This window comes from Hypanus sabinus, chromosome 19 (genome assembly GCF_030144855.1).
Source record: "Hypanus sabinus isolate sHypSab1 chromosome 19, sHypSab1.hap1, whole genome shotgun sequence".
Classification (NCBI taxonomy): domain Eukaryota; kingdom Metazoa; phylum Chordata; class Chondrichthyes; order Myliobatiformes; family Dasyatidae; genus Hypanus; species Hypanus sabinus.
Genome location: NC_082724.1, coordinates 18,710,020 through 18,782,108, shown reverse-complemented (window position 1 = coordinate 18,782,108; position 72,089 = coordinate 18,710,020). Strand labels below are relative to the sequence as shown.

At 40.8% G+C, this 72,089-nt stretch overlaps 1 protein-coding gene across 1 annotated transcript; it reads left to right on the top strand.

Annotated features, from left to right (window-relative positions):
* Positions 1 to 28,308: 28,308 nt before the first annotated feature.
* Positions 28,309 to 50,460, top strand: wnt7aa (wingless-type MMTV integration site family, member 7Aa). The gene is made up of 4 exons (XM_059944109.1): positions 28,309 to 28,475; positions 29,983 to 30,209; positions 32,786 to 33,057; positions 48,126 to 50,460. Exons 1-4 carry the CDS (start codon positions 28,405 to 28,407, stop codon positions 48,603 to 48,605), a joined length of 1,050 nt encoding a protein of 349 aa, XP_059800092.1. The 5' UTR covers positions 28,309 to 28,404; the 3' UTR covers positions 48,606 to 50,460.
* Positions 50,461 to 72,089: the final 21,629 nt, after the last annotated feature.

Below are 72,089 nucleotides of genomic sequence, written 5' to 3'. Positions count from 1 at the left end.
ACTATTCCTGCTGCTTGGCAGTTTTAATTTCCAGACTTTACTCTAGGGGAGAATATGATAACTGGCTGCTTCAGGTTTTCTAATGCTTCCTTGGAAGTCCTTTTGAAAAAGCTCAGGAAAAGGTGGAGTGCATCGTTCCACAACCCACAGGGAATATCCAGTCTGAGGTTCATCTGCAGAACCAGTCACACCTTCCATCCCTGGTTCCAGACTTAATGTAGGAAAAGCCTCAGTGACATGGCAAGAGTAGCAATGGTCATCATTTCCAACGTTCATCTCTTCAGCCGCCTTACCTCCCGTTCCTTCCTTGTTGCTGGATTAAAACACATTCATCTCTTCAGCCACCTTACCTCCCGTTCCTTCCTTGTTGCTGGATTAAAACACATTCATCTCTTCAGCCACCCTACCTCCCGTTCCTTCCTTGTTGCTGGATTAAAACACATTCATCTCTTCAGCCACTTTACCTCCCGTTCCTTCCTTGTTGCTGGATTAAAACCCTGTAGCTGCCTAACCAACACACCAAAAGAACACTGAAGGTGCCCACTCACCTCTCGGCTGAACCACTGGATGGGCCACGAATGTAATTTTGCCGGTGATACCTACATCTCATTAGTAAATAAAAGCATCCAAGATGCAATGAAGCCAGCAGGAAGCATACAGAAGCCCCACCACCCAGAATATGCTCTCTTCTTGCTGTTGCTACCAGGAAGAAGGTACAAGAGCCTCAGGGCTCACACCACCAGGTTCAGGAATAGTTATTACCCCTCAACCATCGGGCTCTTGAAGCAAAGGGGATAACTTCACTCAACTTCACTTGCCCCATCATTGAAATGTTCTCACATGCTATGGGCCCACTTTCAAGGGCTCTTCATCCCATGCTCTTGATAATTATTACTTATTTACTTATTATCATTCGTTCTTTCATTTTGTATTTGCACAGTTTGTTGTATTGTGCAAACGGGTTGAACGCCTAAGTTGGTGCGGTGTTTCATTGATTCTGTAAAGCTTATTATTCTATGTTGTTGAGTATGCTCGCTAGAAAATGAATTTCATGGTTGTAGATGGTAACATACATGTACTTAGAACTTTGAAACACCCTGGCTTTATTCTGTTGAACTCGGGATTAAAGTTATGGACTGGCTAGCTGTTACTGCGGCAAACCAAGAGATGATTTCCATGGTTCAAAGCAGCCAAGACTTAGAGAAGAAGCTGAATGGCCTTAGAACGTCAGGAAAATAACTGTCCCCAGGTCTGGCCCACAGCAGGTACTGTTACAGGTGGCTATAGAAGTTCTGAGGAGGTACACTCCTTTGTGGCAGGTATGAGGAACTGTGAGATCACCAGTGGCTTCACCACTGTACACTGGCTTCAACTGAAGGGTCTCTCCGCTGATATGTAATACACTGTTGTTGCTCCCAGTAGCTGAGAATGATACAAAGGTTAGTTGAGGTTAAAACAAAGGTTAAAAAAAAGCAATGTGGTATCTGGAGAAGCTTCTGGCCCTGAGAAGAGTAACTGATTGTTTCATTAAGTTGACAATATCCATGATCTGGCTGTGGTAATGACACGTTCACATGCTGGAGGTTTCTCGATATTTGAGGAACTACGTCAATCTAAAAGGTGGCAAACGGGTGACAAGAGCTTCCCTCTGGTGGCATGGCTGACAAGTGTAAAATGTTCACTGCTGCTTGATACAAGGAAGTGCAGATGACTGCCATGGCTGAAACTGAGCTGCTCTGGAAAATCCCCTCGATACGTGGTAGTGTGGGTAGTAACATTGATGGGGTCTGCTGTGTGCTGCACGATCTTGCCATCACAAGGGCACAACCCTTGCCTCTCGCAGGAGGAAGCAGGAACAGGAAGTGACATTGAGACCTCTGTCCTCTGTGCTAAAACATCGGAATACAGGAGCAGCAGGGTGCTGGGTTGATCAATGCTTGAAGCTGTGTGCTGAGAGAACCTAGAATGTGATTGTAATCGATAAGGTTGCAGTATCTGGAACTACTTTTAGTCAGAAACATTGAGTGGAGATCCTCCCTGGCCTTCTCCTTCGATTTGCGTAACAGTGAGTGGCTGGTGGGGGGGTGGGGGGGGCGGGTGCGTGTGATATACCCGAGACTTTGGAGCTACAGGTTCCAGTTTCAGCCGGATATCTGACCAAGGTAAAACCCGCTGGCACGGTAGTGTAGTGGCTAGCACAATGCTTTACAGTACAGGTGACCTGGGTTCAATTCCCGCTGCTGCCTGTAAGTTCTCCCCTTGGCCGTGTGGGTTTCCTCCCGTAATCCAAAGGTGTACCGCCTAATTGGTCATTGCCTTGTAATTTGTCCTGTGATAAGGCCGTGATTAAATCAGGGGATTTCAGTGCAACGTGACTCGATGGGCTGGAAGGGCCTATTGCGCCCTGTATCTCAATAAGTGAAAAGTGGTGAATTGCCAGGGTATATTCAGCCCACACAGAGCAGGGAAAATCTCACACTTCTAGTCATTTCCCTGTTAGCATGCTCGTCTCATAAGCAGGTGAATTGATGGAATGCTAACTTGTGACACCCAACAAGAACCTGACACCCATTTTGCGCTCTGCCAACATCACCTGGCTGATGACCTGATTTCAGATCCAATAGAACATAGTTAAAAGAATTGAATTCTAGCAGTGAGGTCAGAGTGGCTTCTCTCGACCTGGAGATAGCAGTGCTAGAGTCATAGGGTTACACAGCATGGAAAATGGACCCTTCAGTTTGGTTCATCCCTGATGACCGATTTGCCCACTTGTGGTGACACCATTTGTCTGTGTTTGGAGCATAATCCCTCCCAAAGTTCTCAAAAGACTGAAATTAATAGAAATGGGGGAGAAACTGTTTTACTGATCAATCAAATCTGGCCCCACTGGTAGATGCTTCTGGTTGTTGTGGATCTATCGTTTCAGCCTCAGAGTAGTGGTGCAGGAACTCCTCAGGCCAGTGTATCAGATGATAGACTCAGCCAGCTGTCTAATCATTACCCTCTCCCCATTGTTACTATTAGAAGTGGAGATGTTTACCAACGATAGCTCCTGTACCTCCCCCCAGCTTCTCTTTTTTCAGTACACTTAGCCATTCTCTCCCATCCTAATCACTCCTGATAATGGCTGGAAATTTGCCAAAATTACTACGTTTACTTAATTGAGGTTATGATTGAGTTAGTTATTTTTACATTAGAGCTTAATTTTATTGCTGTCCCTTTCTCATTTGAAGTGGCTTCCTTGACCTTTAATTCTGCTTCTTCCAGTGCATTAAAATTAATAGTTAAGCAAGTTAGGGAATTTTCACTTACCGTATTTTTCTGCCACATTGCAGCCCTTTTGCTATCTGCAACTTTTTTCCCCCATTGACAGTTGAGGACAGTATTTCATATCTCACCCAATAACAAGCAGTAACAAATGAAACTGACACACAGCCAGGATACGTAGGCAATAATTCTTTGCTTGTCAACAGAGCGGCAATGGGATTGCCCAGCAAGTGTGGCGTTTGTTTCCCGAGAAAGATAGGATAGTGGTCTCCACCTCTAGAAGAAGCCACTCAACAACATACAAATCTGAAGGAGCTGATAACATCCTATTAGTAGCTCTTAAGATTAGCATTAGCCGAAAGATAGGCAAATTAAGGGAAGCTTGACCCTTGCCTTGAGAACGCCTTGTCAACATGCCAGAAGGAAATGACATAAGTGGCAGAAGCCTGACCTAGAAATACACAGGGAGTTTGGTGCGCTGTATGGCTAAGGAAGGGCTGGGTTTGGAAGATGAATCGCTAAAACAATAATTGTCAGGAAGATCCTTGACAGGGTGGATCAGCTCTGATAACTGGCCTTTCAAGGTAACAATGTGCGCTGTCAAATAAAATGATCCTGTGGCAAGAGGTCGGTTCTTAGAAGTGCCAAGACTTGCGTGATTACAAATATTATGACAACAACACAGGCCTTGGATATAGTATTGATTCTACTGTGACCTGAACCATAGACAGCTTATCCAAGTAACCCTAAACCAAGCCATTTGTAAACATCTGCTCAGATTTGATTCTATGGGCAAGTTATTTTTTCTACTATTCTGTAGCAAATGTGGAATTCTATATTTTACGATTTAAGTATTTATGTCATGGTGTTGATTCAAATTTTCTAGCCCGTGTACTAGATTTGAGGAGATTTTGTGATAGCAGTTTGCTCACTGCTGGTTTTTGCTAATCTTTATTGCTTGACCTGCTTAAGCAATTCTAACTTGGATCTGAATGATTTTAAAATGGTTGACTAAATGATGCAACATCAAAATCTTTACAGTGCAAATGAGGAATGAAGTCACATTGTAGGTCTTGGCCAAATGGTAAAGACTCATGAAATTCAGGAAAACTTGCAAGGTATTCTATTTTTAACAAGATAAAATTTCAAGAATAATATTGTGGAACTACAGAGGAATGGTATTCTTTTATATTAAAACAGTTCCCCTATTAAACTGTTTTGAAAGCTTCTGGGCCTAGACATTCAGTTATCCGGCTTTGCCTTTTTTCCAGCGTGGATCATGAATACTGTTTCTTGTCAAATGGTCCGACTCTAGAATTGAGCCTGGTTCTTTATATGATGGCACTTCTCTTCTTCTGGCTCATTAGGCCCATTGTTGGAGCCTCTCAGCCCTTCTTGATACCATAGACCTGCTCCCGAGGACGCCTCAGTCCTTAGTCATATCCTCTCCTTTGGGCATCACCCTAGTAAGCAGCATCGGCTCCTTTCCACTCCCCAGTCACTGATCTCTCATTCCAACTCACTGAACTCCTCCAATAGTGCTAACTCAGAAATCACCCTGTCCTCGCCTGCAGACCCCTTCTATGCGTTCTGGAGAAGACAGATAGAGTGTCACCACCATTGTGCGATGAATGCTTCAGCTATCACGTCTCAATGGACCAACTGTAATCTGAAGTGATGTCTGCCATTCTGGAGTTGTTTATTATGCTTAGCCTCATTAGATGTGTTTAGTGATCATGGTTTGGTTTCAGTATTATACAGGCAGTGACCCAATTGCTATTGTATACTTGTTATCGTTATCACTGTGTACACCCAGACACTTTCATTGTTCTTTGTTTAGAAGTCAGCAGTGATAATGGGTATTCATATGGCTAAGCACTGAGCACAAATGGCTGACATCAGTGGCAAAGGGCAAGGAAGATGAGTTCATATCCAGACCATTAATTCATACAATAGTCAGGGTTCCTGTACCCTCTAGTGACTCACAGGCTTCCGGACAGAAAAACATCAGACTCTGTTTTCTATAATGAAGCCAGTCTGGATTAAATTTGCCAACTTACCTTGGATCCTATGGGCTCTAACCGATCAGACTACTTTCCAATATGGGACCTTGTCAAAGACTTTACTGAGTCTCATGCACATCAACTGCACTGACCTCACTATTACATTTTTTACTTCAGAAATGTTAAAGTCAGGCAGAACCTCCCCTCGTAAAGCCACGCTTACGATTTTTGAAGCAATTATGAAGAAAGCATGTCGCTGTCTATACCTCATTTGGAGCTTGAAGAGATTTGGTATGTTACCAAAGACTCTAGCAGACTTCGGCAGATATATGGTGGAAAGCACTCTGACTAGTTGTGTCTCTGCTTAGTATGGAGGCCCTAATATGAGTGATCGAAATAGGCTGCAGAGGGCAGGAGACTGGGGTTGAGAGAGAAACTAAATCAGACATGATTGAGGGGTGAAACAGACTCGCTGGACCAGGTGGCCTGATTCTGCTCCTGTCTTAAAAACTTATCGTCTTATCATGGGCACAACCTTCCCATTATTAATGCCATTTTCAAAAAGCAGTTCAATCCAGAACATCCAGAACATGCTCTCTTCTTCTTTTCATCATCAGAGAAGAGTTATGCGAGACTGAAGACCCACACTCAATATTCTAGTAGCAGCTGCTCCCCCCTCTGCCACCCGATTTCTGAATGGTCCGTGAATACTGTCTTGCCATTCCACTTCTCCACTAGTTATTTATTTATTTATTATTGTAACTTACAGTAATTCTTATATCTTGCACTGTACTGATTGCACAATACAACAAATTGATTGATGTATCAGAGGCATAAACCTGATTCTGATTCAGATCTTTAACACTCACTTGTGGAGGGTCAGTTCTATCCTCCCTTCATATTCGGAAAAGTTCATGCTGGAGATCGTGAGCAGACAGCCCACAGGAAATCCCACCCTCTGAATGATGACTTGCTGTCAGTTACATAGACAAAAGGACAAGCTGAATCGTGTTCAACTGCATACTGCTGCAACTTTCATGGACTCAGGGTCTGTATGCAGCAACACACAGTTCGAACCACATCATCAAGTTGGCCGATGACACAACCGTGGTGGATCTCATCAGCAAGAACGACGAGTCAGCTTACAGAGAGGAGGTGCAGCGGCTAACGGACTGGTGCAGAGCCAACAACCTGTCTCTGAGTGTGAACAAGACAAAAAAGATGGTTGTTGACTTCAGGAGGGCACGGAGCGACCACTCCCCACTGAACGTCGACTGCTCCTCAGTAGAGATTGTTAAGAACACCAAATTTCTTGGTGTTCACCTGACAGAGAATCTCACCTGGTCCCTCAACACCAGCTCCATAGCAAAGAAAGCCCAGCAGCGTCTCTGCTTTCTGCGAAGGCTGAGAAAAGCCCATCTTCCACCTCCCCCCATCCTCATCACATTCTACAGGGGTTGTATTGAGAGCATCCTGAGCAGCTGCATCACTGCCTGGTTCGGAAATTGCACCATCTCGGATCGCAAGACCCTGCAGCGGATAGTGAGGTCGGCTGAGAAGATCATCGGGGTCTCTCTTCCTGCTATTACGGACATTTACACTACACGCTGCATCCGCAAAGCAAACAGCATTATGAAGGACCCCATGCACCCCTCATACAAACTCTTCTCCCTCCTGCCATCTGGCAAAAGGTACCAAAGCATTTGGACTCTCACAACCAGACTGTGCAACAGTTTCTTCCCCCAGGCCATCAGACTCCTCAATACCCAGAGCCTAGACTGACACCAACCTATTGCCCTCTACTGTGCCTATTGTCTTTATTGTACTGCCTGCATTGTTTTGTGCACTTTATGCAGTCCTATGTAGGTCTGTAGTCTAGTGTAGTTTTGTGTTGTTTTACGTAGTTTCAGTGTAGTTTTTGTATTGTTTCATGTAACACCATGGTCCTGAAAATCATTGTCTCATTTTTACTATGTACTGTGCCAGCAGTTATGGTCGAAATGACAATAAAAAGTGACTTGACTTGACTTGGACTTTTTTTGTGTGACTCTATTTCACTGATACCTTACATGTGCTTGCTATCATATATGTGCTGTATGTGCTTGCTATCATATATGTGCTGTATGTTCCTTGAGCTGTGTGAGACTGTGTTTTGTGCCTTGGCCCTGGGGTAGGGCTTTTTTGTTCAGCTGTGTTCATGAGTATTCATGTATGGTTGAGGACAGACTTGAACTTGAGCCTGTTGACACAATCAGATGACGCCTGACCATTAAAATGATCCACGCCTCATAAGATTGATGTGACTTCCCTGCCAATTGTATGCTGGCCAGCAAAATATCTCTTGTTATTTTGGCTTGCTTTAATAAATCCAGACCAGGCAATTCAGTGGAGCCAGTCTGCTGGATATACAGTAGGAATCTTAAGTCCCAGACACAGGTTTACTTCAATGGTACCATATTATAGTGTTCCATTAGGTTTAATATTGTTTCAACTTTCCTCCCTTCTAATATTTATCAGCTATATTGAATCTGTAACTGAAACATTCTACAAACTTTTCCTTTTCCCAACCCTGACAGTATTTCCTCTTGCTCTACCTATCCTCTCTATCCAGTTTGTTTCGTGGCTACTGCCCCAATGTACTCCACCTACGTTTCATCACGTTCTGCCCCCATCACAGTCCCGCAAGCAGGCAGGGCCAGTTTTCCCACTGCTTGACCATCTGAAGGTGATTCGTCTGAGCTGGTCCCAGCCCGTGGAATCCCCACTTCGGAAGGGCTCGCTTGAAGATGCAGTTATCTATGGCTGTCCATCACTGGAACCCAGCCAGTCTGAGTCCCACACTACCTTTTGAACTTGACTGTTCAGCCTCAGTTTGTGTCACTCTCCAAGCCTCTAATTCTAACTACTCCCATTTATTAACATAACCCTTCAGGTCCAGATACACTTCTCAATATGCATCCTTCTCTCCCAATCCTCTCTCCACCACACCACTCATTCAGTCATTCCTGTGACTTGTAACCCACTTCACTTCCTCCTTTCGGTCAACAAGGAAAAGCCTTGAGCATTTTATGTGTGGAGGACCTACTCTTTTAAGCACCATACCCTGCATCCTGCGAGAAAGGCCTTGCACAAAATATGCATGGTCCAGAGTAGAACATTGCTCCTATCACTTGTCCTTCTTGGTGTGGAAGAATCTCAAGGTGATTACATTAAATAACATGAATTAAATGTTAAATTGTCAGGTTTAATTCTGACAATTATATTGTCAGAAAAGATTTTGTAATTCAAAAGATCAAAATCCATGGATCAAAGAAACAAAGATTAACTTTATTTGCCACATATATATCGAAACATATAATGAAATGTGCCATTTGCATCAAATCAAATCAGCGAAGATTAGGCTGGGCAGCTCCAGAAAACTTGAAAACTGAACTGACCAACATTTGATTACACTGTTTAAATTGGTTGCTGGTAAACTAAGTGATGATTGTTCGGTCTGTAATGGTTGAACCATGCCAATATTTTTGACTGGATGAAATAAAATGTATAGAAAACAGTATAGTTTTCAATGTAGACATTCTATAATCTCCTTGAGTGTGTACTGAATCTAAATACAATCTTTTTATTTCAAGTTTGTATGATATATCGGTCTGAGGTATTACCGGTCTCTCTCTCTGGGTCGATGCAATTAAAGAGCATAGAAAGTGGCAACATGAATAAGGCCTTTCAAACTTATCTGCCTGCTGCACCATTCAATAAGATAATTGCAGCAAATTCTTCCCTCAGCTAAATTCACCATGAAATAGTTTTCCTCTGTTAGATCTTGCTGTCTTTAATGTAGGCTATCAAATTTAGCTAACTAAACACATTGACTGCACTTTCAGAATAACTCACTGACTATAAAGCATTTTGGGATGTTCCTAAGGATAGTACTAAGCCACTATATAAACAACAATTATTTCCTTTAAAAAATGCACTTACAATTGTCCCAACTGGCAATGCATTCTATGTTCACCAGACATAACTGGCTCCCTATTGTATCTCTTCCTGTTTTAGAGCTCTTGACAGTCAAAGGCAGACAGGGATTACCTAGATTGAAAACATGTTAATTTAACTATTTTAAGTAGACATCTTTAGGTAATTTTAGGAGAGTCAACTGTAAGCTCAAAATATGGACGTAAGTTGTAATGAAAATCACATCACAATAATAAATGTTTTTTTCAGATGCATATTTCAATTGTTTGCTGTGTTTATAATTCATTGAATGTGTCATAGACCATAAGACATTGGAGCAGAATTAGGCTATTCAGCCCATGAAGTTTGCTCCACCATTCCATCATGGCTGAGTTATTATCCCTCTCAATCCCATTCTCCTGCCTTTTCCCTGTAACCTTTGATATCCTGACTAATTCAGAACCTATCAACCTCATCTTTAAATATCCCAAAGACTTGGCCCTCACAGCCATCTGTGGCAATGAATTCCACAAATCCATTACCCTCTGGATAAAGGAATCCCTCCTCATCTCTCTTCTAAAGGTACATCTTTGTATTCTGAGGCTGCACCCTCTGGTCCTATTGAACTCATCTCCTCCGCATACACTCTATTGAGGCCTTTCAATATTCGAGAGATTCCCCCAATTCTCTAAACTCCAGCAAGTACAGTCCAGAGGCATCAAATGCTCCTCATATGTTAACATTCTTGAGATCATTGTCACTCTTTGCCTCCTGGCAGCCAGCCAATCTTCTACCCTTGTCAGTATCTTTCCTGTAATAGCATAAGATCTTATCTTGTTAAGCAGCCTCATGTGAGGCACCAGAAAATCCAAGTAACTAATGTCCACTGACTCTCCCTTATCTATCCTGCCTGTTACTTCTTCAAAGAATTCCAACAGATATGTCAAGCAAGATTTCCCTTTAATGAAACCATGCTGACTTTAGCCTGCTTTATCATATGCCTCCAAGTATTCCAAAACCTCATCCTTAATAATGGACTCCAACATCTTACTGACCACTGAAGACAGGCTAACTGGATTATCATTTCCTTTCTTCTGCCTCCCTCCCTTCTTAAAGAGTGGAGTGATACTTGCAATTTTTTGTATCTGATTGTTCAATATAAGCATATATAACAAGTATAAAAGAACACTTTAAACACTTTTATTAACATTTCAAATTATGTGACAGTGAAGTGTTTGAGAACTTCTTTTTCCAAATAGTAATCTCTGATTCATTATAGTCTGGGGTTTGAGATCTATTATATCTTTATTGGTAATAATGTCACACCTCCTGTTCCTTAATTTCTTACTGGAGCATGCGGTGTCTCAGGTTTCTGTTGCAGATAAATTGCAACAGATTTCTACGAATGTAACTTGGTATCTAAACACACCCACAGACAAGCTGGTGACCTGCTCTACATGTTGTGGCAATAAACTGCAGTACAAACTCAACTTGGAAGAGAGGACTTATTTTAACTTAAGTAAAATTCATCCATACCTAGCTCTACACCTTTCTCCCCCACTGAGCATTAATGAAACTATTGATATCATTGCATAAACGGCTAAATAGAACAAGTGAATATGTTCACAATAAGCTTCAAGCTTTTCTTAAAAAAAAACATCTTAGATGAACTTTACGTGACTGCAAGCAGGCATGTTCAAAAGATTCCTTACAGCAAAATGATTGTTTTACATACTTTTGAGCAGCCTACATATTACGTGCAGTTTATGAAGACAAACATACTTGTAATTTTGACTCACAGGGGTTGTTAGTTCCATTTTAAAAGTCTTAAGTTCATGTGCAAGCCACAGTAGGAGAATATAATTCTTGATTGATGAGTTTTGATAGGCTTGTTATTTAATAAATTCGATTGATTTACATGACAAGCCTCAATCAGTGAACAAGATATTTTTTCTGCTGAGAATCATTTGCTCCTTTTTGCACACAACTATGATACTGGTAAATGAAGAATAATAATTCTATCTCACATTTCTTCCCACTTAGCTTTCTCAACAGCACAATTGATCACAGAAACACAAAAAACTAACTGGACCCACAATACCAATTGTGGCAGAATGGTAGTGTAGTGGTTGGCACGATGTTTTATAGTACAGCCGACCCAGGTTCAATTCCTGCTGCTGCCTGTAAGGAGTTTGTACCTGTGACCACCTGAGCTTCCTCAAGGTGCCCTGGTTTCCTCCTACAGTACAAAGCTCTACCAGTTGGTAGGTTAATTAGTCATGGTAAATTGACCTGTCATTAGGCTAGGATTAAATTGGGGGTTGTTGGGTGGTGCAGTTCAAAGGGCCTATTCCACACTGTATCTCAATAAATTAATAAATTGTACTTTTATAGTAATACACATGGGGCAAGGATCTCCAGAACCCTTACAAGCAAGGAAAAGTATCTTCGAAGTCGAGGAGCTGATTGGTTACAGGTATTCAGGAGGGAGCCAGAGAATTGCTCTTTAGAGCTCTTCAAGGAATGGCTATGGGAAAACAGAAGCAGCGACAGTCTGGACATTATGCTATAGAACAGGGCTTCCCAACCTGGGGTCCACAGACCCCTCGATCCATGGCATAAAACAGGTCGGGAACTCTTGCTCTAGAACGTCTCCATAATTGCTCAAGAGATTGGCTTCTTTTGGTGAAATAGAGATTGGGATAAAGGAACAATAATTCATCTTAAATGGCAAGTAAGGAGTGTATTGGCACGTCATAGTCAATGGATGAGTCAGTATATTGAGCATGAAATTGTTCCGAGTCCACTCTCCAAGAATGCACCCACTGTGCTTGCTATTTTTCCAGCTCTTGGCAGATGATGAGACACTGAGTACTGTCCTGGTTGCACTTTTATGACACGCATGGTACAGTGAAGGTTACATTTTACCTGAGGATGACTCATCTTATGATTAACAGCAAGACTCATTGTAAAGTGTCTCTGATACGCATTGCATACCCCAGCAAGCACAGATCCAGAGTCTACAGTACTCATTACGGCCCTGTAACTCTCGGACTGTAATTCATTACAGATGAAGTTCATAGCACAGCAATCACGAAGACTACCCTAACCACCTTCCATTAGTTTCTGGATATAAAAGGTAAAACATGATGGAGCCTGTGAGTTTGATAAATAATTTTCAGCCCGATGGAGAGGTGCTGTCTGTTATGAGAAGCATTCCTGTTGCTTTACTGAAGCCTGCCTGGATTGATTAATCTCTTTATTGTCTCTTGAATAACAACAGTTCTGGGTTTACTGTTTTCTTTGCTCCCCCCCCCCCATGCCTTTCTACAAATCCTTTTACATGGCTTTCTTTTGACCAAGCCATTAATAATTTACATTTTGTGGTTTTGGCGCACCACAGCATTGTGGTAAGGAACAGCTATACAATGAAAATGATGTTTTTATTCTGACAGATGAGCCATGCAAATCAAAACCTTTTGGATTCATAGAACGTAGGACCCAGAACATTACAGCACAGTAGAGGCCCTTCAGCCCACATTATTGTTCTGACCTTTAAGCCTACTGTAAGATTAATACCCTCCCTTTTACTATCAACTATATACCTACCTAAGAGTTTCTTAAATATCCCTAATACATCTGCCTCTATGGCCACTCCTGCCAGGGTGTTGAACGCACAGCTCATCTGTCAGAATAAAAACAGCCACCACTCACTGTGTAAAAAAACTTGCCTTACACTCTCCTCAACTCTCCAATTAAAATTATGCCCCCTCATATTAGCAATTTCTGCCTTGGGGAAAAGTCTCTGGCCACCTACTCGATCTTATCATCATATACACCTTTATTAAATCACCTCTCATCCTCCTTTGCTTCTACCTCGTTCAACCTACCCTCATAAGACACACACGCTAATCCAGGCAGCATCCTGGCCAATCGCCTCTGCACCCTTTCTAAAAACTGAACCGAACACAATATTCAAAGTGTGGTCTAACCAGGGTTGACTCTTGGCCTTCACTGAATTAGTTAAACTTGGTAACTGGGTTCTACAACCAACCTCAACTCTCCTGAATTATGGAGGAGAAAGTTAATTCACCATCATTTCAGGTTTGAAATAACCAGCGCTGCAGTGTTAAAAGAAGGCAGAAACTGATTTTTTGAAGTATTCCTCACTCACAGAACAGGTACAAAAAGGAAGATTGGGTCAGGGTTCTCAAAATTCCTCACCTTGGAAACATAAATAAATGGTCTTCCAAAGAAAATATGTAAAATCAAAGAAAATATGTAAAATGGACTGCACTTCAAGTATTCCATCTGGAAAATTCTACAGTTTGTGACAGCAACTGAAAATCTTACAACTTTATAAATCATTATCATGCATTTAGTTGCAACTTTCATGTGGAGTATATCCTAAATTGGGGAAAAAAACTAATACTTTATATTCTCAGCTTGATTTGAGTCTTTAACAAAATCTGGTAAACATTAACCTGGACTAGGTACAGATTGCTCCCTCTCTGAGAAGTGGAAAAGGAGGAGTGTATTCACTTGTTTAAGTAATTTAGCTGAAAAAGAACAAGCTTTGGTTAAACTCAGTAAGGTCTCTTTTTATTCATTTATTTATTTTGAGGATCTGGGTATCACTGGGTAAAACCAGCATTTATTGCCCATCCCTAGCTGTGATGCTGCCTTGTTTGTGGTGACAATACTCATGCAGAGTTGTGATTCCAGGATTTAGACCGTGTGCCACGGCAGGACCAGTGACATATATCCAGGTGGTGTTGTGTGACACAGAGGAAAACCTGAAGGTCATTGTGCTCCCTTGTTCCAGCTGCTCTTTGTCTTTCGTGATGGTAGAGGTCACCGAATTGGTAAGTGCTGATCGAGCATCCCGTGTGTGTAACTGAGGTACGTTTTGTATGCACTGGTAATGGAGCAAATAAACACTGAGGGTGGCTGATAAGGGGCTTCTTTGATGTGGATTGTGTGAATAATTTTACAGCAGTTCAGCATGGACTAAGTGGGCCGAAGGGACTTTTCATGCACAATAATTCAAAAATTGTTAATGCTATGTTCATCCAGTCAAGTGATCTGGGCCTTATCGATGTTGGGAAGGCATGGCATAAGGCAAATAAAGTTTCGTTCAATTGATTATGCTCTGGATTACATCCTGAAGGATCAGAATAACTACAAAAATGACAATGGATATACAGCGGGCAGCGAACAACAATTCCACGACGCCCTACACATGCAGCAACTGTGGCAGAGCCTGCCGTTCCAGGATCGGCCTCAATAGCCACAGTCGACACTGCTCGACGAACCAGCGACTACCAGAGGCGCAGTACCCATGGCCGACCACGGCCGACGGAGGCCGCAAAAAATAGCTAGAGAAGCGGCTATCTTAAATCTGGAATTCCCTGTAAAAGATTAACTGAAAATTTCTACACTGAGGTTTATGGATTTTAGTTAGGCAAATATATTAAGGGAGATGTAACCAAAGTGGCTGAATGGTTTCAAGATAGAGATTGGTCAGGATCTAACTAGAAGTTGGAATCCGTTCAAGAAGCTGAAAGGTCCACCTCTTTTGCAACATTAAAAAAAATGATTTCAGAGAAAATGCCTAGAAGTTAATCCTTCTGTTTAGTGATCATCAAAGACACATAAAAATATTATGGATTTCCAAAAATTATCTTAATAGCAAACACAGATGAGTAAATACCGTAAGGTAGATCTAGCGCAGGGTAGTGGGTAGTGGCTCCTTATGTCACTACTACAGGGTGTGACGACCCTGCCTTACACAAGTCCTGGGCTCAGCTGCCTCTGGCTGACAGTACCCGGTATCTAGGGTTACGGATCCCACTGCCTTGCGGGAATCTTCGGGAGGTAAGGAGTAAACCCCACACAAATCCGGAGTGGAGCCCCCTGAGGCGGTTGGATGACGTAGCACATCACCTCCCGGCAGCTCCTGCAGCCAAGCTGATGCCAAATGTACTGCTTCGCATTCCTTTGGACCACGTCCACAAGGCCAAGGGGGGATCGTGATGTCTGGGCTGCCGAGGATCTCCATATTCATCGCTCAGCTCTGCGCCCCGGAACCGGACACATCCACTGTCTACTTAGACAGACGGAGCCATTAAGATCCAGCACATTTAACTTAAGCATATGAAAAAACCAGTCTTCCTAAAAACCATCTGATTCTAGGCTTTCTAAACATCCTTTATAGCACATACACATTATCTCTGTTCCAGAGATGAAAGCTCTCTCTGTAAACCTATAAAGCTCTCAATCATTGTTTTATGCCAAATTAAATACATAAATACTTTAAATTATGCTTTCATGTTTTTTTGGTGAATAATTATTATAATATTTTAAAATATCTAGCTCCTTTTACTGTTGAGCAACTGTTTCAAGATCAATAAAAGTGTGTTTGCTGTGACAAGGGACTATGGTCTCTACTGGAGCTTTTGGCACCTGTTGTAACCTATTGATCAGTTTTCATTTCCTGTATAGACAGATACAGCACAAAGGTGGACCATTCAATGTACACAAAACGCTGGAGGAACTCAGCAGGTCAGGCAGCATCTAGGGAAATGAATAAACAGTCAATGTTTTGTACTTCTTCAGGTGGAGGGATGAGAAGGACGATAGCAAGAAGGCGATAGGAGAAGCCAGGCAAGTAGGAAAGGTAAAGGATTGGAGAGGAAGGAATCTGATAGGAGAAGAGGGTGGACCATAGAAGGAAGGGATCCGGGTGAGAAGAAGTGAAAGGTCAGAGTGGGGAATAGAGAGGGTGGGAAGGGGAGAAGTTTTGTTCATCGGAAAGAGAAATCAATATTCATGTCAATTAAATTGGAGGTTACCCAGGTGTTGCTCCTCTACCTTAAGGGTCTCCTCATAATGGCACAAAAGCAGGCTATGGACCGGATGTCAGAATGGGAATGGGAATCAGAATTCTAGACGTATAAACAAACTGGACGAACTCAGCAGGTCAGGCAGCATCCGTTGAAATGAGCAGTCAACATTTCGGGCCGAGACCATTCGTCAGAATTCAAATGTTTGGCCACTGGGAAGATTCATTCAGCCCATTTACTATACAGTAATTTATTGGATTATGTTATTCTTTACATTAATTATTTGTCATAAAATCCCCATCTATCATCTACAATATCTGAAAATACGGAACCTGTCTGAACAATGAAAGTTACACTAAGTCAGGGAAGACGCATTTTACTACATTATCATCCTGCAATTATGCTTTAATTATTTCTACACTCTAATATATCAATGTCAAAATAATTTTGCAGCCTATCACCATTTCAGCACATTACATTATTGCAGATAGTCCTGGGAAACAGCAAAATAAACAATATCCATTTACCTCAAAGCTGATGACACTTCTGCTCAGCATCTACTTGTTTTCTTCCTGAGTTGCTGTCATTTTCACCTGCTACCCTTTTCACATCTCAATCTGTTACGTCTCTCATTGCTATGATTCTGGTAGACAACGTTCCCTCTATGGTGTGTGCGTATATATCCTTTGCTACTAGTGCAGAAAGGAAATTAAACTGCAGACAAAAGGTTGTTTCCTTCTACCTTGATGGCATGTTAAGTATATTTCACATTCACATTTCCTTTTCTGGTTTAGGATATGGACGGTGTTGACAGTATGGAGTTTGTGATGACTTGTCTGCAGATTTTGGAACTGGCATATTTACACTGTTTTTATTGATGAAATTGTTCTGTGTTAATATGTAGTTGTCACAGGGCAAAAATTTGCACAGCGCAAGATTTTTGAGTGCACTGGTCGTTACAAATTAGAGGGAACATTGCGTTAAGAAATCAGTTTTCATAGATTATTGAATCATCCAAGCTCTTTGGTGTATCACCTCTCCTACCAGCACCCCGAAACCCCAACATATCCTTATTGTAAAGTTTCTTCATCAGTAGGATATGAAAGTGTTAGATGACTGTCAGAAGCTTACAGACTGAACAACTCATAAAGCCAAAACACTCAACAAACAGGACATTGTGAGTGCACAGAGACATAGAGGCAACTTTACTGTTTAACAAATCTTCATCAACCTATTAAACTGACTATTCCATTTAATAACCTATTAAATTGACTAGTTCTTTCCCCATTGTTGCTGCCTGGTGTGCTGAGTGTTTCCAGCATTTTCTGTTCTCAGCATCTACAGTTTAATGCTTTGTAACATTAAAAAAAAAATTTGACTTGGACTGACAACTTTGTAAAATATTGATGTATATAAGGATAGCCATTCTTGTGATTCCTGCTGAACCTTGCCTAATTTTTTTTAAAAGCATTGTGCTGAAAGAATATTCAATACTGTGGCTATAACATGCCTTTTGGAAGAATTAAACATCTTTTTGTTTGTAAGTTTATGAGTTCTTCCAGGGTGAACCGAGAGGAACTCATTCTGACCAACCATTACATTTACCTCTGATGCAGTGATAAACTTTGTATTCTTCTGTTTAGCGCACAGAAACTGTATTTCAACAGCAAAACATTACATTGATTTTATCCACAGCTGATTAAAAAGAGTAAGATTTTTGTTTCAGTATCTGGTTTATTAATTTTACCAGCCAATATTTAGTATTTTTAAAAATTACTGAGTTTAATGAGGTTCCTTAGATGAATTAATTAATATACATCCTATCCTGAAATTATCTTGTCTGCTGGAGAGAAAGTAGAAAGTAGAACACTTTGAGAACAGAATATGCTTGAGGCATGATAAAATTGCTCAAAATGCTTATTTTTTGAAACAGGAAATAGGGTTTGTACATTTATACCCACTGGGGATCCTCCTCCTCATTACACTCAGATATAAGATACAATTTATTTTTGTCTGTCTTGACCAGATTGTCCCTGCAATTGATAGACCGGACCATTTAAACAGATCAGTCATAAAGCGACTCAAGTTCAAGAAATGCATCTAGAAATGAGTACGTTAGGAAAAAGTTTCCAAGAAACCAACATGACTGAAGTTCATCAGAAAGCAGAAAAACAAAGGAGATAATGTCTTTGCATTTCTACAATTGATTCTTTCCAATTCCTCATCTTTGATTGGAGGAACTTACAAGCAGGTGCCAAACTCTTTGGTGCCACTTCAGCTGAATGGAAGAAAAAGACAGGTGAGGGCCAATATAGTCCCCCAATCTCATTTGCAAATTTGCTCTTAGCCCATCCTAATATAAGCTCAGATATATGCTCCCTGCTTACTGAAATATTTGGTTATTCCAGAGTGAATTGTGAATTGTGATTAAAATACAGTGGACCATGGAAGAAATGGAAGGAGGAGGGGTAACAGAGGGACGTGATCTCTAACTTCTGGTAACTTCTCTCCCTCCTCCTGACTCTTCTCTTTTTTCCATTCCATATTCTGGTTGCCCTCTCACCCTCTCTTCTTCTCATCTGCCCATGATAGTCTGGTTCCCCTCCTCCTTCCTTTCTTCCATAGTCTACTGTCCTCTCCTATTAGATTCCTTCTTCTTCAGCCCTTTACCTCTTCCACCTATTCCCTCCTGGCTTCTTGCTTCATTCTGCCCTCCTCTACCCACCCACATTCCCCCTCACCTAGTCTCACATCATCTGCTAATGCACTCCCTCCCTTACCTTCCCACCTTCTTATTCTGGCTTCTGTCCCATTCCTTTCAAGCCATAATGAAGGGTTTCAGTCCAAAATGTCAACTATTTATTCCCTTCAGTAGATTACTGCCTGACTTGCTGAGTTGCTCCAACAGTCTGAATGTTTTGTACATGTTTTCAATGTAGATTATGCATGCTAGTATATAGACAACATCGACGTATGCACATCGTGAAGGATTTGAAACTATAAACTTAAAGTTCAAAAGAATTAATTCTATAAAAATAACTATGTTGAGTATTCATTATAACATGCAGAACCATTGAACTAACTGAGTGATGTAAAATATTGCATTGAATGAATATATCTAAATATATGCAAGTGGGGAAGACAGCATCCAAATGGCAGGAAAGCAAGATTAGAATATAATGTTGGATTTTGCCTTGCCATGTCTCCTGAGGGTGTGGTGTGGTGGAGTTACAGAAAGGAATTTGGTGAAGCAGTCTGAAGTGAGATGCAGCCATTCAAAGTCTAAGCGAATTCAGTAGTAGAGGGGGAGAGACCTGGAGAAGGTAGGAATACTTCAATAGGAGCTAAGAGTTCAATAAATACTTGAAAGGAAAATGGTGTCAAAGGTTAAATAAAAAATACATGGTGTCACGTTTGAATGGAGAGGGAATTTTAACAAGTCACTGGCTTCTTTGTCTTAATAGTGACCCTGAAAAAGACATAATGTGTAATGTCAACTAGAAATGCATTGCAATCTACTAGCAAGAATTATGTGCAAAAGTAAATCAGTTTATAAAACTTCGTAACTGCTTTAGTATACAACTAATGTACATTGTACTCAAAGATCAGGAGGGCATACAGTGCAGAGAAATGAACAAAATTTTTGTAAGTACAGAAGTTAGTTGATTTTTTTTTCTGATTGGCTGGTTGGTAGAAATCAGACGACTACCACCATAATCGCAGCTAACATGGTTCTTTCACTTGCCAAGCCCCCTTTACTGATGCTGGGAGCTTGGAGAGAAAAACCAGTTCATGACTCCTCTATCATTATGCTGGGCAGCAATCTAGTGCTTCAGAGATTACAGTTCTGTGGTCATTTAAATGACCATATGGTCATGAACTAATCTTGCAAGATTTATGCATCAGAAACAAGTCTTCATGGTTTCCATCTTGCAAGAGGGTGCCAGTTACTTAGACTATGAATCGGAAGTGAAGGTGGTGGAGACAATTTCAGCCTATGCATTTGAATTGATCCATGAATATACATCACATTGCTGGATATGCTTCATCAACAGAAACATCGCAGAGAGAGCAACAGATTTGGAAGTTTATGTGTTAAGGACATTAAAAACAATGCCTATGGATATTGAGAGAACAGCTAACAGTGCTGCAGAAAATTTGAACTGCACGCGTTTAGAAGGTGTCCAGGATCTAAATGATTTGGTTGTATGTGAGGCTTCTGGGGCTGTGACATGTAGAATCTGAACAAGTGTAGATGACCTAGTGCTCTTGGTGACCATGTGATCCTGTCACGGTCCCGTCCGTTAATTCCTCTTATTCTCCTAATTCCCTTTTCCCTGTGTTCTTCTGGGCTCCATGATTGCAGTGCCTGATTCTCATCTAAACCTGCAGCATAAAAACCCCGGCTTCGCATCCACTCGTTGCCAGATCGTTGCTTCAGCCAGTGCAGTAATTCATGTTCCCGGCCACTTAGAATGGTGTATTCTAAGTTTTATGTCAGTACCGCTGTCTCTCCGTGTCAAGATAAGGATTGCCTGTCGCTTGCCTTTCCATTTAACGCTCCATGTCAAGCCACCTGTTTCCTCTTTGCCGTTCAGCTCCAGCAACACCCTGTGTCAAGAAAGGTTTTGCCTGCCTCCTGCTCTTCCATTCACCTGCGCTGTTTGCCTGTGTTAACCCTGTCTCTTGGCAGCTTAGAATCGTGTACTCAAGGTCTTGTTTCTGCGCTGTTGTCTCCCTGTTTTAACTCTATCTCTCCATGTTAACAGGAGCATGGCATGCTGCCCGCCGTTCTCCCCCAGCCACGCTCATCCTCTTGTCCGCATCCCTGCTCTGCCTCGTCCTGCTGTCCATCTACACTCTCCGCTGGCTCAGTGGTTAAACGCCATGTTCTCACCATAGCGATCCTAGGTTTGATCTCTGGTCCAGCCTCACTCACTCCTCGACTTTCCTCTGCCTAATCCTCGCTCCCTGGCCTTCCCTACAACCATTAATAAACACTCTTTCGATTACGCTACCTCTGTGTCAGTGTCCCGCATTTGGGTTCACCCGTTCTCCTTGCAACAGATACACCTGCAGAAAGCAACTATTTTCCCTCGCTCTTCATTTTGAGTACCTACAAAATAGCTATGTGATGGAGTTAGCTGAGTGTGTGTCCCTCTGCAGCTTCTGGCATGCAGCTTATGTGATTTTATTAATCACATGAAAAGGAAATTAATGTGTAACAACTTTTCCAGTACTGCAACACAGCAAGATTCATGTGTGCTTTTTCTCTGCCAATTATTTTATTTCTTTTATATATATATATATATATATTACTTTATTAACATTGTCACTTCTACTTTAATGTCTTGCAGAAAAGTCTTGCTTTCCGCAAAATGTTGACAAAGAAAAGTTACTACTTCTTTACTTTGTGAAAAAAAGGTGTGAATACTTCAATCTTCTGCATTTGGCTGGTTAGCGTGTGAGCTACTTTCACCGGAATTCAGAAATTCTTGAACCACTGCAGTTGATATTGAAAAATTAGAATTCTGCAACATAGAAATTTCACAGATGTTTTATTTCGAGGCAGCTACTTTGCCACAAACCACAGAATCCATCCACAGAAGTTGCAGGGCAGCTTTGGTACAGGAATGTCGGTTTTGTGGCTCAGCTGAATATTATTATAATTATGTACCTTGGTTTTGGCATTTGATCATTCGGATTTTTGACCTGTGGAATACTACATAAGAAAACCATTAAGACACAGCTCCACAGCCAACAATGGTCCAGAACTTGAAGAGAAGCTTATAGCCTTGTTGTTATAGCAGAGGAAATTTGTGGAAGATACCTTTGCACATTTAAATGCAAAAATCATGTTGTTATTGCTAACACTTCCAGCCTTCTCTTTGCATTGTATTATGGCATTCTCAGCCTGCAGTCAATGAACCAGAGAGAACCTGCTCTTGCTGTAACAAATTAGTACTTCAGAATCAGATTTATTATCACAGGCACATGACGTGAAATGTACTGTGCAAAGACATAAAAGTTGCTATAAATTACAAAAATAGTGCATAAAAGGAGTAATGAGTTAATATTCCTGAGTTCATAGACCTGATGATGGAGGAAAGGAAGCGTTTCCTGAATCATTGAGTGTGGATCTTCAGGTTTCTGTGCCTCCTCCCTGATGGTAGTAACAAGTAGAGGCCATGTCCTAGATGGTGAGGGTCCTTAGTAATGGATGCTGCTTTCTTGAGGCACTGCCTCTTGAAGATGTTATCAATGGTGGGGAGAATATGCCTGTGAACACAGGACATAGCACATTAAAGCACAGACCTTCAGCCCATAATGTTCAGCTAGCCTTTTAACCCATTCCAAGATTGTTCTAGCTTTTCCCTCTGAAATGCCTCCTTTTTTCTCCATCTACCTGCTTGAGAGTCTCTTAAATGCCCCTAATATATCTGCCTTTCCTGCCACCGTACATCCTCCACTATTTATAAAAAAAACTGCCTCTGACACCCTCAATGCCTCCCTCCAATCACATTAACATTACGTTCCTCATATCAGCATTTTCCACCCTGGGGAAAAGTCGCCGTCTGTTCCTCCTATCAGTTTGTACACTCTATCAAGTCACTCTCATTCTCCCTCACTTAAAAGGGAAAAGCCCCAGCTTTCTCCTATGATTTGCTCTCTAATCCAGGCAGCATTCTGGTAAATCTCCTCTGCGCCCTCTCTAAAGCTTCAACATCCTTCCTATAATGAGGCAACCAGAAATGAACACAATACTCCAAGTGTGATCTAACTAGACTTTACCAGAGCTGTAACAGTACCTCGAGGCTCCCCCAGCCAATGAAGACCAATGCACCATGTGTCTTTACATTTTTCTGGATTGAACTCCTATATTGGAGTTAAGAAGCTAAAAAAGCAACTATACAGGGCTGTCTGGAATCATAAATTGGCTAGACCAGCTTCCACCCCTGAACAACATAACTGAACTAGATGTGTATCCTAAAGCAATCTGCTGGATTTACAACAATTTAATGAATACACCATCACTGTTACCTATATCAGCTTTCTTATTGCGATTTAGTTCACTAAATTACCATAGTAGATAAGAACTCTTGCCTCTGGCTCAGCAGTCCAAGCCTCTGGATATTCTACTGATGTAACTACTATTCCTGTGCCTACTAGAATTGCTTTCAATCAGTCTGAGTGAAGGAAGACAGTTATGTGAAGTCTCCCTGTTTTCTCTTTGCACATCTCCTCAAGCTTAATAACCAGGTGACAAGGCAAAAACCTACACATGTATTTCTACAAAGGGAGAAGAGACTGATATTATCATAGGCAAAGACATGACTTGTTTGAAAGGTTAACTCTGTTACATTTTTCTCTTATTTCAGCTACTAATGAGTAAATCATGTAATGATGAAACTGGATCTCTGAATACACAGGGACCTGCAGCAAGTATTTTCAAATCCATGTTAAAATGAGTAAGGAAATTGTATGGAACCTAATGCAGGTATTGTGCCCAAAGATAGGGTCATATCTAGCTTTAATATTCTAGCAATAAAGAATGATATGCAGTCAAAGGGTTTGGAAATGTTCAAAGAAATACTGCAATCATAGCATCGTTCATGCAAATAATATAAAATTCACAATAACAGTGTAGATCTAAAAGCAAGAGCAGAATTCTTCATCAACATCTTACAGGCACATAACACCTGCAACATAGTAGAACCTTGCAGACTATTATCAGTTAACATTTCAGGGAAAAAAATAGAGGATTAGGGATATCCTCTAAATTCAATTTACTTAGTTTATTTTTCCCCCAAGTAGCCCAAGAGGGCCATGGTCCCTGAGCAAGTCGATGGGAGTCGGCAGTTTAAATGGTTTCAGCATGGACTAGATGGGCCGAGGGACCTGTTTCTGTGCTGTACTTCTCTATGACTCTAAGTGATTGATAATATTTTGATACTTTTATGGCTAGACCTTTGCACTAGTGTGAGTGAAAATAGCTAGGGGAGTTGCCCGGGATTCCAGCTTCCGTTTTATTGGTCAAGCCCACATAATTGTCCCGTGACGCCAGTTGACGAGAACTAATACTGGTTAAGAACAATTTTTACCACCTACATTCTATTAAATCCCAAGTTTCTTATTTTGAATACCACTTCAATCGCTCTTTTAAAACCCACCGGTATATTCTTGCGCTATCCGGCAGCACATTTAAAGGCAAAATAATCCCTAATCCGAATGTTTATAAATAACTATCTACTCTCTCTCGAGGGGTCTCGAAATTCTTTTTCCGCAGCTCATAATGCTGGAGGAACTGAGCAGGTCAGGCAGCATCTAATGAGAGGAATAGTCGGTGTTTCGGGGCGAGACTCAGCATTTTGAGTGTGCTACTCCAGATGCTGAGCATCTGCCAAATCTCTTGTGTTCTGTTCCCGCAAGCTAAAACCCCCAGTTTCTTTGTACGTAAATGGGGAGACGGTAATATTCAGAGACAACTGATAACGGATCGTTTTATAAACATTTAAATCATTTCCCCAACGCACCTCCTGCGAATTATGTGATTTTCAAAGAAAGCCCTTGGGAGGGCACTGTACACTAATCCTACACTGTCGCGGTGTCTGGTTTTAACCCTTCATTGTAGTGTCCCCTCCAAATGAGCTTCAAGGTACACTGCTTCCATAGTGTTAATCTTTGAACTTTGCTATTTCAGTATACTATACTAAATCGACTTCTTGTCCATATCTTATGATAACGTTTATCCATCACTATACTGAAACGCCATCATCTGACCACGCTTATCCTTAAATACGAAACCGAATTGCACTAATCGATTTTATCGGGAAGAGTCAGCCGGGGTACAGGCGATAGAAATTTGGCCGCTGGTTCCCGTCGTCAGGTCGGCTCTGACCGCAGAGCGGCCTTGGGATTCAGTCGTGCTGTTTGAACTGGGCACAGGGTGGGGTTAACTCGGTTGCAGTCGGCGGTCACTTGTAGTATTTGAGCATCTCAGCACCTGTTTTGTTTGGAAAGGAAACGGCTAAATGCCACGGGAAGTTAAAAGCTCTAAACCACAGTATTTCTATTATAACTTAGCGCTTGTACGTTTTGAGGGAATGGATCTCATACGACAGTCCAATGTTGTCCCTTATCATGGCATGGGCGACCATGGTCTTCCATCTGAGGAGTTGTAATAAACTCCTCAAAAACTTTTTTTTACCCCTTCCTTTCTGCACCAGTGCACCCAGCTGGGGCCTGACAATCTCTGCTGTCGGATTCCCAAATCCGTGATCACTCAATCAAACTCGCTCTTTTTTTAAAATTATTTGCTGACTTTGCTTTTGGGGCTGGGCATCTTACAATTGTGTTTTGTTGTCGATAAATCGGAATCAGTGTATCAAGATATGCTCTTATCGAAGTGGATAGGAACGTGAACTCATATCAGCCTGCCACCGAGGTACCCGTGCAGCCCAGCAAGGCAAGTGTTTACTCGCATCATAAATGTCTGCCTTTGAGCAGCTGTGCAGTGTAACCGCAACAGTATTATTTTATTTTTATTATATATTTTGAGACTTGCTCCCCGCCGCTACTGTTTTAACCCTTTCTATATTGTCCCCTCTGTGTAGCAACCTTCAATGGACTACACATCATCCATTAACTCCATAGTTTGTTCGACTTCATTTGTTCACGTTTTACTAAGGTGTGCGTGGCGCTTGAATCAACACTTCGAAATAAAATATCATGGTGAGAATGTTCTTTCTGCTGCGCATGGCCACTGGAAGTTAAGCTGGATCAGCTAACTTCACGAAATGCCAAGTTTTTGTGAATGAGGTCGTAAAAGTACAACGTCAGGCGTTTTCTTTGGAGTGTGTGTGAGAGAGAGAGAGAGAGAGAGAGAGAGAGAGAGAGAGAGAGAGAGAGAGAGAGAGAGAGAGAGAGAGAGAGTGAGTGAGAGAGAGAGAGAGAGTGAGAGAGAGAGAGAGAGAGAGAGAGAGAGAGAGAGAGAGAGAGTGAGTGAGAGAGAGAGAGAGTGTGTGAGAGAGAGAGAATGATAAAAAGAGTTCGATCTGGTGGGTGGGGTTTGTGGAGGAGGGGTCTGTAAATAAGATCAAGGTTCCTTTGAGCACATCCGGTGATAGTGTTCTGTAAGAAAAGCAACAAGCACTGGGCAATCAGTGACGAAGAACAAATTGCGCCGGAGAACACAAGCACGGGCAGACTTAACCATCCTAATGTGGGGTCCTGCTGCTTGAAAAGGGTGAAACCGCTGCTCTCGGTGTCTGTTCAATGAGTAACCGTGGTGATTTAGATCTGACGTGGGCAGGGCAGCACGAAGAGGAGAATCAGAACTTGATAGCTCATTAGTAATAAGTTATAAATTCACTTGCACACAAAACGCTGGAGGAACTTAGCAGGCCAGGCAGCATCTCTGGAAAAGAGTAAACAGTAAACGTATGGGGTTGCGACGCTTCATCAGCACTGAAGTTTCTTCCGCATTTTCTATTGTTCTGATTTCCAGCACCTGCAGATTTTCTCTTGTTTATAAATACACTTATCCATGTCATATTATCCATGGCTCCCTATCCGGCGGTATGTTTAATATAGGTTGTAATTTTGGTGTAATATCATGATAAGCGTTTTTAAATGCACGAGGATTGTTATAGTAATAGAAGATTAGCTCTAACAATCTCATCACCCCAATACAAAGCTCTGATTGTGAATTCTAAACTACCAGGAGTAACAGGAACAAATTGTCTATCCAAATAATCCCTAGTTCTTCCATCTCACATGTTACTCGGTCGGGAATGATCAGTTGCTATCGGGTTTGGCCACACCACACTAATTTGTCAGGAATAAACCATCTTTACAAACTGCGGCCAGTGCAGAGCGTGGCCTGAACGACCCGGCCCAAACAGGGGAATTGAAAATGCAGGCTTGGCTGTTGCATTCTGAGGATTTCTAACGATTTTATTTAGCTAACGTTTATTTCCTCTTTATTGATTTTAGCTAATCACATATAAACAAAATAAGAGTTTGTAATTTCTGTAAACATTTCGCCCTCAACTGTAGTCAGTTTGATTGCCAAGAGTCCCGATTATGGAACAGATTAAGTATATTTTATTTTGTCTGATGAACTTGAATGGGATAATTGGTCCAAAACAACCGAATTCTTTGGGCGTTTGAACTGGGTTGAATTGCTGCCCAGCAGTTCGAGCCCTTTCCTATTCAGGGCACTTCGTGCTTTTTAAACTTATATGGCGGTCACCATCTTCCAGACTGTCCTTCATGACAGCTCCGCGTACAGTTTGCCTGGCTGTTGAATGAGTGATCAGTCCATTCAGGCGGACAATATTTGTAAGAGCATTACCGGCTGGGTGACAGAAATGTAGAGGGGCAATTTATTAATCCAGGCCCAAAATGTGAAGTGAGGTTGGGGGAGGGGATTTAGAAAACTATAAAAGAAAAGACTCAACTCGGAGTTAGAGGGCGGCGTGCGGGGCGGTTCAGCCACACAAATGCCTCAGTCCCCCTTCTTTGAAAATCACACAGTATGAGGAAATCTTTACTTCATAAACTCCTCCTCGGTAGCACTAAGATCTTGCGGCAAACAACTATAAAATCCATGTGATAAGTAGTCAATGGTTGTTTATCTAGGGGAAAGCTCTCTTCGAAAAGAGAGATAAAGCTGACAGATCACCACACCAGCGCTCAATGGCGTGCACGATGCATGAAAGTATCTTATTATTGCCCAGGTCCGACTGTCCGACCCAAATCATCAAAACAAAGAGTTCATGTTAAGTTCCCAATCTTATCTAAATTATGAGTGCAGAATAATCAGGAGGAAATTCATTGAGTCTTGTTTACACTTAGTTTCGTTTTTAAAAATAAATGGAAACTTATTAGAATTCCGCACGACCTTCGTTGGCAAATCCCTCACCCCCCCCTCCCCACCCGAAAAAAAAGGTGTGTGTGTCTAATCAAAAGGTATTTTGTGGGTCTGCTGCGTTTACCCAACGAACACGCCCAAATAGATTAGATAGATATATAGAACCCGGGGGAAGATCCAGGTCTCATTGTGGCGAACGCCTGCGATCTCTAACCCAGCCTCCCATTTCAATTTGGAAACGTGTGACATGCATACAGATGATGGATAATCTGTAACGAAAAGAAAGAGTGCGGGATATCAATTCTCCACTGGGATTTACAATTTACGGCGTTTTTTTACTTTGCACTGTGACTGAGTTCACGAGGGTTGGCTTGTCTCTGAATACCTTGGACTGTCTCTACCCGGACTCCAATCAGCACGAGAGGAATCGCAGCCCACCGCACTGAAATACTCCTCAGACATGAACCGAAAAACCAGGCGCTGGCTCTTTCACATTTTCCTCTGCGTGGGAATCGTGTATCTTAAAATAGGGTAAGTGGCTTTCGGTGAAAGTTTGCCTCGCCCAGACGTGTCAGTGGTTTTCACGGCGAGCTTTGCCTGTTTGTTTATAATAACAATGTCTGCAATGTGATTGGGATGGTTAACTCCTTAACATTATCAGGCAGAGTTTCGCTTGCCTAATGCTCGTAAACTGCAAGTGAATGTGGCGGAGAATGGGCGGCGAGGGGGAGGGTGCCCATTCCATTTTAAATGAATGAAATCATATTTGTGCAAATCTACATATAAATTAAGCGCTAAAATGCAGCAGTAAAAACCGATGGACCCCTGTGTTGTTGAACTGCCGAAGGACAAAACCTTATCATTTTGTACTACAGAAGGTCAAAATAGACCAGTACACTGTGTACCGTGTCCCAGATTCCATTCTGGGCTCAAACTTCTTTTAAGGTGTTCTAGTTTATATGATGTATTAGAAAGGAGAAATCGCAAGCACAATAAAGTTGGAATAGCTGGCGGGATCCCTCGCCTTTCTGGAATACATTAATGCTCATGGTCATAGATAACCAGGAAAGGCTGTGGCTTTGCTAAAGTTCTCGTTTCCGCTGGTGGCTGAACCACCACTGAGACCCGGTGCCAGCGGCAGGACAGGGGGCTGGCGGTCGTTTCCACAGCTGCCGGTGCCATTGTTCAATCAGTACCTGCAGATGAGAATCTTCTGCCACCCAGACTGAAGCAAACCACTTTCTTCATGGGGTTCATCTGCGCTCCTCGAGCGGCGCAGACTCCAAAAACTATTTGCTTAAGTAAGGGTTAAAGAGTGAATATATCAAACAAATATCACAACTGTCCCAGTACAATCAACTGGCCTGTACCAATTAATCAACAACTTGTTTTACATTCAATACGTTGACAGGTACCTAGGAACGTTTTAAAGTTTCATTTGTATGGTGGTGAGTCAGGTTATTTTCAACCATGTTGCAGGTCTTAACTTCTTGGTGTTCGGTGGGCTATCTAAGGTGCCTTTAGTATACGGCTATGTTATCAGAGAATGTACATTTCAGTATATTTTTGTACACACTTTCCATAATCTCTGTGATTGCATTGGTTCGCCCTTTGATTGAGTGTCGGCACAGTTACCATTCCAAAAATGAATGGGCACTCCAAGGTACGCTAGTTTCGGCTACAGACCCAAGTTCAATTTCTCCAGAACATGGCCGGTTAAATCCTAACAAGCCCTGTTGTGGGAACAAGAGGTTAGAAAGGTGGATTTGAAAGTCAATATTCGCGCTGCCCGGAATTATCTAATTCTTGCGAAGTTCAGTTTAGATCGCGATCAGACACTGTGTGCTATCCAAATCTACAGGAACCAATGAAAATGGGGGGGGGGGGGAACTTTACAATGACATTATGCAAATATACCGGGAAAATGCCAAGGGTTTTGAAAGATTCTGTTGTATTTGTGATCTGGAATAGGTGTCTGGAGTTAATAAATATCTGCCGTGTTGCTTTGTCATTAAATGTGTGCTCATATTTGCCACAGCGGATTTTCATCGGTGGTGGCGCTGGGAGCGAACATTATCTGCAGCAAGATTCCGGGATTGGCGCCCCGTCAGCGGGCGATCTGTCAGAGTCGCCCCGATGCCATCATCGTAATTGGAGAAGGGGCTCAGATGGGGATCAACGAGTGTCAATTCCAGTTCCGATATGGTCGCTGGAACTGCTCTGCACTTGGCGAAAGAACCGTCTTTGGCAAGGAGCTCAGAGTGGGTACGTTACGATATGTAAAATCAGCCATTGAATCAATCAGTCACTGTCTGATATAAGACCATTGTCGTGTGAATAGAACTTGTGTCAAATACACAGACAAGACTCCTGAAAAAATATCTCACCACTTTCGTTACTTCGGTCAATTTTGATACCCGGAGCCGGTCAAGGAACCCCAATCTAAAGTCTGAGGGAAACAGAGAGAAAAAATAAATTGCATTTAGAATTTTGAGCAAAACATCATCATTTCAGTTTATTACAAATTTGAACAAGCCTGGACCCACAGATATGTAATTGTCACTGTAACAGTGTCTGTTCAAGTGCAACACGCACACAGTTCTGGAGGGACTCAGCGGGACCCCGGGAAGAGAGTTTCGCCCGAGACCTACGGCCTGGCCCGCCGAGTTCAGCCAGCACTTTTGTGCGTGTTGCTTTGGTTTTAAAGCGTTGCAGATTTTCTTCTGTTCAAGTGACCAGCAGAGGAACTGGCAAAGCGTTAACTTGCCGTTGTTCTCTTTTTGATAGGAAATCACACATTCCTGCATTTTGTGGGATCCCATTCTGGGTTTTGTGAAATCAAAACAATGGAAAGCTTATTTCCAAGTTTACATCCTACAGGTGAACATCTAAGTTGCTTTGATGGTCCATAAATAGTGCCTCTTTCTTCAGTCACTTTAACCAAGTTCATTCAAACAGCAGGCCTACTCCCCTATCCTTGGCTGTGATTCAACAGAACTCAGTTGTTTCTTGGTTACAGCACACACAGGTTATCAGTCATTTTCGCTGGGGCAGTTTATTAAAATCATTGTCAGACTTCAGAGTTCTCCACAGTAACAGAATATTTGTTCTTTGAAACACCTGGTGATTATTGACTTTTGGGTTCAAAATGCACTGAACTTATCAAATTTGACTTCAAAGAAGTCAAGGTATAACATTTGCTACTGTCCTTAACCTATTCAACTGAGCAAGCCATCATCCGGCAGCCATTATTTCAGTTTGCATGACTTATCTTGTATTTTAATTTGCCAAATCAAGAGTACAGTTGTAAATCACTTGGCCGGTTCCTATATATCTATTTTATCCCCATACATTTTATGCATCTGTGCAAATGTTTCTGATCTCATTGGCATCGGTTCAAACAGCAAAGCAGCAAAGTGTACCATTGCTCATAGTTATTTCCTACTGAAGATGGAATTCATTCAGAATGTAGAAAAGGTAGTGGCACGAACAATAACACAACAGAGAAATATTTTCCAATCATTCAGATCCTGCGGCATTATACAACACTAACCACAGAGGTTATTGCTCTGGGGAAGACTTCCGAGACACCCCCCCAGCTTCCTCCTAAATCCGGTTCTGTCATCTCTGACATTCCTTCTAGAATTCATGCCTTTAGAATTTTATTGAGATGTGAAGTATGTGGATAAAATACATTTGTGCCAACCGAGTCTGAAGTCAGTAATCGAGGCCACACCGTGACATTAGAACTTTGTTGATAAATGTGTAACCCATCTAATGTGCCAAGGGTATAAGGCTGTAGAACGTGACCTTTAGAAGATCAGAAAAGAGATCTTTACAGAAGGAAGATGCAGTAAATGTAAGAAGCCATGGTTGACAGGGAGATATAGTACTGTGCAGAGGTCTTGGGCACCCTAGCCTATATATGTGTGCCAAAGACTTTTGCTCAGTACTGAATTTGTCAATGCAGAATGAAGAGCAAGTTTACAAGAGCTAAAGATGATGGGAGTGGCGAGAGTCTAGTGCCCTGGAAGGGGGGTGGGACATGCGGCAGAGAAGGAGTGCCAGGGATGGAGGAGGGGGATATGTGTGCAGATACACTTAGCCCTGAGACACTAGGCAAGGTAATTTGATAATTTAATTCCAAACAATTGGTTTATTGATCATTACAGAATGTCTTTGTGCTGCTTCCCACTCCCTCCCCTCCTCTCCCTTCCCCTTTTCCCAACTGTGATTCCCCTCTCCCTGCCCCCTTCCTGCTCTCAGTACGGAAACCCATATCAGAATCAGGTTTATCATCACTCACTTATGTTATGACATTTATTTTTGTGACGGCAGTACAGTGCAATACATAAAATTACCCTAGCTGTATATATGTGCCTAAGAATTTTGCAAAGTAGTGTCAATGCCAGACATAGCCTATCGAATTGGACTGTATACTCTCTGCCTAATGCATATGCAATAACCATAAAGCTAAGGCAAAAATATAATCCTGAATCCATTTTAGACATGAAATAAATGTCAGTTTCTTGAAACCATTTGCCACTAGCATAATTAAAGTTCTTTAATTACTTTGATAAATGCAAAATTGTTCTGCATTATGTGCAATATCACATAACTTATTAAGTCAGTTTGAATTCAGCAGACATCAAGCAAACTGTGATTTTAATTTGATATATTTATGGAGGTTTAATGATTTCTCCTCTGCCAAGTTTTATTTCATAGAGTAAAACTTGGCACATTATATTACTGTACAATCTGAATGTAAAAATTAAAATGCTATTATTATTATCACAGGTCTATTAGCAAGTTAATAATTGTACCCAATCTCTTGATTTCAGGAAGCAGAGAAGCAGCCTTCACTTATGCTATTATTGCTGCTGGAGTTGCTCATGCAATCACTGCAGCATGCACCCAGGGGAACCTGAGTGACTGTGGCTGTGATAAAGAAAAGCAGGGTCACTACAATCAGGAAGAAGGCTGGAAATGGGGAGGCTGCTCTGCAGACATCAGATATGGAATAGGATTCTCCAAAGTCTTTGTAGATGCAAGAGAAATCAAGCAGAACGCCAGGACACTTATGAACCTGCACAACAATGAGGCAGGGCGAAAGGTAAGAATGATAGCCGTCCACCTTAAATGGACATCGTTACTCTACGGCGTTTGCTTTGTTAGGGTGCCACGGTGGTGTAGTGGGTAGCGCGGCACTGTAACAGCTTGGGGTTTCGGAATTCAGAGTTCAGTTCTGCCTTGCTCTGTAAGAAGTTTGTACATCTATCGGTGAGCACATGGGTTTCCTCCGGGTGCTCCGGTTTCCTCCCACATTCCAAAGATGTACCAGTTAGTAGGTTAATTGGTCATTGTAAATAGTCCTGTGATTAGCCTAGGGTTCAATAGGTGGGTTGCTAGGCAATGTGGCTCATTGGCTGGAGGGGCCTGCTCTGTGCTGTACCTCAAAATAATAAAATAAATATCTAAATGACTGATTTATAAGAATTAATTAAGTAGTGAAATAATTGGTTACAGAATTTTGGTATCTCCCAAATATCACAATTAATGACATAGCATATGCAAAGCCCCATTATCCAAAGTAAACACTTTTTACTAAATTGATACACATAGTGCCATTTTAAAAAATACCTTTTACTGTAGTTTGGAATTCTGGTACACATCTGTTCCTTGTGCTTCAAGGAGTGGATGGCATAATTAATTACAACCAATCATACAGGGCAAAGACAACGTTAAAGATGATTTATTACTGAATGCATTGCGGATAACCTGAAGTTGCTGTGGATATTTTTCGATACTTATTATTATATTTCCTTGTTGTAACATAGATAGCATAGGATAGAAAGTATTTTAAGATGAAGATAACATATCATCATATATGTGTAGTGTAATGATTTTTATCTTAGATTACAAAAAAAGTACTTAGGAGTTGAACTTCTAAGGTAGTTTCTGTTCTTTGAAATTCCACAATGTTGTCAGATTTGCGTTATTAGGTTTGGGTGGGGTGACTGGATATGGAGTGCCTGTTACTACTTCAAACATTGCTTACAAATCAGTATAATTTCTCCAGATGGCATTAGGCTGGCAACCAAGCTGAGAAGGTAGAGTGATGCCAAGTAATGTGGTTGCTCTTCACTGACAGCAGTTGGCTTTACAATCCTTTATTCCTTGTGTTTCACCAGTCTGAGAAACGTATAAATACCAACGGCCACTCATACCAGTGGTGCCTTTGTCTTGTACTGGGCTTGTAGGCATTCATACTCAAGGTACTGAAATAATAATTCTTTAAATAAAGTGCCGATTCACAGATTAAAAAGAAAATTTTATGTCAAAATACATTTTAGACTAAGTAGTTATTACTTTGTAAGTATATAGTAATGCAAATTTCATGCAATCTTCATATATACTACCATCATCAGAGAAGAAAAATCAACAATAATTTCATATTTGGGAGTGGGAGGAATTAGCAGTGACTTTCATTTCATCACAGTGATATATAATACAAGTGGAACTTTGATGAATTGGTATGTAAACATGTTGAATATATAAAAGTCACATAACTTATAAGTGTGATATTTGAGAGCAAACACCTTACAAAAATTCAAGGTAGTTACTTTGGCAATTGATAGCATGTTACTTAATATTAGATCAAAGAAAAAAATGTTTATCCATCATTCCATATCCTCAGCCATAACAATCATGATTTCTAACTAAGTATATCATAACCCATTATTTCAACATTTTCACCTTAAAATAGTTAAAATTAAGTTGTGAGAGGCTTAAGGAGCTATGGTCTCACCTTTCTTTGATCACATAATTTGCTTCCAAATCTACTTCAATATCACAACAGTAATAACCATATAACCATATAATAATTACAGCATGGATACAGGCCATCTTGGCCCTTCTAGTCTGTGCCAAACGCTTACTCTCACCTAGTCACACCTACCTGTACTCAGCCCATAACCCTCCATTCCTTTCCTATCCATATACCTATCCAAATTTTCTAAATGACAAAATCAAACCTGCCTCTACCACTTCTACTGGAAGCTCGTTCCACATAGCTACCACTCTCTGAGTGAAGAAATTCCCCCTCATGTTACCCCTAAACTTTTGCCCCTTAACTCTCAATTCATGTCCTCTTGTTTGAATCTCCCCTACTCTCAATGGAAAAAGCCTATCCACGTCAACTCTATCTATCCCCCTCATAATTTTCAATACCTCTATCAAGTCTCCCCTCAACCTTCTACGCTTCAAAGAATAAAGACCTAACTTGTTCAACCTAATGATACTTGCTTTTCAAACAGTATTGTTTTTGAGGAAATGACATACCAAATATACACTGCAAAAAATGTTTAAGTCCTAATATCTTCAGTACAGTTTTGTATGACAATTATTCAACTTAAGGCAAAACTTTGTTCAGGAAATGACTGAAATAATAAGTATAGTTAGTGAACTGATATTGATGAAGGGAAGATAAAATGAAATAAGCCCCTGCTATTCCAAATCTCACTAAAATATAATGTTAGCTCATTAATTTAACAGGTGAAACTAAACTGGAAAGCTCATGATTACTTGATGATGCAAAACATTGAAAAATAATTAAAGATTCAGTCAAATAGCAAAAGAAATTAAACAGATACAAGTGTCAAAATCTTTCATGGCATGCGAATAATTAAAGTGCATTCATATTCAAATGAGCTAGCTAGAAGGGAGGACACAACCTTGGATTGATGATTAATTTAGCACATAGTCATTGTATCAACAAATAATTGGAATGCTGAGTTCTTGTTCCAATTTAGCAGAGATTAATTCTGAGTTTGTCCACTGGAGTAATCTCTGGTCAGGCTGCACTCTGAATCCCACATTCAGTTTGAATCATTGAGATGCAGGGGAATCATTCAAACCATGAACATGACACACAGACTAGGGCCATGAAGCTGACTTGTCTCATCAGCGTGTTTCTGGCAGGGGAGCATTCATTGGCCACCCTTAATCCATGAGAAAGTGATAGCGATGGTACTTCTGCCGTGCTGTTACATAGAAAGAAAAGATGAGAAAAAAAACTAAAGTCTAGCCTTTAAAGAAAGCAAAACACTGAGCTTTCTAAAATGTACTTACTACAACTGCAGTAATTAGATTGCAGAATTATTTCAAAATAAATGAAGTGTGCTGTCTATGGGCCATGCGTACAATGGTTACAAAAAGTTAGGAAAAACCTATGCAAATTAAGAATGTTGGATATACAGAGAGGGAAGGATAATGAAAGAAAAATAGTTAGAACAGTCAGAACACTTAGATGTTGTGATTTGGAGAGCATAGCATTCCAAAGGTGAAAGAAATCTATGAAAGAATTTATCTCCCTCATCTGTTTCCATGTTTATAACCATATAACAATTACAGCATGGAAACAGGCCATCTCGGCCCTTCTAGTCCATGCCGAATGTTTACTCTCACCTAGTCACACCTACCTGCAGTCAGTCCATAACTCTCCATTCCTTTCCTGTCCATATACCTATCCAATTTTATTTTAAATGACAATATCGAATCTGCCTCTACCACTCTACTGGAAGCTCATTCCACACAGCTACCACTCTCTGAGTAAAGAAATTCCCCCTTGTGTTACCCTTAAATTTTTGCCCCCTAACTCTCAACTCAAACTGTTTAATGTAACTGTGAGAAAATACAACAATGGATCCACGGTAATTTTGCCCTGAAGCTACAACAAGTTACAGTAACATACTTTAATCCTAATTTGTTAAAAATACCCCAATTTACAAGGAGTTTACGAGGATGACCACATGGAAAATTATAACATGCTGCTTTGATGGGAAAGTTGTTTCTTCAGTGTTACTTTCATCTCTGGTATACTTGGGTCTATAATCCATATGTCCGTATTTATTTTATGAAATCTAATAGTGCTAAATTAATGTATTCATCCTGAAACCCCTATTCATCCAAATACATTATAGAAATCAATGCTTTAAGACAGGGTTAAGGATAAATGTTTAGACTTTTGTACACTCCAGCCATATATTTGTTTGGATGCAATGCTGGTATTTTGCTGATGGTAGAAGATTGTGGGCCCCTGGACATTTTACCCATCCAGGCAAGAAACTGGCTCTGGGCCTTATGGTGTCTGCAATTGATCAGAATTGTGTGGTACGTTTATACTGCATGTGACCCATTGCATCTACCCCTTCAGAATCCAGTTAGCCAAGATTGACAGGGTTTTATGATATATATATGAGCTTGGTTGCCTTCTTGGATTCTGCTGCATCATTCACTAATGAGCAGCTTCTGCATCTCGTCTATTTCTCTGTCAATATTCAGTAGCTTCTGGCCATTCAAGTTTCTGCCAGGTTTTCTGCGTTCTGTACAATGTGATGTTGGATATTGTACAGAAGGTGAAGATCTGTCTGTTGGGCATCTTTAGGCTTTGGAGGCAATCATTTTTATTGATGTCTTTCTTGGTGCTGCTAACTAAGAGCTAACAAGACAGAAGAGAAGGCTAGTAGAGGCAAGAAACAACTTCAATAAAGTTTATGAACTTGAAGAATACTTTCATAGTCGGATAACATTATGTAGAATGGGATGACTTTACAGGATGTCAAATGAAGAATGGACTGTTAAGGAAATAGTGTGCTCTGATTTCCTATCTCATATGGTAATTATTCATATTGATTCCTGATGATGATGTCTGAAATTTGAAGTATTTTGGCCTGTGATTTTCACTAACATGTTAATTACACAACCTCTTGTCCTAGATATCACAATAGCCAGCAGTATTAAAAATACAGTTATTCCTTTGTTCCTAAAATACACAGGTACTGTGTCCTTAAAAATATCCATCTACAATCTCGCTGTCCAATTTGTAATTCTTAAACAAACTGTCTCTGAGATTCATTCAGCCTCTTTCACTATTCCTTTGGAATTTCTTCAATCAGATTTCCAACCCTTAGTCTTATTAAAGTTAGATATTAAAAAAAGAAACTTTGATGAACCCTGGCAAGAGGGAACTGTCTCTCTCTGTCCTCCTAAATCTATAATCTCTGATCAATCTGCTCTTTCTCGGAGGCGACTGTAATAATAAGAGAACGACGACTTTCCTGATTACCTCATCTTTCAACTTTGAGCATAATTATCCAAACTTTCCTTTCATTTCCTTGCTGTTACATTAGATTCTGAACTAATGTTCTGACCTCATTGTCCTCCCCATCCTAAAGACTGATTATTTCCATCTCTATAAGATGCTTTTATCCTCATTAATCTGTATTCTTGCCCAGTTATGTTGTTCACATATTAGCCTGTTCTTGCTGATCTACTCTATATAGGTCTTTTATCCTCTCTAGCCTTGATCTCAAATTCTAATTATTGTCCTTCCATTGCCTCATTCCCCAAAATCTCTGGAACACAATCTTTATATCTAGAGGAGCATGAGCTTTCCATTCCTTTTAACTCTAGTATGGTACCTATCCTTCTCTCTTTGTGCCAAGACAGGTAGCCATTTCTTAGCTATCTCGCCTCCACGACCAAATATCCTTTCTAACGCCTCCCACATCAACCCACCGTTGTCATCTTGACAATTTTTCTTTGATAGAACTTCTGTCATCTCTTCTAATTTTCTAATATCTTCTTGTTCAACTCAGTCTTCATTCCTCCACCCCCTCACCCCCCACCTATGAAGTGCGTAGGTGTTTTCTGCTCGGAAAGGTAAATATCTACATGAGATGTTGCTGAGAAATTGCTGTTGCTTTAGTTGTATCCATGGATTTTTACCAATTCATAGGAATTTTTAAAAAAATATTGAGGCCCCTGAATTATTGTGCATGAATATGGATGGACTGCACCTGGACGAGGCAGAAGAGATGAGGGATACATTCATTTTTATCGTGCTTACCTTTCTCACTATTGATGTGGGTAAGTTTCATCTTGTGCGCAGCTGTATATACATAGCAGATGGGTAATTGTTTTGTCTAAATGGGAGCAAGTTTGGGACTAAATTCCTGTCTCAAATGACAAGCAGAGAAAGAATCTTACTTGATGGAGGGGAGGTGGTTAAAGAGCTGACTTCCTGCCTCTTCCTGAGCTGAGGTTTTCTGATTGGCTTATAAAGTACAAGGTACAATTAAAAGAAACCAGAATGACATTATTGTTTGTCTTTGCCATTTTTATACTTTAGTTGTGTTTTATAATGACATTGACAATAATTCTTGCATCAGAGGATTTTCCATAATGTTGTCCTTTCAGAGTATGTTGCTATTGGTTGCTTAGCGATCCTTTGTATTATTAAGGTCATTGGTTTGTGGCAATAGTTTTGCAACATATGAGGATATTGGCAATACTTTTAGAAATACCTTCTACAAGTAAGTAAGAGATACTAGGTTTCAATTTTCCTCTCCAATTAGGATTCTAATTTTGTATGATTGTAGGCTCTGGGCCTGTGCTCGAATGAATTCAGGAGAATGGCAGGGGCGGCCTCAATAGAAAGGATGTTTCCTATGGTGGGGGAGTATAAGACCAGAGGATGTCCAATTAGGATGGAGATGAGGGACTTCTATAGCCAGATAGTGGTGAATCTGTGGAATTCATTGCCATAGGCAGCTGTGGAGGTCAAGTCTATGCATATTTAAGAAGAGTTTGCTAGGTTTTTGATTAGTCAGGGGATGAGCGGATACAAGGGAAAGGCAGGAGATTGGGGCTGAGAGGAAAAATGGATCAGCCATAACGAAATGGTGGAGCAGACATGATGGACCGAATGGCACAATTCTGCTCCTATATCTTATGGTCTTATTTCAGGAATTATGCCCCACAACCAATCAGACAGTCAATCATGCATTAATAAATGTCAAAAGAATGCTTTACAATGTGACACAATGCTATAGTACTTACAAAAGTGTTGCTTGGTGAAATTGTTCCATATTATAAGCAAGTAGGAGTATGGAGTGGCAGAGGATGAGGTGGAGTGATAATATGTCAGAGCACTGGGAGGGGAGGGATCCAAAAAATTTGATAAAGTAGGGAGTTATGAGGAAGGTGTGGGAAATAGGAGAGTTACGGGACCATTGGTGAAAATGATACTCCTTTGATGTTGGGGCCCTGATACTGGACTCAGGGGATTATGAATACTCAGCTAGCAGTGTTTAACAGGGAGATAGGAGGCACAGATGGGAGAGGTAGTTTGGAACCCCAAGGTTCATTTTCAAAAATGGCTGTTGTTTGTATTCTAGAAAGGGAATTTAGAAGGAGAGATGATGTTGAAAATAAATGGCTGTAAGACATTCAATGCCAGGATCTAAAAACTGGTTTTATCCTCAGAAACAGCAATTTCTACTTACAAAGTGACCCAAAACACCAAGCACGGGCATACTATTGTTCTAACAACTGATGATAAACCATTGAAAAAGTCATTAAGCCAAGCAATCAAAGACTTTTCTGAAGAGATGGGTTAGAAAGAGGAATGAAGAAGAGGTAGAAGAAGAATTCCAAACAGAGTTTCTTGTCATTGGAAATATCTTTGTCAGTGATGGAGCACTTCAGAAAAAAATTGGGGCTGCTTATGCCAAGTCATTGGGTATATTTAAGGCAGAGGTTGATAGATTCTTGATTGGTCAGGACATGAATGGATACGGGGAGAAGGAAGGAGATTGGGGCTGAGAGGGAAACTGGATCAGCCATGAAGAAATGGTGGAGCAGACTTGAAGGCCAAATGGCCTAATTCTGCTCTGTTATCATGATCTAAATATTAATGTCTTCAGTAATGCTCTTTTTCTCCATGAATGAGCTGAAAAAGTTATGGATATTAAAGGGGGTGCTGAACTCAATCGAGGCTTAATAAATAAAGAGCACCTTTCAGTAAATAATGGGAGAATCACCGTGTGCAAGCATGGCTAAAGTAAAAGATGATACTTGTGTGGCAAAACCATCGTGGGCAATTCTAATTTCAAATAAGTAATAGTTAACCTGCAATAAATGATGGTAAAATCACAGAAGATATTGAAAGTGCAGTGACCGGAACCCACAGCAAACGATGAATCCACAGAAAACACTACAATATCAGCAAATGATGGTAACGTTGCTGCAAATTATATCAAAAGCTGTGGTAAAAGTACTAAAATAGTAAGGTAATTAATAATAGTGCTGTAAATGACATTGGCAATAAATAACATAAAACTGCTTTAAATGATTTTAAGCCTGGCATAATTTAGTAAATAGTCATTATACAGACTATTTGTAATGAGTTAGGAAAAATCATACTTAAGAAAAAATGAAGGGAATTATAGTAAATTTCAAGAAAAAAATAAAGTTTATTAGATAACAGTAAAATATTAAAGGACACTGTAGATATGACTGGAGTTCAGCATGTGACAGAGAGTGACGGACATATATTCTGTACACAGATACGTTATTGAGCATTACAACAGCTTGTCACAAGACTGTTATAGTGTCAGAAGGAGGATATGGTGGGCGAGGAGATGAAGAGATGTTGAGGACCTTTGGACCCTGGGGGATTCCAAAGCAGGTGGCACACGAGATGGTGCTGCACTGCTTGTCATCTTCCCAGTTCCTTAGAATTGGAGAAGTCCCAGCTGATGGGAAAGCAGTAAATGTGACATACCTATTTGAGAAACGAGAGGGGAAATGGGAAATTAGAGGCAGGGTAGATTAAAGTGGATCAGTGGACAAAAAAAAAGGTCCAGGAAATAAATGCCAAACAAGAGAAAATCTGCAGATGCTGGAAATTCAAGCACCACACATGAAAATGCTGGAGGAACTCAGCGGGCCAGGCAGCATCTATGGTAAAAAAAAGTTCAGGCGACGGTTCAGCCCAAAACGTCGACTGTACTTTTTTTCCATAGATGCTGCCTGGCCTGCTGAGTCCCTCCAGCATTTTGTGTGTGTTCCAGGGAGTAAATGGGTCATTTTCAAGTTGAGAAACTAACGGGTGGGATGACTCAGCAACTGGTGCTCAGGCTCAGCCATTGAGTCTACATTAACAGCTGAGATAAAGGGACCTAATGTTACGCATTCAAATGGATAGATGAGAATGCAAGTTGTGAGCAAAAAGCTGAAGCCTATAATATTCAGTCACACAGTCCTGGAGAAAATGAAGTGTCATGCAGTTGGAAAAAGGTTTTATGTAGATTAGATTGCTTTAGTGAAGTTGACAAGCTTCCACTAAATTGTGACAACAATAACTTCACTTTCCAGCAAGATGTTGAGCCACATTGATCTTTAAAAAAAGGCTACCATTGTCATTCACAGACTAACCCGCTTTTACTCATGATTTTTCCCTGTGCTCCGTTAAAGACACATTCACATTCATTTGCTTCTTGGCATTCTGGAGGCTGCCTGCTCTTAATACTGAGCCTTCCCTTATTCCCATTTCTGCTTTTAGAGAATATTTGCCATGGTCATCTCCCTGTGTCACTACTCTCAATGCTGGGAGACTTAGAAGTACCACAGGATATCAGGCTCTGGAACAACATGGAAGGTAGTGCGCAAGGACTTGTCAGGAAGGTCTTATCTAACCAGGATCTGCATGGACGCATGCCAAGATGTAGTTTATTTGAGAGGCAATGTCTGTGCAGACTTTGCTCCAACAAGTCCATCCCCCTTGAGATCTGTGGTTTTGTTTCCTCAGATAAAGGTTCACCTAAGAGTTGGCTCTGTTCTGACAGGTGAAGCCAAAAACACTATCACTTTCTGGATCAGTCCTGGCCGCTGATTCTGATCTATGCTCAATTTCACTGACTTCTGCCAGCCATTTTTTTAAGGAGGTCACATCTTCTTTCATGTGGCCCCAGTGCCTCATATCCCGTGGTTCCTCTAATGACTTCAATCTTTCAGCCGTAAGAGTGATAACATCAGGGAAATAACCATGGCAAGTATTTTCTAAATGCAGAAATGAGAATAAAGGAGGTATCAAGAAGAGAGGATTTCAGATCCCTTTATTTTGGACGAGAGGCTAAACCAGAGAGCTGGAGCAGGTAAGGGACTTGTCAGTATCAGTGCTTTTGCAATGTACAGCAATCACTGATTAAACCATGCTCCCTTAACAACTGCGAGGAATACACTTATTCAATATGCAGGTTGTGGCTGACCAGAGTGACATCCTCATGATCGATTCACATGCTTTGGCTCCTTTATTCTAAGGTAGCCACAGTTCTCACACTTCAAAAGTTATACTGCTCAAGCACTCGGCGAGTTTGGGGATTAGGAGAAATATTTTCCTCTATGACATCCACAAATGAGTGATATTGAAAATGCCACCACCACAAGGAGCTTGATGAAGATCGCTACTGGCCTCCTCAATATGAGATTATGCTGTTTCCATGATTGTGGGGATTTGCTTTCGTATCCACTAGCCTTAATACCCTGCTTTATGATTACCCTTTACTTATTCCAAAATTTAACTAGCCAGTGCAGCCAACGTCTTCAGACAATCCTTGCCTGATGACGTACAACCAGTGGAGAAGCTGGGAGTGGACGGGAGAAGTAACAGGTTCAGGAAAATGAGGATGAAAGCTGTCCACATCATCGCTTTCAACACTAGGTGTGCAACGGTAAGGATGCAGTGCGGAGCTCCAACCTGAAAGTACTGGGAGAAGGTTTCGCTGAGGAAAAAGTATGCATATGCTAACTGTCTTCATTTAATAGATTGCAGATTCTGCACATTATTCATCCTCATTCACAAACTCCCTAAAACTGAACCTGAATTGAATTGAATGGAACCTGATGTAGGATTATAGAGGCAATCCCTTAGTGCAATGCTGGGGAATCCCAGTAAGATAGTGGCTTGACTCTGTGTGGATCTCTGCAAAAGCAGAATGACACATTGCATCCACTAATTAGCAAGTCTGAGACTAATAGTAGCTGAACATAAATAATTCCAAAGGAGTCCGTCGATGACAGCGTTGGAGATAGGCAGAAACATATTGATCTAGAGCAGGCATGGGCAAACTACGGCCCGCAGGCCATATGCGGCCCGTTAAGTTTTTTAATCCGGCCCGCAGAACTTGATGAAATTATATTAATAAACCTTGTTAACGTTTTTTCCCCGCAATTCTGGCGTTTTCCCAATAGATGACGCACTCTATATACATTGACCTTTGTTGAGGTGCAGCGTATTACTCCACATTTGCGCTTTACTTTGTGAGCTTGTGGCGACCCATTTCCTGGCACATCCGAACCGGCTCACAATTAGCCAGCTTTCCGGCTAAGGGAGATAGCCTGCGGGGATTTGCGAGCACAGAGCTCCGCATATTGGCGCGCTCTCACTGTTCTGCCATTGTGCGGGTCGTCGTTGAGTTTTGGCACGGGGACAATTGAATAAGAAGGAGCAGGACAAGTAGACCTGCATCTCCTACCATTTTTGAAATAAAGACAGTCAGGAGGAGAGTGATGATGATAATATCTTGAAGGATAACAGAATTTTCAGTGCTTTAAAATAATAACTGTTACTATTAAAAAAAAGCTGTATTTTATTCATTTAATTTTCAGTGTTTTAAAAGTCATTTCAATAAATAGCTAAATACCATGGGACTTCAAAGACAGATATTTTGTTGTAATGCATTTGTTCATTTTCAATTGAAATTAAAGCACATGCTTTCTACATATCCCATGATATTTTATTTTCTCTTATGAGGTGTATTACCAAAACACTCCGTCCATCTGCTCCTAGTCCGGCCCCCCTGTCAAATTTTAGAACCCTTTGTGGCCCTCAAGTCAAAAAGTTTGCCCACCCCTGATCTAGAGTTTACAGTCATTAATGAGTAACACATGCTCAATGCTCAACACTCATCACTGTTTTCATTTTGAAAATGATTTATTTCACGTGAGGAATTGAGGGTTCCGTTCCTTACATTAACTTCCTATGTGTCAACAGGACCTCCCTTTTGCACTCTGATGGTAACAATGGGTAAGAATAGTTGCTTCCCACAAAATTGATTCAAAGACCTTGATGGTGCCCCCACACCCCAGAGAGGAGTCAGATTTCAAAGTTGCTAGAAGCTCTCAGACAAAAATTATTCAAATTATTCAAACAATAAAAGGTTTTTACAATTAAAGATCTTTAAAGGAAATCTATTAAAATATAATGAATGCTCACAAAGTTTTGCATGTGGAGAGCATTCTATTGGTTGCCTCACTGTCTGATATGGAGGGGCCGCAGCACAACGACCAGGAAAAGCTGCCGTAAGTCGTGAACTCAGCCGGGTCCATCACGGGCACTGGCCCCCGCAGCATCCAGGACACTTTCAAAAGCTGATGCCTCAGAAGGTCAACATCCATCACTAAGGACGCCCATCACCCAGGACATACCCTCTTCTCATTGCTACCATCAAGGAGGAAGTACAGGAGCCTGAAGACACACACTCAGTGTTTCAGGAAAAGCTTCTTCCCGTCCACCATCAGATTTCTGAATGGACAATGAATCCATGAACACTATCTCAGTATTTCTATTCCTCTCTTTTTGGACTACTTATTTAATTTAATTTTCTTCTTTATATTGTATATACTTATTGTAATTTATAGTTTTATTATTATGTATTTCAATGTACAGTTGCCACAAAATAACAAGTTACACAACATACTCTATGCCAGTGATGTTAAACTTGATTCAGATTCAATATTCAGTAGCTTTTAATGAGATCTTCCCCTCATTCTTCTAAGCTCCAGCCAGAACAGTCCCAGGGCCACCTCCAGATATATTAACTCTTTCATTCCCAGCATCATTCTCGTAAACTTCTTCAGGACCCTCTCCAATGCCAGCATATCCTTTCTCAGATAAGGGGCCTAAAACTGCTCAGAATACTCTAGATGTGTTGACTAATGTGTTATAAAGCCTCAACATTATATCCTTGCTGTTATATTCTAGTCCTCTCAAAATGAATGCTGATATGCATTTGCCCTCTTTGCTACTGATTCAACCTACAAGTTACCATCTTGGGAATCTGCAATAGGATTCCCATTCCCTTTGCGACCCTGATTTCTGTATCCACTCCCTGTTTGGAAGACAATCTACACCTTTATTCCTTCTGTGTTAGCATAAAAGGCTACAAGCCAAGCGCTGGAAGATGGGATTAACGCGGAGGAGTTCCCACTGGTCACTGTGGACTTAGTGTGCAGAATAGCCTGTTTCACATTGTATGAACTTGAACTCAAAACTCGGGAAGTCTGAGAAGTATAGAATAAAAAGAAGAGGAGAGCTGGGAACGGAGGTACATGATGTCACCATAACAGTGGCAGGAGAGTAGTTAGTAAAGATGGAAAGACTGCAGAACAATAAACAATATGAGACTTTGATGTAAGATATGCATTGATTTGCTGATAGCACAGATATAATGCGTGAGTGTATAAATACTGACATCAATATGTTATGCTCACCATCCACCTAATATCCAAGGCTGGAGAAGGTATTTACTTTTCCTACTTAGAAATGGATTAAACATTCCCAGTATGTGGAAAAATCTTCAGTAAATGATTTTGGGCTAGAAATGACTCAACATGTAACAACTAGACTTCTGTGGCACTGCACAAGAAAGCCATATTTGCTTTAATTGAAGCTGCATGACTGTGGTGCTCCAGAACATGCATGTAGGTAATTAGAATCAAATCGTGATTCTTAACTTGTGCACGCAGTTGGCTAAATGCACATTTGCCTCCACTGAAGCACTGCTCAAGCTGCTCACGGCAGATTTGCCCTCAAATGTAGAATACGTGGCAAGATCTGGCACGACACACCTTAAAAAAAATGAACCAGCACCCTGCTGCTAACTTGACATTTGCAGCAAATGGCCCCCTCACAACTCCCTGTCTTCCATCGTCACCTTCACCACCCAGGAAGTAAAAACATTTGACAAAACAGTGCCAGAGGAAGGAAGAGGCGCTTTGCTGCCAGACTCCCTTGCAGTTTCCTAGGTACAGATACGCTCTCAATAAAAACAGCACCCACCTGTATCCATGGCAACCTCATAAAAGTACACAAATGATTGACATGATTTATTTATTTATTGACATGCATCGTGGAATAAGCCCTTCAGGACCTTCACGCTGCAACGCCCAGTGATCCCCCAATTTAATCCAAGCCTAATCACGGAGCAGTTTACAGTGACTAATTGACATACCAATGGGTACGTCTTTGGACTCGGGGGGGGGGGGGAACCAGAGCACCTGGAGGAAGCACACGTGGTCACGGGGAGAACATACAAACTCCTGACAGGCAGTGGCGGGAATACACACAGCAAGATTTACACATAAACATATGCACAGAGGACTGTGTCAATATTTTCAAAAGTGCTGGCTGGCATGGATTTTTATCTGAAATCCAACTGATAAATGCAAACAGCAAATCGAACGACTAGTGCTTTGTACTTTGTTGAAAGAATATGTATTCATTGCAAACCTGCACTGGACCTAAATTGACATGATCTATTCCATAATCTATGCCTGGCTTCCAAATTGAGCCACCTATTATTGCAAAATAAGTTTAAGAATTGTAAGTTGCAGTCAGAAAGAATTGTCAGCTAATTAGAGCCAGAATTCAAAAGAGTCAGTTCCTAATTCACTGCCCGTAACAATATATGTTTATTTTCATCTTAGGGCTTACATGTAGCAGTAATTGAGTCATCAATTTTATCCTGAGTAGAACAAAGGCATCAACTAACACTAGCAAAAAGCTATCTGAAATGCTAGAACCTGGACTAAAATTGCTAATAGATATAAGTAATCATTGCACAGGATACTTTCATCAGCAGTCTATTAATGTTAATGCTGACATCCTGAATTTTCAGAGCAATTCAGCCTTTTCTGATACTTTAGCTACATTGTAAATGTTGAGTCCTTGAAGATTGACTGATTCTGGTAAACACGAGGAAATCTGCAGATGCTGGAAATTCAAACAACACACACAAAATGCTGGTGGAACACAGCAGGCCAGGCAGCATCTATAGGGAGAAGCACTGTCGATGTTTCGGGCCGAGACCCTTCGTCAGGATGGTATCTGATTCTGGTATCTAGTTTTCTGTGACAACATTGACTTATACTATCAGTCCTGCCAGTTTCCTGCATAACAGGAACATTTGAGATTCTTGTAAATTGGAGAAAGTACAAAAAGTCACTGATGTTTTTATTGTGCATTTGGTCATGTGTATTGTATTTGCTTCATTCCAGATCCTTGGAGAAAATATGAAATTGGAATGCAAGTGCCATGGGGTGTCTGGATCTTGCACCACTAAAACATGTTGGACAATGCTTCCCAAGTTCCGGGAACTGGGCTACATCCTGAAAGAGAAGTACAATGAAGCGGTTCAGGTCGAACCGGTAAGGACGCACCGAAACAAGCGGCCTGTCTTCTTGAAGATTAAAAAGCCACTTTCATACCGGAAACCTATGGTTACGGACTTGGTGTATATTGAGAAATCTCCTAACTACTGCGAAGAAGATCCAGTCACTGGAAGTGTTGGCACACAAGGGCGAATGTGTAACAAGACATCTTCGCAAAATAACAGTTGCGACTTGATGTGCTGCGGACGAGGATACAATACTCATCAGTATTCCAGAGTGTGGCAGTGCAATTGCAAGTTCCATTGGTGCTGCTACGTCAAATGCAACACCTGCAGTGAAAGAACAGAAGTGTATACATGTAAATGAATTTGAAACTTTTATAGGGAGGGGAGTCATACCTCCAAAGGAAATAATCCTACGTTTGCACATCATCTCAACCAAGTGGCTGTGAGTTTGCAAATATTGTCTCGCTCTCATTTAGAATGCAAAATGCTTGAGGATCCCTGTCCATTAATATTGCCAGATTCGCAGGCCCCTCTGGATTACAAAGAAATAAAGCACCTATTACCATCACCATAAATATATCAGACAGAATTTAAATACTTAAAAACCTATTTCAATTAGTCATCGAAATGAATCCAGATCTGAAAAGAAAGTGGCAAAAGTTAAGAGCTCACCAATAGCTTGGCTGCGGCATAAACCTTTAAATATGGACAATAAATAGGACAGGGTCAACAATGGCCCTATGAGAACTTCTGCTGAGAGTGTGGATTATGCAGATTAAGTTTCTGCATTTGTGAAAAGCTTCTGCTTGTCTTGCCTGTCTGGATCTCACAGGATTGGCTTCAGAAAGTATTACTGTTTTCAGCTTCCCTTAGACACCGATTTATCAGCTTTTTCTTTTCCATCACATTTTTTCACAGCCATTAAGAACACCATGGTGGACTAAGGGTGGGGTGGGGGTAGGGTGACTTGGACAGAACAACTGACTACACCATTAAATAAATAGTAATGACAATATTTAACAATATATATAGAAAAAAGGAAAACTAATATTAATTTATTTAAAAAGAACTCTACCTAACTTGGGACATTTCTACAGAGAAAGGTTTACTCTCTTTGTGAAATAATTTCTTTAGATGCAGCAAGAATTGGTTGTGTTTGGCTGTATATATTAGATTTTGCTGAGATATTTCTAATAGCTGTAATTGCGGGAGCATTCTGTGCTCTGCACCATTGGTTTTTACTGACAGAAGCAGGCATCTTTTGTAACTCTGCTGTTTGGCTGCTAGTTGTCTGGAACATCAAACTGGATGTGATCTTTTTAAACTCCGACAAACAAAAACTTGATTATTTTCCACTTTGAAATGTCAACTAATTATAAACCATTTGAATTAAAGTGAATTTGATACTCCAGACAAACCCCATCATATGGAAAAAGGAACCATAGGTTAAAAGAATATATTTTGTAAAAGACTATTTTTATATGAATATTTTATTTATACTGTTTCTGCTTGTATAACTCTATAACCAGTAGTTTTCTTAAAATATGCATAAAAGCTGTGATTGTTTGTAATAGATCTGAGAGAATTTAACAGCATTAAGATGGACTAGTTTATGGACAGAACAGCAGCTGGCTGGAGAAATTCAGTTTCAAATGGCAGATGCATCAAAATGCACAAATGAACTTTCTTAGATTAGGATGTGTGTGTACAAACTGGCTCATTATTGCATTTCAAACTGCAGAATATGCAAAACACGAACAGGGTATGTAGCATCAATTTTGTTAGTTGGCTTGAATTCATGATTGGTATTAACTGGATACTCATTTATCCCTTTCAGAGGGGAAAAAAAATGAAATTGGCTTCCCGCATGCATCAGTCATTAAAATGTGGGGTTATGACTAGCAAATGTGCTGTGTGTGCTTTGAGATAAAGCTCTATATTGTGGAAGTGTCAGATTGATTTTGTCATTAGCAGGCTTCAGACTGTGATTGTACAAACTAGAACTATACACAATGTCTGATTCACACAGATGACAGACAGAACTGTTATCTATAACAACAATGAAAAGTGGTCTATTTCTTTCATAAAGAATGCTGCGAGGTCAAGGAGGTTTCATTACCAAGAACACACTCAATGTTTGTAGTACTTTACATCACAGGTAAATCTTGTATATTTTTTAAGCTTTAAATTTTTAAACTAAATTATGTTAGAGCAGAGATGCATAAAAGTTGCTGCCCATTCAGCAGCTCAGAAACATAGAACACAATCCGGTCAGATTTTGTAAAATACACAAAGTGCTAGAGAAACTCAGCAGGTCAGACCGCGTCTATGGAAATGAAGAAATGGGCTTAAGAAGGGGCTCTGCCCGAAACGTCGACTGTTTATTCATTTCCATTGATGCTGCCTGACTTGCTGAGTTCCTCCAGCATTTTGTGTGTGTTGCTTTGGATTTCCAGCATCCACAGAATTTCTTGTGTTTGTAAAGTGTTCACTTTTCTCAAACAATTCGTGTGCCTGCCTCAAAAATATTTGCAAGGTTTTTCAAAGTCCAATTTTTAGTTTGTTTCCCAGGGAGCATATTTTAGGTATTCCTAATTATCTCATGACAATTGAATATCCAGTTTTGATAGACTGTCTTTTATTGAAAAGGGAAATTCAACACGTTTGCATATATTTGAAAAAATAATAATGACAAAAAAATTCTCGAATGTGTAATCCTGTTGATTAAACAAGAGTAAGGAATGCAAATAGTGGTCTGATGAAATATAATCTGTCCTTTATTTAACCTTAATATTTCATCTTCCTGATACAGTATTGTATGTGGATCCCAAAGCCAAGTGATGTTTATTATGCCATTTGATAATCTTATCAGAACCTATAGTGGTATTTTGTTCAAAGTTCAAAGTTTAAAGTACACTTGTTATGAACAATTGTCAGAAACTGAAGTGCTGCTTTATTAACTGCTTTAAATAATTTCACTTTTATAGCACTTAAAGATTTTGTAACTCTATTTGCATGGCACAGAAAACCATCCAATTTCAAAATTATTTCTGGACATTAACTAACTAGAATAAGTTGTATTGTGAGGAAGCAGAAATGATAATAGATTTTTGCACTTTTAATTTCCATTTCTCCTCTGATCCATTTATGTGTGAATCATTATCATTACTTTCATAAAAAGGTTATTTACATGTTTTGAATCCCAGATCTAAGCCTTTCAATTTATTCTCTAGTCAGTTGATTCGAAATAAAACCTACAAAGATATGCAGTGTAAAATCCATATCCCTCTGTAAATGAAATTTAAAATACTCCCAGTGCTACAACGATAAAAATTCTGAAGGTATACAATATGTTTACTTAAGAAAGAGATGATTGGAATGCTAAGTCTAGCAAGGAAAATGTGAATGGTATCTGGCAAATTGCCAGTGTTTCATTACTTTAAGCTCATCAACCAAGGACCAGTGACGGTTAACTGATAAATTAACCACAGTAATATTGTAATGTCTGACTATTTAATAACAGGATGAAGAAGGGCTTTGCTAACAGTTTACGGTGATAATTATGCAGCTGAAACTGTCATTCTGATGACTTGCTTGGGCAGGAGGAGTGGTAACATCTTAGTGATAGATTGCTTTTGCACAAGACTGCCACGGTGACATCTGTTTTATTCAAAGCTTCGCATAAGTTGCTACAACAACACCAGATTGCTTTGGAGAATGCTGTATAGTTGCTGAGAGAATCTTGACTACCCGTTACTGAAATGTTAACTATGTAAAACGAAATAACATTGGTAACCCTTTGACTGAAAGTCTGAAGTAACGTTGTGATTATTATGGGGGGAGGAAGAAAAGCAGAAGTTTATACAGCTGATGATACTCATTTCTCTAAAATATGCTCAGGGCCAAAGGAATTCTGAAACCACTCAATTCAAAGTTAGCATATATATACTAAAGACCAAACCATATAGATAACTGACTGACAAAAAGCAGAGCTTCTGAGTTTTGAGGCATTGGCCAAATCATCTCACATTTGCATATTTCTATTGCAAATTTGATGTAATATATTGCAGGATGCTTTTAGTCCTTAAATTTGTCACTTCCTCTATTTTCTGAATGAGACATTAGCACTTTAGTTGAAAGTTTACAGACCGCATTCTCAAAATTTTCAGAGTTACACGTATCATCCAAACTATTGGAAATGGTTGAATCCAGAACCCAAATGATTTTTCATGAAGCCAACAATCTTTAACAGACAAACATTTCATGCAGGTAAACAAAACATTTTAAGATGTAGTTTAAGCAAATTAGGTGAATTAACAATTTGCATAACCAGTTACAATCTGCATTATTTGTTTTAAGATTTATTTGCATATTGTTGCTTCACAAGCCCAAGATCATTTTAGGCACCCCACTCTGCCTTGACAGCTTTTGGTCAATTGTAAACATTTTGAAATTATTCATTTGAGAGAAAGTGAGAAGTGTATTTTATTTAGATAATTCTCCTCTTAATCATATTTTCCCATGCTGTCTTGTTAATCAATTGTTCTTTGACCTTACAAACCATCAGTAGTTTACACTTTGCTGTCTGATTTTTTGATTCATTGTAGCAGTATTTAACTGGGGCAACAAGTGCTGTATCCCACCCTATTTCCTCTTGTCTGGAGAGGACAATCCTGAACAGCAGAATATATTCACAAGAAAGAATCTAAACGCAAGCTTACCCAAGAAAATTAGCTTCCTGAGGAAACATCACACAGCATTAAAACTTTATTACTCTGAATACAAGACCTTGAAACACTATTCATACAAACTAATTTAAGTTGAATAATGCTATAATAATCTGATTAAATGTTACTTTATCAGAAATAGTAAGGAAATGGGAATTAGGTTATGAAGAGATATTAGTATCTCTAAAGAAAATTACAGGCAAACCACATTATTTATCAGATCAATTCAAATATGCAACCATTCAAGCCCAATTCTTCAAAAATCTTCACATTCACCTTATAAATGTGCAGTAAAGATTTTTCTGAAGTATTCAAAACTGGAAACATGAAAATTAATCAAGTTTAAAATGGCAATTTGAAGCATATTTGTTATGCTGGAATTAGTGCATGTATTTAGATAAAGAATAGAGTTCTAATTTTGAGAAAGAGAATTGAAATTTAAATGACATTTGTTCTAAAAGCCTGATCTTATTCAATCGATTTGCAAATGATAGTAAAACCATTCAGTCATTATTTGACATGCGTTGTGTGCATTTGTAGAGTTTTTTTTTTAATGATTGGAAGTCAATTTCAAATCTGCGCATCTAATGCAAGTAGTCAATTTTACAAGTTGTCTGACATTTCAAATATCTCTGCAGCATTTGATAATAGTCAACACCTTTCTAGCCAGATTCAGAATGCCAAGGAAATAGTGAGTAAAACACAGAGTCCTTACCACAGCATGAGGTATAGGTTCTGTCAGCTTATCCCTAATATGCCCAAAAGCATTTAACAGGTGCAGTTTCTGGACTGGAAACATGCAGAAGTTCCTCCACTTTTAAAAAAGCAAGTACAAAGTTCTATCTACAGATATTCTATGCTCTATTACTTTTTATACTTACCCTGTTGCTACCTACCCTAGGAATCCTATCGCTGATGACTCACTTCATGTGTCCACAGTACCCATGAATAATTCTGCAGATGCTGGAAATCCTGATGAAAGTTTTAGTCAAAACCATTGACTGTTTATTCCTCTCCATAGATGCTGCCTGAACTGCTGAGCTCCTCCAATCTTTTGTGTGTTTTCTGCATGATCCCTCTTTTTGCAATAATCTTTTATCATCCGTGCCAGTTATGGGTAAGGGATATTTATCAAATGCGTTTTTGTTATTAGAGCACCCTGTCAGCCATTGTTGTCTCCACTTCCACTCTGCACAGCAATCTATATGAAATCTCCAATATGGTACTGATAAGGTAGAGCATTTTTGTAGACGTTAGCTTTCAGATCAGCTATTAACTCAATGCCCATTCAGTTCTCTTAAGTATACTCAAAAACTGAAAAAGAAATGAGTGATTATCCTGTATTCCAGCCAATAATTATCTCTGCGAACACCACACAAAGATACATCTGCTGATCATTATCTCTTACACTGTTCAGAATACCATGATGAAACAAAATAAAATGCTGATAGCTTTCTGCCCCATAATGAAGATGTTCTTGGGTTTTTGCGATGAGTTTTTAAAAAAAGTGTTTTAATTTATCACTTAGTTTCAAAGTAATTCTGTAAAAAGATGAGGAAGCATAGGGGAAATTGAGGTACTGAATTTCATGGGGAAAACAGATTTCAAAATCATTAGACAGGACCTGGCAAGAGTAGACCAGGAGTAGCTAATTGCAGGTAAAGCCACATCCAACAAGTTGGAGTCACCCCAAAATGAATCCAATGTGAATTCAGGGCCAATGTGTTACCATAAGGCTGAAAGATAAGGATTCATCTTATATTCTGCCTGGGTAGCCTCCAACTTCTGGTAATTGCCCCCCCCTTTCACCATACCCCATTCTTGTTTCCTCCTCACTCCCTCTGTTCTTCTGCCGATCACCTTCCTCCGGTGCTCCTCCCCTTCCCTTTTCTTCCGTGGTCTTCTGTCCTCTCCCATCTGAGTCCCCCTTTTCCAGCCCTTTATCTCTTTCACCAATTAGCTTCCCAGCTCTTCACTTCACTCTCTCTTCCTCTCCCGGTATCACCCATCACCTGCCACCTTGTATTTCTTCCTCCACTCCTCCCACCTTCTTATTCTGAATTCTTCCTTTCCAGTCGTGCTGAAGGGTCCCGGCCCAAAACATCAACTGTACTGTTTTCCACAGATGCTGCCTGGCCTGCTGAGTTCCTCCGGCATTTTGTGTGCGTTTCTCTGGATTTCCAGCATCGGCAGGTTTTTTCGTGTTTAAGATATGGATGAGGATTTCTGGATGTCAAAGAATCGCAAGGGTCAGATAAATTAAGGAAACATCCATTAGGATGGAGCACTAATAACAATGGATGTATAACAGGAATATAGAAAGAGTGTGTGCTGCATAATAAAACAATAGCTTTAAAAATAAATTTAAAAGGTGTAGAAGGAAATATCACTGGTAGAGAAGTTTTAGGAAACTCTACAGTAGTTTGTAAGTATACTAAGGTCAGGGGGATAACCAGCAAAAGAGCAGACCAATCAGAAATTAAACAGTAACCAAAGCAAGAGAATGGAGACAAAAACTTAAAGGAATAATTCTTATCTGTATTCACTAAGGGAGAAGGTTACTGCAGCTGGAGTATTTATGGAAGAGCAGAGTGAAATCCTAGAGTAAGTTACCATTAAAAATTAGGCATTCTAGTGGGCTTCAAAATGGATAACTCCCAAGGACTTGAAGAGATGTCTCTCAGGTTGACATGAGAGGCAAGGGAGGAGGCTGCTGAGGTCCTAGCAGAGAACTTTAAACCTTCACTGGCACAGGTGAGGAGCCAGAGAGTTGGAGGACAATATGCATGCTATCCCTATTCAACAAAGGCAGCAGGAATGCTCCTGGTTTACAGGCCGCTGAATACAGCATCAGTGGTACCAAAATTATTGGGAATATTTTTAAGGACGGGATTACTGTACAGAGTGAAAGACAGATTAATTAAAGAAAGTCAGCTTGGCTTTGTTATGGGGAGACCAGTCCTACCTGACCAGTTGGACTGAATTTTTCAAAGGTGCAACAAGGTATATTGCTGATTCAAGCAACGTTCCCTCTATTTTTTTTACAGCTGTATGGACCAACCATTGCAATGAGTTAGAGATTTTTACATAGCTTGAAAACTGCATGGCACTTTGAATTTTTTTTTGTAATATGCACATCAAATAAAAACTAACCACAACTCACAACACAGGTAAACGATGTCAGGCAGTCAAAACAAACGACAAGCTCAATGGCAAAAGTAAAATGTTTTGACTAGTAGGCATTGGTGTTCAGTGGGCCAGTGGTTTATTAACAATGAGCTACCAATTTCCATTCTGTGTTTATTGTTACAATTTGTACAGTGTTTGAACTTGAAACATTGAAGGTCTAAAATGTTTCAAGGTAAATGTCGTGGTACTACTTAGAACAATTATGGATTATATTCATCAACACATAATTAACTACAGGGCATTTCACAATTATATTAACATTATTTCAGTTATATAACAATATATAAAAGAAAATTCCAGCTGAGCAGCACCAAAGACTATGTGTGTAGGGGTATTTTAGTTATTGTACATTAGTAAGATTTTGATATGGTCAGGTTGGTAATTGGAAGCAGGGGCTTTGATAGATAGTTGTTATTGTAATTGGAAATCTCTGATCAGTAGCATATCACAAGATATGGGGCAGCGACATTTACCGTTATATACATTAATGATTTGAATTGAATTGAATTGACTTTATTGCTTATAGCCTTCACATACATGAGGAGTAAAAATCTTTATGATATGTCTCCGTCTAAATGTGCAATCATAGTAATTTATAATAATTTATAATAAATAGAACAGTCAATGTAACATAGAGTACACTCAAATCAGTGTGAGTTAATCAGTCTGATGGCCTGGTGGAAGAAGCTGTCCTGGAGCCTGTTGGTCCTGGCTTTTATGCTGCAGTACCATTTCCCAGATGGTAGCAATTGGAATAATTTGTGGTTGGGGTGACTCGGGTCCCAATGATCCTTCGGGCCCTTTTTACACACCTGTCTTTGTAAATGTCCTGAATAGTGGGAAGTTCTCACCTACAGATGTGCTGGGCTGTCCAAACCACTCTCTGCAGAGTCTTACGATTGAGGTAAGTACAGTTCCCATACCAGACAGTGATGCAGCCAGTCAGGATGCTCTCAATTGTGCCCCTGTAGAAAGTTCTTAGGATTTGGGGGCTCACGCCAAACTTCTTCAACCGCCTGAGGTGAAAGAGGCATTGTTGGAAGTAAATGTAGGAAGTATGATCAGTAAGTTCGCAGATGCCACAACAATAAGTGGAATTGTTAGATGTGAAGAGGGTTGGTGGTATTGCTAAGTTGGTAAGATGGACAGAGCAATGGAAATTAATGTGAGGGGATACAACTGGGAGAATTAATTAGGCTAGAACATACATTACGTCTGGTGGTGCTGGAGGGACTACTGAGAAACAGAGGGACCCCTGAAGGTGGTAATACATGAGATAATATTTATTTTGAGAAGGCACATAGAAAATTTGCACTCGTTAGTCAGGACATGGAGCATAAGAGACAGGAGGTTATGATACAACTGAAATGAACATTGCTTAGGGCACAACTGGATTACAGAGTGCAGGTCTGGATGCCTGCAAGAAAAGACATAACTCTATTGGAAAGAATGCAGAACAGATTCCCTTTGACAAGAAGATCTGCAACTGTTGGAAATTGAAAGCAACACACACAAAATACTACAGCATCCCAGCAGGCCAGGCAGTATCTATGGAAAGGAGTTAACAGTCGGCGTTTTGGTCTGTGTTGAAGAAGTCCACGGGGATCTGTCCCCCCATTCAATTTTAAAGCCTTTGTGCTCAACTTCTACAGATGCTGTCCCAATTATTAGCAGAACAAGTGTGCAAGACCAAAAGACAATGGGGCAAATTCTGAAAGAAATTTGCCAGATAAATCTAACTCCCATTAAATGGGAACTCTGAGGAAATTTCCCTCATTATGTAGCTCATGCTTATAGATATTTTCTCTCAACATGAAGACCTAAGGTGTTCGTACTTAGTATAGTCCACATAATTTCCAATTTCATAAATGCAGAATTGACAAGTCATATGAATGCTCTTCATGGTGGGTGACTAAAGATGTGAAGGTGACTGGGAAAAAATCTTACTTTGCTCCCTGATGAATACAGGGAGTGAAGTAACACCAGATAAACGCTATTGTAATTTACCCTATTTCAAAAAAATGATTCCTTCTCCATTAATTTGCATCCTCTATATTTTTTCTGTTGTCATCAACCTGGAACATTAATTCGACGTCCCGCCACGGATGTTGTTTGAATTGCAGAAAGCTTCTAGCACTCATTTTTATTGGTGAAACTGGGAGCCTGGTGTCCTTGTGTTTCATGATAGTACAAACAAAGCCCTGACAAATTATTGTGGTACATCTTTGTATTTATTTAATGAGATAAGGTGCGAAATAGGCCCTTCTGGTCCTTTGAGCCACACTGCCCAGCAATCCCCCGATTTAATCCGAGCCTAATCACAGGACAATTCACAATGACCAATTAACCTACCAACCGGTAAATCTTTGGATTATGGGAGGAAACCGGAGTACTGGGAAAAAAGCAGCAGTTATGGGGAGAATGTATAAACTCCTTACAGGCAGTGGCGGGAATTGAACCCGGATCATCTGTACTGTTAAGCTTTGTACTAGCCACTGCGCTACCGTGCTGCCCCAAATGCAAGAAGTCAATGCCACAGCTGTTGTGCACTGCCCTCCTGAATCAGTGATGAAGGAATGCGTATTTACGCAAGATGGATCAGTTGGTTTCATCTGTCATGGCTGCTGAGCTTTTTGAGTGCTACTAGAACTGCATGCTTCAAAGCAAGGAAAGAATATTTAATCACAGGATACCCCAGTGACAATATTTCACCTCATTATTTCCACAACTGTGAATTAACTCAGAGTTTAAATCAAAACACAATAGTGTTTATCAGGTTGACAAACACAGATTCACTCTATTACTGGCAGCAAACCTCGGAGAGGATTTAACCTCGGAGAGGATCTAAAGTCACAGGGTGCATCAGGTAAGACAAGTCATTTGTTGCAATGTTGCAGTATCAAGTTGAGTCATTTCATGCACTAATAAACTCAAGAGATTCTGCAGATGCTGGAAATCCAGAGCAACATTCACAAAATGCTGGAGGAACTCAACAAGTCAGGCATTCTCTCGGGTCTTGGTTTGAAACATTGGCTGTCTATTCCTCTCCATAGATGTTGCCTGTCCTGCTTCCATCATTTCATGAACTGCTGATGTAAATCTTGATACCCATCTAGAAAAACTTCATTCCACCCACATGAGTATAAACAGAGGGACTGTGGTACCCAAACACTGTTACCTAGTTCCTCTTTCTCGATGTGACACATTTTAAGGAGCTGATCAGAACAGAGTCAGTTCATTGAAGCACACAGTTAACAGCATAATCTGTTCTCCTTGATCTTGAGTGAAGCCCATTATGCATCTTGGTAAATCAGCAAAATATATGGAAGAAATGAAAAGAAATTGCTGATTTATCATCACACTAAAAAATTATCTGTAGGGATAACTAGGACATACATTTGCCTGAGTGAATGGCTGTACCAAAGCTAAAGTACTGGCTACGTTTTCTATTACCCTTTAACACTTGGATGTACAAGCCAAACTAGCATTTCTCCGTGCATGAATGTTGATTGGAGTTTAGGAATGTGAGAGAAAGTGAGCTGGAAAGTTCACAGTTTGTCTCCAAGCAAACCTGCATCCATAACTTTGCCTTGTTTCTTTCCAGAACTATATGCAATTTGAAATCTGTTACTTGGGACATACTTTTTAAAAAATTACACAATCAAACCATGCAATCTATTATCTGATTACAGGATACAAAAAAATCCTATACTTCATTAAGTTGTACTCAAGGAATGGATATATAATCAGATATTACTTTAGTTTAAATGACATACCAAGGTTCTCATTGATATTTAATGTTGAAACATATGGAGCTATTTCTGGCACAGATTTAAAAAAATTGTGAAATTAGGTGCAACTGAGCTGTGTCACTTTTTTTTAGATCACTGGATTTTTTTTTGCAGTCAATAATCAAGTCTAAGGATCTCTCATGAATCTAAACAGAGTAAAGTGATAGTCTCCATACTAAGCCAATTCTTGCTTTGGTTAGTTTTTGCTTTGCTGGTTAGTTCCCTGTCTCTGTAGACTGTAGAGGTTCCCAACCTAGGGTCCATGGACCCCATGGTTAATGGTGGGTGTCTATGGCATAAAAAAGATTGGGAATTCCTGCCACAGAGGGGTAATCAAACCTCTGTCATCATATCCATTCATTCAGAGATTGTTATAATTCCCGATATGAGGGAGATCAAGTGAAAATGAATTAGTGCTGGAAAATAGGCATTCATGTCGAAGCAAATTATAAACACACTGAAGTCCAAAGCCACACACAGAATGCTGGGGAAACTGAGCAGTTCAGGCAGCTTCTATTGAAGTGAACAAACAGTCGATGTTTTGGACCTAGACCCTTCTTCCTGTAGAAGAATATTCATGATCTTGATGACTTGAGGAGCAGGCTTGCAGGCCCAAGCAGTTCACTCCTGCTGCTTTTCATGTCCTCTTTTTGCTGTGAGCAGTAACAGGTGACAGACAATAGAAAATGGAATATCAATCCAAACAAGTTGCAGAATGTGTAAACAGCTTAGTGAAAGTGATTGACACTAAAGGATCAACTGCGTTTATATAGAACCTTTTATATTCTCAGCATGACCCAAACCACTTCACAGCCAATAAAGTTCTAGTGAAACATAATCAGTGAGGTAATGCAGGAGACTTAGCTGCCAGTTTGTGCATACTGAAGTTCCACATGCAGCAGAACAGTGACAGCTAGATAACTTGATCCTAAACATTAGCCCAAACAACAAGGAGAGCCATCGTGTTCTTTACAGCATTACCATGGGATGTTTTATCATGAACTCAGAGTCAGATTGACATCCATAAACTGAAACCCTCTGTCAATTCAGCATCCCCTCAACCGCATCAAAATATCGGACTGGATTACATTGCAAACCTCTGATCAGAGAAGCAGCCCACAATATTCAGACTCCAAGCAAATAGGAATATTTACAATTTTTTTGGTGTTAGAGGCAAATTTACCTTAATTGATTCTGAGCAGAAAATATTTAATTGCATGTTTGCATTTTAGTTTTAAGGGTAATAGATGGAAAACTGGGCAGGCAAGGTGCAGGTGGAATTTTTACCCTCAGGGGTGGTTTTTTGATTCTTTGGAAAGAAACCTGGTTTTTGGACTTCTGTTGGATGGCCTGAAGCAGTGAATTTCTTGATGGAGTTGTATTTACAAACATAAATTTTATTGCATATTTCCAATAACACCTGTGCACACCTGGAATGAGACAGCGTATGTGATTTATGGTGTACACTCATGAACCGGGTTGCTGGAGATCTGCCATAGCCCAGTGTCTGTTACTGCACGGTTCAATGTCAAACCCATCAATCCAGTTTAGTTTACAGAACTAATCTGCAGTTTTCAACTGAATTTCTGATTTACTACATCAAGCTACAGAATCAAGCACCTAATTTCCTCTACTACGGTACTATGTGGAATCATTAAAGTTTTCAATGCTTTTTGCAATATGTATTTACATCAATAGGTCCAATAGGTTCAATAGGTGCATTTAATGTCAGAGAAATGTATACAATATACATCTTGAAATTCTTTTTCTTTGCAAACATCCACGAAAACAGAGGAGTGCCCCAAAGAATGAATGAGAGTTAAACGTTAGAACCCCAAAGCCTCCCCCCCCCCCAGCTCCCCTCTCCCAACCACAAACTGCAGTCAGGCAATGATCCCCCCCACTCCCACCAGCAGAAAGCATCACACCCTCAACCGAGCACTCAAGTGTGCAGCAAAGTATCAATAAAGACACAGACTTGCAGAACCCCAAAGACTTCTCATTCATACTACAGGCTCTCTCCCTAAAAAGGGAAGAAGAGGAGATCCCGTTTCACAGCGAGAGGGGAGACACAACAGACAACTCGCTGATTTACGATGTTGAAAGTCTGTTGCGTCACTTTTTCTGAGCTCTGCACCCAGAGAATTGGCCCCAGAAAGGCGCAGATCTCTGGACACACAGCCTGCGGCAGCTAACCCGCTGCTTCAGATGTTCCGGGTTCTCCTGCGATGTGTCAGTCAGGGGCACTGGCCTCGAATCAGCACTTCTCTGGAGCCAGGAAAATCCGGCCCCCTGAAGGTGTGCTAGTCTTCCAGGCCACATCCTTGGGATATCAAAAAGTGGCCAGTCATGAGGCCTTGAGAGCAGGTTCCATTCTCGCAAAGAACTGAAGCCAGAGTGTAACTCCAGGTCAGGGTCTTCAAAAGGACCTTGAAAACCAACAAAAGAGATATTAAAGATAGAAACAGAGCAGTTCCTGAAGATGCAAGCAAAGGAGTCGCCACTTAGTGCCATCTTGACTTTGCTCCGCTTCAGCATTATACTTTATAAACATATGGAAAAATAAAACTCATTATCTATCTAAGTCAAACATGAAGTGGCATGGTAGCGTAGTGTTAGTGTGGCTTCATTACAGCGCCAGTGGCCAAGGTTCGATTCCATGAGGAGTTCATATGTTCTCCCCGAGACTGTGTGGGTTTTCTTTGAGGGCTCTGATTGCCTCCAACATTCCTAATTCTAAAAGCAATGTGTCAAAGCATTCATGCCTCGTGCCTTTACTTGGACATCAATTATTTTGTCCTACCAAATATTCAAAACTAGGTCTTCTTACATTAATCTGCAGTTCAGTGCTCAGTTTGACAACACCTCCAAATCTGGATCTTTACTGCCTACCGAAGCAAGTCTGATTTCCAAAGGGAAGAGCAGCTCCTTCACCAGAGTACACAGCATTTTCTTTTGGAAGTATTTTGTCCATGCTTCAGTGTGTTTGGGCTAATGGCTTTGAACTACATGCTCATCAAAGCTTTGGAGTGAGGGGTACTCTCACCATTGACTCAAGTTTCTAATCACCACTTCCTCAGATGTCAGAATCACAATCAGATTTTATATCATTGGCATATATTGCTAAATTTGCTGTATTTCAGTAGCAGTACATTGCAATAGCACAATGATAATAAACTATAAATTACAGTAAGAAGTATATATATAAAAAGAGAATTAAATCAAGTGAGTAGTGCAAAAAGAGGAAAAAATACTAAGGTAATGTTCATGGGTTCATTGTCCATTCAGATATTTGATGGTGGAGAGGAAGAAGCTGTTCCTGAAATATAGAGTGTGTGTCTTTATGCCCCTGAACTTCCTCTTTAATGAGCAGAGGTCATATCCTGGGTGATGGGGGTCCTTAGAGATGGAAACTGCCTTTTTGAGGCATTGCTTTTTGAATGTGTCCTGGAAGCTGGGGAGGCAGGTGCCCATGATGGGACTGTGAGAGTTTACAACTTTTCCCAACTCTATGCAGTGGCCCCACCCTACTAGATGGAGTGCTCTCCCCGGTACATCTGCAGAAATTTGCAAGTGTCTTTGACGATATGCCAATTCTCCTCAAACACCTAATGAAATATAGTTGCTGTCATGCCTTGTTTGTAATTGCAACAGTAATTTGAGCTCAGGATAGATCCTTAGAGATGTGAACACGCAGGAACTTGAAACTGCTCACTCTTTCCACTTCTGATCCTTCGATGAGGTCAGGTGTGTTTTCCCTGGACTTCCCTTTCCTGAATTCCACAATCAATTCCTTGGTCTTACTGACGTTGAGTGCAAGGTTGTTGCTGTCAGTCAACCAGCTAATCTATCTTGCTCCTACATGCCTCCTCATCACCAACTGAAATTCTGCCACCAATAGTTCTGTCATCGGCAAATTTATAAATGGCATTTGAGATGTGCCTGGCCACACAATTGTGGTTGCAGAGAGAGTAGAACAGCTTGCATCCTTGAGGTGGCCAGTCAGTGAGGAGATGTTATTTCCAATCTGCACAGATCGTGGTCTCCCGATGAGGAAGTCAAGCATCCAGTTGCAGAGAGAGGTACAGAGGCTCAGGTTTTGGAGCTTGTTGATTAGTACTGAGGGTATGACTGTGCTGAATACTGAGCTGTCGTTAATAAGCAGCAGGTATTACTATAGTCCAGATGATCCAAGGCCGAGTGGAGAGCCAGTGAGATTGATTCCACTGTAGACCAATTGTGATGATAGGCAAATTGAAGTGGGTCCAGGTCCTTGCTTAGGCAGGAGGCGATTCTAGCCATGACTAACTTCTCAAAGCACTTCATCACAGTAGATGTGAGTGCCACTGGGTGATAATCTTTCAGGCAGCTCACCCTGCTCTTCTTAGGCACTGGTATGATTGCTATCCTTTAGATGCAGGTGGGAACCTGCAACTGCAACAATGAGAGATTGAAGATGTCCTTGAACACTCCTGCTAGTTGGCTGGCACAGGTTTTCTGATCTCTGCAACCAGAACCTGATTGCCTAGTGAGGGTTTACCCTCTTGAAAGGTGTTCTGACACCAGCTTTAGGACAGACATCACAGGGTCACCAGACGCTGCAGGGATTAGCACAGGTGTAGTTTTATTCTCCCTTTCAGAGTGTGCAAATAAGGCTTTGAGCTCATCTGGGAGTGAAGCATCACAGCCACTCATGATGTTAGGTTTTCCTTTGCAGGAAGCAATGGCCTGCAGGCCCTGCCAGAGCTGACATGCATCCAATTCGTCTCTCAATTAATTGGAATTGTTTGTTTGCCCTTAAAATAGCCTTCTGTCACTCATATGATAAATATACCAATATCCTTGTGTTGTCAGTGATAGCAACATTCCAAAACCTGGCTAAGAAAAGAGTTCCTGACACTCACATAAAACTCACCATCTCAATTAATCTTATATTAATAATACAAACAGATCCACCTCTTTCAGATCAAAGCTTCCTATGACTAATGCAACAACTTTTTCAGTTCAATTCACTCAGAGATAAATATTGGAAAAGACCTTTTTTTAGGAGGCATAAATATTGTATGCTTTCTCTCAAAAATCTGACAGAGTATTGAGCCCTTTTTTGATTATCTGGAGGAACCAATATTTCCTGTCATATCTGCACCAGCAGGTCACCGAATATATCCAGCTGTAAGACTGGCGCACTCGTCTCGTGGGCAACAACCTTAAACAAATCTTGGAAAAGGGAGAGAATTTGAGAGAAAATTCCTGCCCTTCCTGGCTCCTTGGCAGTGTGTTAAGAAAATATTTCATATAAGTTCCTGTTATAGGTTGTTTAGGCTGTAGCCTTTCGTAAAGGATTCTTGCTGTAATGAAATTGAAGCCAAAACCAGATTTTAGTATCTTCATTTACTTATGCAACAAAGATTTAATGGCTGGAAATGACGCTTGTTTATCAAATATACTTTAGCATCGATGGTGCATGATATCACTGTGCCCCATAAACCATTGTTGCAGCTGGACGGCTGGTTGAACAGGATTATAAACTCAATTTCAGTGTTGTAGGTTTCTACAGCAAACATAGCCTAATGACATTTGGAGAGACATAATCTGATTAGGAATAGTCAGCATTACTTTGTCAAGGGCAGTTCGTGCTTCATGAGCCTGATTAAATTCTTTGAGGATGTAACAAAACCCATTGATAAAGGTAGAGCAGTGGATGTAGTGTATATGGATTTCAGTAAGGCTTTTGATAAGGTTCCCCTTGCAAGGCTCATTCAGAAAGTAATGAAGCATGAAGTCCAAGGAGACCTTCCTTTGTGGATCCAGAATTGGCTTACCCACAGTAGGCAAAAGGTGGTTGTGGATGGTTCGTATTCTGCATGGGGATCAGTGACCAGTGGTGTTCCACAGGGATCGGTTCTGGGACCCCTTCTCTTTGTGATTTTTATAAATGACTTGGATGAGGCAGTAGAAGGATGGGTTAGTAAGTTTGCTAATAACACAACATTTGGGGCTGTTGTCGATCATCTAGAGGTTTGTCAGAGGTTAAAGCAGGACATTGATAGGATGCACAACTGGGCTGAGAAATGGCAGATGGAATTCAACCCAGTTCAGTGTGAAGTAGTTCATTTTGGTAGGTCAAATTTGAAGACTGTCACGGTCCAGTCCGTGGACTCTGGACTCCAGGTTTTCTGGCTGTCTGTTGTTTCAGTTGGGCTTAATCACAGGCACCTGATTCTTATATTGGGGCTGGAAATATAAGTGGCCCTGGGTTTGAGTGTAGGTGCTGGCTTGTCTTGTTGGTATCCTGTTTTGTTTTTTTTTTTTGCCTCTGTGGAGTAAGTCAGGCTGTCTTTGCTGTTACCCTGAGGCTGGACTGTTCCCTTCCTTCCCTCTGAAGCCTGGCCTGTAGCCCTGCTGGCAGCCTTGCCTGTGTCCTCACCTGTATCACCACCAAGTTTAGCCGCCAGAGTGAGACTGGAGCCTTGCCATGCCGACAGAAGGAACTATCTATCGTTGAGCTTGGAACTGTCTCTTTGTGTCCCTGTGTTTAGTGTCTGTGTATGAGTCCTGGCCCTATGTCCTGTTCCCAAGGAGGGATCCTGACTCTGTGCAAACCCCTGGCCCTATGTCCTGTTCCCAAGGAGGGGTCCTGACTCGGTGTTCTGTGTTCCTGTGCTCAAGTCCAGGGCTCTGAGGAGGTTCCAGTCCGTGTCCATGTCCAAGTCTGAGCCTAGGCCCCGAGTCCTGGTCTCATCCAGGGCTAGTGCCCATGTCCAGCTATGCCTCCCCCACTTCTGCTTTGCTCTGCGTGCCCACTCTCCCTTGATCAAGACCAAGTCTGAGCTTCATGTCCTCGTCCAGCCCTGGTCTTGCGTCCTGCCCCCACGTCCAGTCCTGTTGCCTTGCCACGTCTTGTCCTTGCCTGGATCCAGAGTCTGAGTCTGAGGCAAGAACCAGGTTCCGGGTCCCTGTCCAGTCTCTGGCTCGGAGTCCTCATCCAGGTCCCACTTTCTTACTCTAGTCCTAACCCATGCCCTGTCTCCTAGTCTTGTCCGGGGCCTGTGTCTTGTCCAGTGTCATTTCTTCCCCACTTCCTTTGCTTTTTTGAAACACCGAGTCCTCTCCCTAGTACTTCAGTGTCTGTGTCTTGTGTTTGGGTCTGTTCCCAATGCCCACGCTATGACAAAGGCAGAATATATTAAAGGTAAGACTCTTGGCAGTGTGGAGGATCAGAGAGTTCTTGTGGTCTATGTTCATGGGATTCTCCAAGCCTCTGCGCAGATTGACAGTATTGTTAAGAAGGCGTATGATGTGTTTGCCTTCAACTGTGGGATTGTATACAGCTATATATACAGCTATATAAGGCCTTAATTAGACCCCACTGTGTTCATTTCTGGTCACCTCACTGCAGGAAGGATGTGGATACTGTAGAGAGGGTGCAGAGGAGATTTACAAGGATGGTTGCTTGGATTGCAGAGTGTGTCTTATGTGAATAGGTTGAATGAACTTGGCCTTTTCTCCTTGGAGTGATGGAAGCTGAGAGGTGACTTGATAGAGGTGTACAAGATGGTGAGAGGCGTTGATTGTGTGGATAGCCAGAGGCTTTTTCCTGGGACTGACATGACCCCAGTTTTTGAAATTATTAGCTTCCGCTTGTACAAGTTGTAAAAGACTTGAGATGTCAAGAAGTGAGCTATTTGCTACACTGTATTTTGCCTCTGACTGAATTTCATCGCCAGGGGAAGTTTATCATTGGACCATAGGTTTCTGTTCAATAGTGATATCCTGAACGTTGATGATAAGGATTTAGTGATGGTTGAATGCCCAAGCGAAATAGACTTTCACCTGGCATTTGCTTGGCACATACATTACTTGCTACAAATGGATGAATATTGTTCAGATCTTGCTGCATGCAAGTAGGGGCACATTGTTTATCTGAGGAGTTAGGAAAAGAAGTTTCTACACTCCTTTGTCTGCACGATGCTTCTAGCTCAGCCGGTGTCTCAAAGGTTCTTAGTCTTAAGCAGCAACAGTTTTGCTGCTATGAAAGCTAGTTCTGGATGAATTGTTGCTTGACTGTCTGTAATTTATTTATAAAATATTAATCATTTGAGTTCTGGATTTATTGAATGGGCTAACTTATCTTGGTGTGAAATAAACTGATTATTAACTGTGCTTAATATATGGTTAGTGTAAAGGCATTTTGGGGGTTAGCATTTATAGCAAATAATCTCAGCAACTGACTTCAGCTTCCAATCTTCAAATATGAATATAGACTGTACATTAAATTTTAAATGCAACTTTGAACAATGGGTTCCTAAAGCCATGAATCATAGTTAATGGGAAAACTAGAGAATGCTGATTAACAAACAAGAGAAGATCTACAGATGCTGGAAATCCGAGCAACACAATGCTGCAGGAACTCAGTAGGCCAGGCAGCATATATGGAAAAGAGTACAGTCAACATTTCAGGCCGAAACCCTTTGGAAGGACCCCTAAAATGCATTTGGAGATCTGTAGTGTGGGTGCGAAGCAGGAGGTGTGAAGTTTACATGTAGGTCAAAGGAAGCATTGTAAGTATGGAATTGCCCTTTGATCTTTTGCACATAAAATGTTGTGTAGTACTGGGATGAGCAGACTTCTTGCTCCAAAAGTGTCACCATATGATGCCTGCTGTGTCTCACTTTGCTGAAGAAAGAGACTGCTTCACATCTGCCAGCACTTCTCTAGTGACTTTGTCCATGTGACAACATTTAGTTATTATCATTTGTACAGACAGTTAAATTGGATTGATTCTCATGTTTTTCAGGGAAAACTGACCTGCTACTTCGGAAAAGGGGTGATTATAAAGCAAGCTTTAAAGGAGGAGTGAGAGGAAGAGGATGTAGGGAATGGATTTCAGACACTGAGAGTCCCTGTATTTTTCGGGTTTGTCCGTTATGTGCCATGCCTTATGACACACGTCCTTCCAGTGACTGAGTGTTATCAGAAAATCCTTCTGAAGAAGTGGTTTGCCATTGTCTTTGGTGCAGTGTCTTTACAAGATGGGTGATCCCAGCCATTATCAATACTCTTCAGAGATTGTCTGCCTGGTGTCAGTGGTCACGTAACCAAGGCTTGTGATATGCACCAGCTGCTTATTTAACCATCTGCTACCTGCTCCCATGGCTTCATGTGATCCTGATCATGGGGGCAGGGGGTTAAGCAGGTGCTACACTTTGCCCAAGGGTGACCTGCAGGCTAGCGGAGGGAGGGAGCACTCTGTGCCTCTTTTGGTAGAGATGTATTTCCACCCCATGCCAATGAGAGCTCAGACAGCACTCAGTTGAATAGAGCAAGCAGAGTGCAGAAAGCCCCACATTGATAACCACGTCCATAGCTATTAATTGATTCACTCTCTAGACCTGCATCGAGGACACGAATGGGTTATGCTAAAAATATTTACCTGCCTTGTGTCTAGTTAAGGGAGAGAAGAAGTATGTGGGGCCATTGCTGTAGTGATGAGAACTTCTGGAAACAGCAGAAGCCAAAAGATTCTGAGGCAGAACAACGAGAATGACGGGAGATTGTCTTGTCTTTATGGATTCTAAACCACTTTATAAAGTGCATGAGTCACAAACTGTGGTATAGTAACTGAATGTGGAAGGCTCATCTGTCTGGAATGAGGCAGAGGTGGGTAAAGGAAAAGGGTGAGTTGGGAGATGGTTCTTGGGGGAAAAATGAAAGCGGGTAGGGGATTCAATAGTTAAGGGAATAGATGGGCTTGTGCACTGCATCACAGGTAACCAGAATGCTGTCATGTAAACCCGGTTCCAGAGCCATTTACTGAACAATTTACAGGGTGCTCTGAAGGAGGAGGGTGAAGATCCAAAGGCTGTGGTTGACATTTGTATCAATGAAGAGGGAGAAAATGAATGCTGTTCTGTGTATAAAGCTTAGGAAACAAGGAAAGAGGCCAAATAAAAAAGCAGGTAACCATCTCGGTATTACTGGCAATGCCATTGGCTAGGGAGTACTGATAGGGTAGAAAAATGCGTGCCTGGAGTACTGATGCTGAAGAGAAGGTTTGGGTTGCTGAGGATCTCCTGGGGGAAGTGGGACAACCTACAGGCATCCCAATAGGAACAGGAAGCCTAAGGGTGGAAGCAGACAGGAGGAAAAACTAAAAGGGAAACAGGAGATATGAATATTTTGGAAGACAAAGAGAAAAGAGAATGCAATAGAGAAAATTATGACCAATTTAGGAAGGAACAGTGACCAATTAAGATAAGGTCAGAATAGGGGAAGTTGATGAGGTGAAATTAATGGCTCTTTAGCTGAATGCACTTGGCATAGATACATTGACAACATCATATGGAGATGATGTATTTACCATCGCAAAGACATGGTTGCAAGGTGGCCAGGGACCGACACTGAATTGACAGTGTGAAAGAATAGACAAATTGGAAAAAACAAAGTGTAACTGCTTTATCAAGAAAGAGCTTTTGGGAAATAAAATCTGTATGGGTAGTGGGATGTCAATGATGGGAATAGCTTAGAGGCCCATAAACAGCAGTTGTACAGTGGGACAGAAAATGGATTAAAAGGTAATATGGACTTGAAAGGAACTGTAATTTTAATCAATAATTTTAATATATTAAACAAATCAAAGTCTGCAGCATGTACGTAATTGGAGTGGTTTGTTGGAGTAATACTCATAGAACTAACCAACAAGAGGCTATTTTAGATCTAATATGATCTGATGCGATGGGACTAATTAACGATGTAGTTCTTTGGAACGACTAACCACAGCAGAGTAGAATTTCAGGCTCACTTTGAGTATGAGGAACTTGGGTTGAGCATGAATATCCCAAACTTAATCACACTTAAATCAGCACAAGGACAGATTTATAAGACCATAAGATTTAGGATCAGAAGTAGGCCATTCAGCCTATCGAGTTTGTTCCGCCATTCAATCATGGGCTGATCCAATTCTTCCAGTCATCCCCACTCCCCTCCCTTCTCCCTATACCTTTTGGTGCCCTGGCTAATCAAGAACCTAACTATCTCAGCCTTAAATACACCCAAGGACTTGGCATCCACATCTGCTTCTGGCAATAAATTCCACAGATTTACCACCCTCTGACTAAAGGAATTTCTCCACATCTCTGTTCCAAATGGACATCCTTCAATCCTGAAGTCGTGCCCTCTTGTCCTAGGCTCCACTGCCAGTGAATCTGTGTTTGTCAACCTGATAAACACTATTGTGTTTTGATTTAAACTCTGAGTTAATTCACAGTTGTGGAAATAATGAGGTGAAATATTGTCACTGAGGTATCCTGTGATTAAATATTCTTTCCTTGCTTTGAAGCATGCAGTTCTAGTAGCACTCAAAAAGCTCAGCAGCCATGACAGATGAAACCAACTGATCCATCTTGCGTAAATACGCATTCCTTCATCACTGATTCAGGAGGGCAGTGCACAACAGCTGTGGCATTGACTTCTTGCATTTGGGGCAGCACGGTAGCGCAGTGGCTAGTACAAAGCTTAACAGTACAGATGATCCAGGTTCAATTCCCGCCACTGCCTGTAAGGAGTTTATACATTCTCTCCATAACCGCGTTTTTTTCTGGGTGCTCCGGTTTCCTCCCACAATCCAAAGACTTACCGGTTGGTAGGTTAATTGATCATTGTGAATTGTCCTGTGGTTAGGCTCGGATTAAATCGGGGGATTGCTGGGCAGTGTGGCTTGAAGGACCAGAAGGGCCTATTTTGCACCTTTGTCTCAATAATTAAATATAAAAATGTACTGCAATAACTTGTCAGGGTTTTGTTTGTACTACCGTGAAACACAAGGACACCAGGCTCCCAGTTTCGCCAATAAAAATGAGTGCTAGAAGCTTTCTGCAATTCAAACAACATCCGTGGTGGCTCATCGAATTAATGTTTCAGGTTGATGACAACAGAAGAAATATAGAGGATGCAAATAAATGGAGAAAGGATCTTTTTTTTTAAATAGGGGGAAATTACAATAGTGTTTATCTGGTGTCACTTCACTCCCTGTATTCACCAGGGAGAAAAGTAAGGTTTTTTTTTCCAGTCACCTTCACATCTTTAGTCACCCACCCTGAAGAGCATTCACATGACTTCTCAATTCTGCATTTATGAAAC

Coding starts and splice junctions, on each gene's coding strand:
- wnt7aa (XM_059944109.1), top strand. CDS start 28,405: ATGAACCGAAAAACCAGGCGCTGGCTCTTTCACATTTTCCTCTGCGTG. Junction 28,476..29,982: donor ATCGTGTATCTTAAAATAGG/GTAAGTGGCTTT, acceptor TATTTGCCACAG/CGGATTTTCATCGGTGGTGG. Junction 30,210..32,785: donor TGGCAAGGAGCTCAGAGTGG/GTACGTTACGAT, acceptor TCTTGATTTCAG/GAAGCAGAGAAGCAGCCTTC.